Source organism: Myotis daubentonii, chromosome 9 (genome assembly GCF_963259705.1).
Source record: "Myotis daubentonii chromosome 9, mMyoDau2.1, whole genome shotgun sequence".
Taxonomy (NCBI): domain Eukaryota; kingdom Metazoa; phylum Chordata; class Mammalia; order Chiroptera; family Vespertilionidae; genus Myotis; species Myotis daubentonii.
The window spans coordinates 41,463,792-41,527,443 of NC_081848.1; the positions used below are offsets into that span (position 1 = coordinate 41,463,792).

At 39.1% G+C, this 63,652-nt stretch overlaps 1 protein-coding gene across 3 annotated transcripts; it reads left to right on the forward strand.

Moving 5' to 3' along the window:
• Window positions 1-17,088: 17,088 nt before the first annotated feature.
• Window positions 17,089-59,732, forward strand: PGM2L1 (phosphoglucomutase 2 like 1). 3 transcript variants are annotated; one of them, XR_009454407.1, is made up of 15 exons: window positions 17,093-17,792; window positions 32,574-32,741; window positions 35,616-35,722; window positions 36,442-36,526; window positions 40,090-40,173; window positions 43,414-43,607; window positions 44,460-44,649; window positions 44,963-45,060; window positions 45,857-46,037; window positions 47,870-47,963; window positions 48,283-48,412; window positions 48,629-48,818; window positions 51,897-52,030; window positions 54,186-54,574; window positions 57,344-59,732. XR_009454407.1 is itself a non-coding variant. In XM_059708449.1 (14 exons), the coding sequence occupies exons 1-14, from the start codon at window positions 17,682-17,684 to the stop codon at window positions 54,286-54,288; spliced, it is 1,869 nt and encodes a 622-aa protein (XP_059564432.1). In that variant the 5' UTR covers window positions 17,093-17,681; the 3' UTR covers window positions 54,289-59,732. The 3 variants fall into 3 exon arrangements, 2 of the variants coding, with proteins under 2 accessions (XP_059564433.1, XP_059564432.1); XM_059708449.1 differs by having other exon boundaries at window positions 54,186-59,732; XM_059708450.1 differs by lacking the exons at window positions 54,186-54,574; window positions 57,344-59,732 and having other exon boundaries at window positions 17,089-17,792; window positions 51,827-51,958.
• Window positions 59,733-63,652: the final 3,920 nt, after the last annotated feature.

Consider the following 63,652-nt stretch of genomic DNA (forward strand, 5'->3'; position numbering starts at 1 on the left):
GTAAATGATCACCTGTCACCTTAATGTACCAGTGAGCACGCTGACAGGAAAGACTGGCCTCTCAGATTGAGTAATCTGAGGAGAGTTTAATAAAGAGATTATGTATAACGTTCTGAGTGGAAATACCACAAAGGATAATGGGTAAGGGCTAGAAACAGCTTGGGAGGGAGATGTTGCCTCTCTGAAGTCTGAGGGGATGAGGGGAAGTAGCACTTCCTGGAACCAGAGACCCAGAGGGCTGTGTGGAGAGGGCTCCGACATGAAGTGTGTCAAGGGATAAATGGGGGTGCATTCCAACTTCAATCTCCCCCTTCCTTCAGGTACCTGCTGGGTTCCTCATTGGCCAACTAGACTGGAAGCAGGAGAGAAGGAAGCCTGTGGATGTACCGCATGCAGGTCGCCCCCCTGAGGCACAGAGTGGGCTGCAGAAGGGTAGAGGGTAGGTTTAGAGCAAGGTGTGGAAGACATCCGGTACACTAAATGGGCAACCTCTGCAGAATGAGAGCGTTCATTTTCCAAGTCATCTGAATGTCAACACCAGTAAAAGGATCCTGCTCCTATTTGGTACAGTGGCTCACTTCTTGAACCAACTGTATAAACACATAAATAATTCCTTACTCCTAACAAATACTTTATAAAGTTGATCTTGGAAGCGTATATCAGGGAGAGGTTTATTATAAAACATAAATATCACCATGAGTTGGCAGAATATTCAGCTCTTACCAGATTTTCCACTGACCTTTTTAATTTATGAAGTTATATACAAGAATAGGGCTATCATAAAGTATCTCACATCAATGTAGCAGTGTTATGATGGGCAAGGCCATTATTATTTTTATTATGATAGAATTGTTTTTATTACTGTTAAAACAAAGCATTATTGCCCTGACCGGTTTGGCTCAGTGGATAGAGCGTCGGCCTGAGGACTAAAGGGTCCCAGGTTCGATTCCAGCCAAGGGCACATGCCTGGGTTGTGGGCTCGATCCCCAGTAGGGGGCGTGCAGGAGGCAGCTAATCGATGATTCTCTCTCATCATTGATGTCTCTATCTCTGTCTATCCCTCTCCCTTCCTCTCTAAAATCAATAAAAATATGTCTAAAAAAACAAAAACAAAGCATTATTATTATAAAATTATAGCTTAATGATTAAAAGCAGGACCTTGCTCATACAGCAAAAATGAAAAACCTAAATTTTCATGTTATGCTCTCACAATGGAATATTTTATTATTATTATTATTTCCTCACCCAAGGATATGTTTTTTATTGATTTTTAGAGAAAGAGGAGAGGAGAGAGAGAGAGAGAGAGAGAGAGAGAGAGAGAGAGGTGAGAGAAACATCGATCAGCTGCTTCCCATATGCACCCCAACTGGGGATCAAACCAGCAAATCAGGTATGTGCCCTGACTGAGAATAGAACTCACAACCTTTTTGGTGTACAGGATGACACTCCAACCAACTGAGCCACCTGGCCAGGGCTCACAATGGAATATTAATCAAGAATGAAAATTAAGTGACAAAAAATTTAGTAAATAGAAAATCCCACAAGATAACACAGGTTATTAAAATCTTTTTATGAAAATAAAAAATAAGTAAAACAAACAATGTATGTGATAAAACACCACTTCCCCTTAAGTAAAGATAAAAAAATTCAACAGGGTGAGTGTCTTTGAGGGGAACAGGGATGGAGAACATAGGAAGATGTAAGTTATCTGTTTTTAGCTTAGGCAGAAGGTTCATGCGTGTTCCTTTTATTAGTACAGATAAATAAATGAAAATAAATATTTTAATAACAGGGTCTGCACTGCACCAATGATGAGGATTAAACTGAGGATTATATTTAACTCAATACTCTCTACTTAGGAACAACTTTAGTGTGATGGAAAAAAAATTGAAAATCACCCAAATGTCCAACCCAACTAACATCAACTGAAGTTGGTGAATGGTTAAACAAAAACTGGCACATCCATACAGTGGAATACTACTCAGCAATAAGAAGAAACAAACTATGCCCTAACCTGTTTGGCTCAGTGGATAGAGCACCAGCCTGCGAACTCAAGAGTCCCAGGTTCAATTCCAGTCAAGGGCATGTACTTTGGTTGCGGGCACATACCCAGTAGGGAGTGTGTGGGCAGGAGGCAGCTGATCTATGTTTCTCTCTCATCGATGTTTCTAACTCTCTATCCCTCTCCCTTCCTTTCTGTAAAAAATCAATAAAATATACTTAAAAAAAAAAAAAAAGAAGAAACAAACTAGTGATAAGCACAATAACATGGGTAGATATCAAGGACATTATGCTTAGTGAAAAAAACTAATTTCAAAAGGCTATTTGCTGCATGACTTCATTTAAAAACATTCTTGGAATAACACAACTATAGACGTGGAGAACAAATTAGTGGCTGCCAGGAGCATGACAGGATGGGATGAAAATATAAAAGGGTAACACTAGGGAGTTCCTTTGTGTTTATGGGGCAGTTCTGTGCTTGAATGTGGTGGTGGTTACACAAATATACAACATGGGATAAAATTGCTAGACCTATGCACATGTGCGTGTGCGCACACACACACACAAACACACCACAAAACAGTGCATTATAAAGATACAATATTGTAAGCATGTTGGTAAAGACACATGAATGGACAAAATGATCAATGAAATGGAAAAAACACTAGTTACGGATCCAAATACATATGAAAATTGAGTACCTAATATTATGGAATTTCATATCACTGACAAAAAGGATGGATTATCTAATTAAGATTGTCTATACAAAATAGATCAAAGTTATCTGTAAGTTAAAAAAGCAAAATAAGTGTGAGGAGAAAGCATGGGGTAATTTTTTAAAAATAAGGATAATCTCAGAAAACAAAATGTTTACATAGAAGATTACATAAAACTTAAAAATAATGCACAGTAAATAATACAAGAGACAATCTATATAAAAATTGGAAAAGACACAAACAGAAGTTAATAACAATAGCAAACTAAAAAACGGCTGCAAAATATCTAATACTTATGATGTACAATCTCATTCACAACTTTAAAAATATAAATTAAAATTTAAAACTTTTTAAAAGTTTGACAATAAATTGTATTGGCCAAGGTTTAAAGAGAAAAAAAGAGCCGAAACCGGTTTGGCTCAGTGGATAGAGCGTCGGCCTGCGGACTGAAAGGTCCCAGGTTCGATTCCGGTCAAGGGCATGTACCTGGGTTGCGGGCATATCCCCAGTAGGAGATGTGCAGGAGGCAGCTGATCGATGTTTCTCTCTCATCGATGTTTCTAACTCTCTATCTCTCTCCCTTCCTCTCTGTAAAAAAGCAATAAAATATATTTTTAAAAAAAAGAGAAAAAGAAAAAAGAACATCTTAGGAGGTCAGAGACCATAAACCTTACAGATAATTATCAGTTCATTCATACATTTACTTTATTCAAAAACTAACCCTACTCAGCATTGACATGTGTCAGAAATTACTGATGCTGAATATACAGCAATGAATAAACTAAATAAAAGTCCCTGCCCTCACATTCATTTGGGTATGGAAGAGGGAGGCATGCTGAAAGCAAGCTCTGAATGAAAAGAGAGGAGTAAAATGAGAGAGACAAGGATGTTTCACATCTCTACATACAAAATCTACTCCCTCTCAATTGCCTGGCAATATCCTACCCATCTACTTCAGGGTTCCTCTCTAACAAATCCTACCTCCTCCCTGACAACTTCCCACCCACCCCACATTGTAAAACATATTTTTTAATATAAAAACGTATACAATGTAATGTTGTTTTCTTACATTTCCTACAACATGTACAATTGTGCCTTGAATATATATGATGTTTGGTAAATGAATAAATACAATTTTGTCAAAGGCAGAATGTGGAATATATAAGCAGTAGAGCTTTTATGAGAGAAAGCAGATGGCCTACAGGGAGGGGGTAGGAGGACAAATGACCAAGTTGCTATTCAAAGATGCAAAATATACCTCATATTAATTGTGCAATACATGTGAATCATCAAAAATTTATCAGCCAATATGAAATCATTTTTAATAGTTATAATGTAGTTAAAAGAAATAATGAAATACAGTAAAGGCAGCCCAGCATGCACATCCATTTTTGTTTGACTATTTGAAAACAAAGTATTAGTAAGGCTATAAACACAATGAAAACATATCCTATCTAATAATAGACAAACATGGTAATTGACTGTACCTTCTCTATGCCTCCCATTGGCTAATCAGTGAGATATGCAAATTAACCGCCAATAAAGATAGCGGCTAATTTGCACACTGCAGGCAGGGTGGGACAGCGCCATCCCGCCTGCCCTGCCGCCATCCGGGCCTGCTATCTGCGACCCGGGGCGGCAGGCGTCCCGTGTGCGACCCGACCCGGGGCAGCTGGGCGGTGCGGCAGCAATCGGCTGGCCCGCCCGGCCATCATCCGGGCATCCCGTGTGCAACCCAACCCGGGGTGGCCGGGCGGGGCAGCAGTGATCAGCCAGCCCACCCGGGCATCCTGTGTGTGACCCGACCCAGGGCGGCGGGGCGGGACAGCGTGGCTCCTCTGTCACCCCAGCTTCCTCATTACAGCTCCCTTGGGGTCCTAAGCCTTTAGCCGGACATCCTTCGAGGGCTCCCTGGCTGCCAGAAGGATGTCTGACTGCAAGCTTAGGCCTGATCCCCTGGGGAGTGGGCCTAAATCAACAGGTGGACATCCCCCAAGGGGTCCTGGACTGCAAATGGGCGCAGGCCGGGCTGAGGGACACCCCCCCACCCCGAGTGCACAAATTTTTGTGCACCGGGCCTCTAGTTAAATTAATAACTAAATAAAAATACTATAGGGTCAAAGAATTACTTTTTAGGCTTTCCACCACCCTAACTTTAATTAACTAGAATTCTTCTAATGTAGAAATTATTCAATCTTTTTGAAATAAAATATTTCCCCAATGCTATTATTTATAAATCTGGGACACAGCTTTAGCATGTAATAAAAGCCATCTCTTTTATGTATACTTATAATTCCAGCAAGAGAGATTACAGAACATTCAGGAATAAAAACTGAGAACAAGTGGAAAAGAAATATAATAAAAAGCCAGGATTATAATGCTCAAATAACATGGTGCTAAGAGCCCTAATGAATATACTTTTCAGGTTATACATCACCAAACTCTCTTTTCACCAACAAGAGGTCAGGGAAATAGAGGAAGTAACACAAAATGCAGACTTAGAATAAAGATGTGACATAATTCAAGTCAAAGATTCATTAGGAAATAGTTCCTGAGAGTCAAATGACTCATTAATTGTCATCAGTAAAAGTTTCCAATTCTTATTTTGGGGAACAAGTACATTGCTCTACCCTTACTTGGAATCAGTACTGAAACAAGTAAAAAGTAATAAACATATAAAGTATATTTTAAAAAAACACTTAACAAAATTTTAAATAAAAAAATGAGGGGGTGATAGGCATCCTGTGTGAGGAAACAGTCTTTACCAATGTTTACCAAATTAGGCCAGGTCCAACTTGGGAACAACAGAGAATCCTGAACCCAAAGAGGCCCACACCAAAACACATCAGAATTAAAATGGAAGAGTTAGCCAAGACCGGTTTGGCTCAGTGGATAGAGCGTCGGCCTGCGGACTGAAAGGTCCCAGGTTCGATTCCAGTCAAGGGCATGTACCTTGGTTGCGGGCACATCCCCAGTGGGAGGTATGCAGGAGGCAGCTGGTTGATGTTTCTCTCTCATCGATGTTTCTGACTCTATCTCTCTCCCTTCCTCTCTGTAAAAAATCAATAAAAATATATTTTAAAAAAAATAAAAAGGAAGAGTTAAAGACAAAAAGAAAACGGTAAAAGCAGCGGGAGAAAGACAGTTACCTACAAGGGAGCTCCCATAAGATTGTCAGCTGATTTCTCAACGGAAACCATACTACTCAGTCTCTCCCTACATGATTCTACCTCTCACCCCCATAGCCATCCCTCTGCTGGAACCCAGTGTGAGCGCCTGCAGGTGAGAGTCTGCGGGCTGTCATTTTAATTGGATGCTTGGGCTTTCAGCCTTCCATCTAACCCAGGTGGACAAAATCCCCACTGATTTTCACAGCCAGATATGTGGGTTTCTCTTCCCAGCACTGATGTTGCATGCTGGGGAGTCTGGTGGGGCTGAGACCCCTCGCTCCTCATGGGAGGGGGGCAACCTCTTCAGCTGACATATCCCTCCAGATTCTCAATCGCCATAGGTGGGTGCGGGGCCAGCCAATTTTGCGTCTCTGCCCCTCCTACCAGTCTGGACAAGGCTTCTCCTGTATATCCTTAGTTATAGAACTTCATTCTGCTAGTCTTCAAATGGTTCTCCAGGTTGATTGTCCTACAATTTACTTGTACTTTTGATATGGCCATGGGAGGATGTTAGTGCAGCTTCCACCTAGTCCAGCATTTTGACCAGAACCCCCACATTAATTGTTTTTTGAATGTTGAACCAGCCTTGAATACCTGGGATAAATCCCACTTGGTCACGGTGTATACTATTTTTATACATTGTTGCATTGGATTTGCTAATATTTCTTGAAGATTTTTACAAATAGCTTCATGAGAGATGTTAGTCTATAGTTTTTGTTTCTTGTTATGTTTTTGTTTCTGATAATAGGGAAATGCTGGGCTCATAGAATAAGTTAGGACGTATTCCCTCTCTTTCTATCTTCTGGAAAAAATGGTAGAGTATTGGTATAATTTCTTCCTTAAATGTCTGAGAAAATTCAGTAAACCCATCTGGGCCTGGTGCTTTCTGTTCTGAAAGGTTTTAATTATTGATTCAATTTCTTTAATAGATTTAGTGCTATTCAGATTGTCTATTTCTTCTTGTGTAAGTTTTGGCAGATTTTGTCTTTCAAGGAATTGGTCCATTTAATCTAGGTTATCAAATGGCAGGCATAGAATTCTTCATAGTATTCTTTATTATACTTTTTAAAATATGTTTTTATTGATTTAGAGAGAGAGGAAGGGAGAGGGATAGAGAGACGGAAACATGGAAGAGAGAGAATCGTTGATCGACTGCCTCTGCACGCCCTGCACTGGGGGGTCAAGTCCACAATCCTTGGCATGTGCCCTGACCAGGAATAGAACCATGACTTTCTAGTTCATAGGTCGATGCTCAACCACTGAGCCACGCTGGCCAGGCTGGGTACTTTATTATACTTTTATTGTCCACAGAATCTGTAGTTATATCCTCTCATTTCTGATATTAGTAAATTTTCTTTTTTTTCTTAGCGTGGTCATGGCTTATCAATTCAATTAATCTTTTTTAAAAAACCCAGCTTTTGGGATTGTTGATTTTTTTTCCCTATTGTTTCCTGTTTTCAATTACGTTGATTCCTGCTCTAATTCTTATAATTTTGATTCTGATTACATTGGATTTAATTTGCTCTTCTTTTCTAGTTTCCTAAGATGGAAATTTAGATTACTGGTTTTAGATCTTTCTTCTTTTCTAATAACTGCAGTCAATGCTATAAATTTCTCTCTAAGGACCGCTTTCACTGCATACCACAAATTTTGATAAGTTGTGTTTTCATTTGCTTTTAGTTCAAAATATTTTAAAATTTCTCCTGAGCCCTAGCTGGTTTTGATCAATGGATAGAGTGTCAGCCTGCAACTGAAGGGTCCCAGGTTTGATTCCGGTCAAGGGCACATGCCTAGGTTTCGGGTAAGGGGCGTGCAGGAGGCAGCCGATCAATGATATTCTCTCTCTCTCTCTGTCTCTCTCTGTCTCTCTCTCTCTCTCTCTCTCTCTCTCTCTCTCTCTCTCTCTCTCTCCATCTCCCTTCCTCTCTGAAATCAATAAAAATATATTTTTTAAAATTTCTCCTGAGATTTCTTCTTTGACCCATGTGTTATTTGGAAGTATGTTGTTTAATCTCCAAATATTTGGGGATTTTTCCAATTATCTTTCTTTTATTGATTTCTAGTTTACTTCCACTGTGGTCTGAAAGCAGACATTTTTTTATATGTGTAATGTGTGTTTTATAACCCAAACTGTAGTCTATCTTGGAGAAAATTCCCTATGAGCTTGAGAAGAAAGTGTATTCTGCTATTGTTATTTGACGTAGTCTACAGCTGTCAGTTACATCCAGTTTATTGATGATATCGCTGAGTTCAACTGTGTCAGGGGTGGGGAACCTTTTCTCTGCCAAGGGCCATTTGGACATTTATAACATCATTCTCAGGCCATAGGAAAGTATCAACTTAAAAATTAGCCTGCTATATTTGGTCAAACATTTAATTAACTCACCCTAACCTATTTGTTACTGTTTTCTATTTGTTGCCCTTGTTCTTGGTTTTTATTTTTGTTGTTAAATTGAACTTACTATATGATCCTCTTTCCTCTCCTTTCTTTACTTTTTTTTATTGTTTATAATGGTTGCTTGCCTTAGCGTTTGCAGTATACTTGTATATTTACAACTAAGTCCACTTAAAAATAATCATATTCTGCCCTGGCCAGTGTGGTTCAGTAGTACACACTGGTACAGTGCAGACCTCGCACTGAGGGTTTCAAGTTCGATTCCCAGTCAAGGGCACATTGAAGGCAACCATCAATGTGTCTCTCACTTTGATGTTTCTCTCTCTCTAACCATCTCTCCTCCCATCTCTCTAAAAATCAATGGAAAATATATCCTCAAGTGAGGATTAACAAAATAAAAAAAATAATAATAATCTTATTCTGCTTTGCAGGCAGTATAAATACCTTATAACAAAATAATCATAATTCCTCCCTCCCTTCCATTGTATCATTGCTGCTATTCATTTCACTTATACATACATATATACTGGTATGCATATGTAATCAAATACACTGTATTATTATTTTGAACAAATTTTTATCTGTTCAATTAAGAAAGAAAATTAAAAGTTTTATTTTACTCTCACTTATTCCAATGCTCTTATTTTCTTTATGTAGATATAAGTTTCTGACCTGTATCATTTTCTTCTTTCTAAATAACTTCTTTTAACATTGCCTGCAATGCAGGTCTACTGGCAACAATTCCTTAAATTTTTATTTGTCTGAGAAAGTCTTTATTTCATCTTCACTTTTTAAAAAATCTGTTTTATTGATTTTTTTTTTTTTGAGAGGGATAGTAAGATAAAAATATCCATGAGAGAGGAACATCATTGATTATGTGCCCTGACCGGGAATCAAACCAGCAACCTCTTGGTTCCTGGGTTGACACTCAACCACTGAGCCATACCAGCTGAGCTCATCTTCATGCCTGAAGGATCAGTATGCAAGGAACAGAATTCTAGGTTGGTATTTTTCCTCTCAAAACTTTAAATATTTTACTTCACTCTTCCTGCTTGCATGGTTTTTGAAAAGACATTTTAATTCTTATCTTTATACATATACTAGACCAGTGATGGCAAACCTTTTGAGCTTGGCGTGTCAGCATTTTGAAAACCCCTAACTTAACTCTGGTGCCGTGTCACATATAGAAATTATTTGATATTTGCAACCATAGTAAAACAAAGACTTATATTTTTGATATTTATTTTATATATTTAAATGCCATTTAACAAAGAAAAATCAACCAAAAAAATGAGTCGTGTCATAGGTTCACCATCACTGTACTAGTGGCCCAGTGCATGAATTCATGCACATTGAAAGGAAATTAATTAGAAGAAATATTTTAATATTGCTATTCGCCCTTTCTCCATAGTAGAAGTGTCAACCAAAATCACAATCGACAATGACAGATGGAAACACAGGCATGCGATTGGTGCCAGCAAGAACTTTATAAGTATTGCACATGTGTGAGTCAACTTAGCCTTTTATAGATATAAAATAAACTTGCTTAATTAGACCTGCTTTCTGATGTAGCGAAACTTTTTGCAGCCCACTGAAGCACCCCAACTTCTCTTTCAGGTAATTGTCAGCAACACAGCAGTAAACATCAACATGAAGCAGATTATTATTGTAGATCACACAGGGAAAACAAAGGGTAAAACATTTAACTGTAGCAGTGTTTGACTATATTCTGTGCAGTGAGCAAACCTGAAGTCATTTTCAAGGGCCACCATTTCTTACTTCTTTTCAGTCGGGTCAAGTTTCTAAACTTTCTAAATCTCCGTTTTCCAGCTAATGACAAGAAAATAGAATTCCACGGAGTCTCCTACCTACCTACCTACCTCTACCTACTCCAGGACTTCTGTGAGGATCAAATGAGATGAGGATGGGAAAATGCTTCACAGACATTTGGTTAAAGTGTAAAATTTTCCACCTGGCTATAAAGCAAGTCGTGTTCCTGGGCTTAAGAAACTCCAAGGAGGCTAGTCACTAGAGAGAGGAAGCCAGGCATTGCTATGTGATGTCGTTACCCAGCTCCCACAGTGACCGTTTCTGGGCTGGCTGGGCTGTGGGCCGCATTTTGTGCCATGGGGTCTCAGCAGCATCAGCTGTGATTCGGTGGGCTGTCGCTCTGGGGTGGTGGCGGGGCCTGTGTCCCACTTGGGGGAAGCTGAGTGTTGCTTTGTGGGCACCAGGTCTGCGGTGCCATTTATTGTTAAACAGCCTGTCACCAGGGAGAGGAAGCTAGGCGTTGCTATGTGACATCATTACTCAGTGCCCACAGCCACCATTTCCGGGCTGGCCTGGGCTGTGGGCTGCATTTTGTGCCATGGAGTCTTGGCAGCGTTGGCTGCAATTTGGTGGGCTGTTGCTCCAGGGGGGTAGCAGAGCCTGTGTCCCACTTGGGAGAAGCTGAGTGTTGCTTTGTAGGTGCCATGTCCACAGTGCCATTTCTCTGTAAATGGCCAGTGCATGTCCCAGCAGCTCCTGCATTGAGCGTCTGCCCCCTGGTGGTCAGTGTGCATCATAGCGACCGGTCGGATGGTTGGACACTTACTAATAGCATATTAGCCTTTTAGATATATAGATAGATAGCTGTTTTTTAACTCTGGGCTCTTTCAGGATCTTTTCTTTATCTTATATTTTCAGCAATTTGGATATTATATAGGGTTCTCTTTTTTAGGGGGTGAGGGGTATTTATCCTAGTTGGTGTTCTCCGAGCTACCTGGATCTGTGGATTTTTTCCCTCTGTTGCTTTGAGTCCAGAATGTGTAATTGTTTTCCAATTCTAGAAATTTCCATGATACATGAGGCTGAGGGCATCACACCATCATAAAATCATAGCTTTCTCTATCACAGCCCAGAACTGACACCATGGGATTCAATTTCCCTTTGTCTACAATATACTACACTGTTTTACATCTATATAATAAAGAGCCAGGGTCCTAATGACCGAAGGCTCGACCAGACTGGAAGTCAGCGCTTTGGAAATATAGTGTGGCAGTTCCTCAAACGATTAAGCATGATCCAGCAAATCTCTACTCTTAGATGTATACCTAAGAGAAATGAAAACATATTCCTCACAAAAACTGTACATGAATGTTTATAGCAGCATTATTCATAATAACCAAAAGGTAGAAACAACCCAAATGTCCATCAATGGACAAATAGATGAACAAAATGAAGTATATCCATACATTGAATATTATTAAACTAAAAAATGAATGAAATACTGATGCATGCTATAATATGGAAGAACCTCGGAAACATTATGCTAAGTGAAAGAAGCTAGTCTCAAAAGATCACATATTATATGATTCCATTTATAGAAGATGTTCAGAACAGGGAAATCTATAGAGATAGAAAGTAAATTAGTCATTGCTTAGGCCTTGAAGTGGGAAATAGGGCAATAGGGGGCTGATAGTTAAAGGGCACAGGTTTTTTTGAGGTGATGAAAAGTTCTAACATTGACGCTGGTGATGTTTGTACTTATCTGTGAATATGTATAATAAAAATAAAATGTATACATGAAATATGTGGTTTGTTATGTGAATTATATTTCAATAAAACTGTTTAAAAATATAATAAGGTAGTCACTCTCAGGTGCCAGTCCTGCACTTCCACAAACCTGAAAGGGAGTGCCTCTTTAGATTTTGCACCCTAGTTTCTTTGCCTTGCCTCACCCTAATCCCAGGCGGGCTCTGCATCCTTCCCCCCTTAAACAAAGATAATCAATTTTTTTTAAATGTGGGTTTTATTAATTGTTGGCATACTATTTTTTTTATTATTATTTAAAGTCCACCCCTGCAGGCCTGGTCACCCCCAACTGCCCTCCCCTGATGGCCTGGTTGCCAGCAACTTCCCTCCCCTGCCAGCCTGGTTGCCCCCAACTGCCCTCCCCTGCTGGCCTGTTCACCCCCAACTGCCCTCCCCTGCTGGCCATCTTGTGGTGGCCATCTTGTGACGATGTCACGCGACACCACCTAGGCTTTTTTTTTTTTTTAATATATTTTATTGATTTTTTACAGAGAGGAAGGGAGAGGGATAGAGAGTTAGAAACATCGATGAGAGACAAACATCGATCAGCTGCCTCCTGCACACTCCCCACTGGGGATGTGCCCACAACCAAGGTACATGCCCTTGGCTGGAATCGAACCTGGGACCCTTGAGTCCACAGGCCGATGCTCTATCCACTGAGCCAAACTGGTTAGGGCCTAGGCCAGTGATGGCGAACCTATAACACACGTGTCAGAGGTGACACGCGAACTCATTTTTTTGGTTGATTTTTCTTTGTTAAATGGCATTTAAATATATAAAATAAATATCAAAAATATAAGTCTTTGTTTTACTATGGTTGCAAAGATCAAAAAATTTCTATATGTGACATGGCACCAGAGTTAAGTTAGGGGTTTTCAAAATGCTGACACGCCGAGCTCAAAAGGTTCGCCATCACTGGCCTAGGCTTTTATTATATAGGATGCTGAAAGTAGAAAATTGCTTGCAAGATGGTACTTACTTCCTTTCCTCTTTTTATTTCTTTTTAAATACTTACCTTCCTTCCTTCCTTCTCTCTCTCTCTCTCTCTCTCTCCCTCTCTCTCTCCTTTCTTTCACTCCTCACCCAAGGCATGCTTAGAGACAGGAAGGGAAGAAGGGAGGAAGGGAAGGAAGGAGGGAGGGAGGGAGAGAGAGAGATTGAGAGATTGAATGTTTCCCTGACTGGGTATGGAACCCGCAAACTGGTTATGTGCCCTGACTGGGAATGGAACCAGCAACTTTTCAGTGCACAGGGCAAGGCTCAACCGACTGAGCCACTCCAGCAACGCCCTCTTTTCATTTAATACAGTGTTCACCAGAATTTATGACAAGCACCCTTGTGAGCATCAAAAAGAAAAAATACTTCTCTTTTCAAAGCAATCACACAGCAGGATGATACATTTCCTCAAGACGTATAGTCTTAAAACAGAAGGGCGACTCAAGAGAGATCCTGAACTTTGCTCAGTGGCACTACTTCAAGAAACTGGCAAGAGTTTAGAGGGGATGGACATGTGGTAACCCTAGAGAGAGGCTTTGGGGTTCATAGCCTCGCCCAGGTGTCCTGGCCATAGCTTATTAATTGTACGCAAGGAGAAAGCTGTCAGACTTCCAGGGACCACTGTAACTCTGAACAGTTCAGATGTTAGCAGCAATCTTGAGGAACTAGTGTTTCTTTCTGGTTTTCTGGTACCATATAAAGCTTGGGTAGAGAGGTAAGCCCCTGAAATTGATGAAAATTTAATTTCTTGCTACCCTGACAGAATGAGAGTTTTGAGGCTCTTAGTTTTTTTAAAAAAAACAAAAAACAATGAAGAAATGGCTATATTTTTAATGCATGAGGTTTTTCTTTTAAACGTTTTTATTTGGAAATAATTTCAAATGAAGTTGTGAAAATTAAAATAATATAAACAATATCCACCTGTTCTTTACCCAGATTCACCTACTGTTAGCATTTCCCATTTTTATTTGCTATTTATATAACTATGTATGCATGTATATTTATATAATACATATTTATGTATAAATGTGTATGTACACAGCATTTTTCTGAACCACTTGAGAATAAGATATATCATGATCCTAAAATAGCAGGCATATTAGAACCAAAAGAGAGATTCTCTCTCATAACCTGTTAGGATGCCAGATTTAGCAAATAAAAATACGGGACACCGTGGGCAAATCCCAACAGAAATGAAAGCTTCTGAACTTTCCCTGACTGGGAAAACTATTATGCTCCCTCTTCTGGACACACTCAAACACTGTCCTTGGATTTGATGAATTCTGGGTCTCCTTGGATACCTTTCAATTCCTAAGCAATAAGACAAAGACAATGGGCAGAGTTTCTGGTAACCAATTTGTTCTGTCATGATCTTGCTGATGAAAGTGAGAGTTGATCCTGACCAGTTTGGCTCAGTTGGTTAAGTGTCATCCTGTGCACTGAAAGGTCACCGGTTCAATTCCCAGTCAGGGCGCATGCTGGGTTGCAGGTGTGTGCAGGTGCATGTGGGAGGCAACCCATGTGTCTCCCTCTCTCTTTTTCCCTCTCCCTCTCCATTTCTCTCTCTTGCTCAAGTCAATAAAAAAATAGTTTTATTTAATCTTCAGGTGAGGATTAAAAAATTAATTAATAAAATAAAATAAAAATAAATATATACATCCTATATAATAAAAGGGTAATATGCAAATCGACCGAATGGCAGAACGACCAGTCGCTATGATGTGCACTGACCACCAGAGGGCAGATGCTCAATGCAGGAGTTGCCCCCTGGTGGTCAGTGCACTCCCACAGGGGGAGCTCTGCTCAGCCAGAAGCCAGGCTCGTGGCTGCTGAGCGCAGTGGCGGTAGCAGGAGCCTCTCCTGCCTCTGTGGCAGCGCTAAGGATGTCTGACTGCCAGCTTAGACCCGCTCCCCACCTAAGTGGGACATCCCCTGAGGGCTCCTGGACTACAAGAGGGCACAGGCTGGGCTAAGGGACACCCCCCACCACCACCACCACCACCAAGTACACATATATATATTTGAAAGTGACAACTGGTTGACTCTGGTATTGAATTAAAACTTGTATTTCTCGTCTTTCATACTTGCCCTATATAATTCCATCTCTTGAAAGTTGTCATTTAAGTGGTGTTTCTCAAAACTGAATTAAATTGAGTAGGAATCGTCTTATGAAACTCACTGCTTATCAAATTTCATATGCATAAATCATTTTTGGATCTTCTAAAATGTAGATTCTGATTCAGCAGAATTGAGATGGAGCCTGAAATTTTATATTTAATAAGCTCCCAAAGGACACAAATACACTGGTTGTATCACACTTTAAGTAGCAAAATTATGGTCCCCTATGTCACAATCAATAGATTTATCAAATATGTAGGTATCTAGGCTCTACACAGATGTGCTGATTCAATCTCTGGGGCAGTATCCAGAAATATATATTTAAAAATAATTTTTTTTTATTAATTTCAGAGAGGAAGGGACAGGGAGAGAGAGAGAGAAACATCAACGATGAGAGAGAATCACTGATTGGCTGCTTCCTGCATGTCCCCCAGTGGGGATTGAGCCTGCAACCTGGGCATGTGCCCTTGACCAGAATCAAACCTGGGACCCTTCAGTCCACAGGCCGACACTCTATCCACTGAGCCAAACCAGCTAGAGGCAGAAATATATATTGTCCCCACCTGGTGCTTGGCAGGCTGCAAAACTCTTACGGAGATTTGAGAACCAATGGTCTATGGATTTAAAATATCCTCTACCATTTCCTCTACTTATTTTGTTCCTCAAAGCCTAGTGCTGGTCTCACCTGCTGCTTGTTGCTTTTATTGAGCTCCTCAGGCTCCAAATTCTTTAACAGCTGTCTGCAGTAAGTTGCTGTTTATCATGGCTATCTTTTCTTGCATAGATCCTGACCCCTAGACAGATTTTTTTAAATGAATAATTATGTTGTATACTTCCTTATTGCCTCAACTCCTAGCATAATGCTTAGCATATAGAATACATGTCCAATGAATGCTTGTCACGGACAATAATAGTGACGACGGTGAATGATGAATCTTCGTCCAGGACACCTGGTTGTTTCCCAGGCCTTATGGGATTCAAAGAACCTGCTGACTCCATTAAAGGAAACACCCAACTGCTTAGCAAAAACTGCAACTCCAAATTATAGCGTCTTGTGTTTCAGGAACTGGCACTGCGATTCTTTTGTACCTTGGTCGTCTGGATTTTATTATGGCAATGGCACTTTAACGGAAAGAAAGTACTACTCTGGATGTTTTACATCTTTTATCTTATGAATCTCAAAGCGCTCTACAGCCACTTATTAAGTTACTGGAGCCACGGTGTGAATATTATTACACCCTCGTTACCAAAAAAGCTGAATAGGGAAAGAGCTGAAAGGCATTTGGTCAAAATTACAGTGCCGTTGTACAAAGGCAGAAACAAGAAGCTCGGGAGCCAGTGAGTGGCCGGTAAGCCCTTCTCAGCATCTCCCAGACCTCAAGCGGCGTGACGGGAAAGATGAACATTCCACAGACGAGGCCAAATAAGCCATTTAAAATGACCTCAGTAATCTTTCTTCTTCCTCTATATTCCTATTCCCGTTGCCCTTGGTACCTCCCTCGTGGCGCTCGCGCATTGTAGCCGTGGCTAAAGGCTGACCCCCTCCCCTCCCTCACAGCTTCCTGGTCTGTGTTCGGTCATCTCGTTCTCCCTGCCGCCCGGCCCTCCGCAGCAGCAGAGCGAAAAGAACCGCCCGCTGCGGACATCGGCAAGCAGGTCAGCAGCCCATTCCATCACGCGTACGCTTCCGAGAAAGTCGGTTCACTCCCAGAAAGGCAGTTTCCTCTTTGTGCCTAAAATGGGGACGATCACGCCCACCTACCTCACCCGAGGGTTGAAGCGAAAGAACGCAACTCAGACACCGTGAAGGGCTCGGTGGAGACAGCTGCCCCCTCACTCAGTCAGTCCCTATTTAATTCATTTAAGCCCAGGGCACTCGCCGTAGGGTAGCAGGCGCAGGGAATGTCCCTAGGGAACAGCCTCGAGATACACTTTTCCTTTGAGGAAAGGGAGGGTGCGGATCTGCTGGGAGTCGTAGTCCCAGCGACGGTCTCCGCAGACCTCGCGGAAGGAAGAGAACTACAAGCCCCGTCAGGCCGTGCGGGGGCGGCCCCGCGCCCCCTGCCGCCAGGCGCGCGCCCCGAAGCCGGACTGGAGAGCGGCCTGCGCGCACGCCGCACTGGGTCTTGGCGGCTGGCTCGTGGTAGCCGATGGGGAAAAGGAGACGCGTGGGAGTGTGTGGGGGCTGAGACAAAGACAACGCCCGTGGCAAAAGGCCATTTTAAAAATAAAAAGAGCCGTGCTTCATTTTTCCACCCCCGCTGGCGGATCCTAACGCGCTACTGAGGGGACGGCGGGAGCGCCCAGCTTCACGTCCCTCGCCCCTCCCGGGCCGGGCTTAAATCATCGGGGGCGGGGCCAGCGGCGGGGGCGGGGCCTAAGGTAGCCAGGGCGGCGACGGCGGCGGCGGCGGCTGCGGCGGTGGCCAAAACCCAGGCATCGGGGACTGTTGTTGTTCTCTCCCGGCGCGACCGCCTCTGTCCGTTCGCCCGGAGGGAGACCGGGAGCTGGGGTGAAGTGCGGGCGGCCGCAGCCTCCTCCCTCCTGCGTCTCCAAGCTGCGGCAGCAGCTGGTGCAAAAATCCTGCCGTTGGTCTCCGATGCCCTTCAGTGAGGAGGGGGCGTTGGGACCCTGGTGAGCGCACCTCCGGCTCCCCCAAAGAGGCGTCTTCATCGGCCCCCCTGATCCGCGCACCCCAGCCTGCCAGCCATGGCTGAGAACGCAGGGGGGGACCTGAACTCCAACCTGCTCCACGCCCCCTACCGCACCGGGGACCCTCAGCTAGACACGGCCATCGGGCAGTGGCTCCGCTGGGATAAGGTGGGTACCTGGGCAGCCGGCATCCTCCCCTGCTTCCCGCACGCCCTCCCGCACACCGTCTGCCGCTGCTTGTCCCCACCTGGTGCTTGGCAGCTGCAGCGGCGATGGCTCAGGCCACCGGGAGGGAGCCGCGGAGCCGGGCGTTGCCACCCACCTATGCCTGGGCCGGCTCCCCGGGACCGTCCGAGCTGGCAGGGACGCCTGTCGTCGCTTCCTTTTACAGTGAGCGCAGTCGCAACCTCCCTTTCTTCCTTCCACCCCCTCCCTTCAAGTGCATGTCGTCTCTCTCTCTCTCTCAATAGTAATAATTACTATTAATAATAATGAATCATCATCATCGTCAGTTGTATCCGTCCTAGAGCTTTCCTTTCCCTTGATTTCCTTCTCTAACCCTGAAAGTGGTTTTTGTCACCCTTCTTGGACGTTTCCAACCGCTGTCCGCGCTAGTTCTGGTCTGCTGTGTTTCCACCTTCCGTCGCTAGGCAGTCGCTGGTCTTTTATCACTCCCTAGTATTTAGTATCGCCTTTTGCTCTTGAGAAAGGTAGGAGTTCTCTTACCTCCTTCTTTCCCTTGCCGGGAATTATTTCCTGGAAGTATCCTGTTTTTAAAAATCATGTTTTCCAGGTTTTATATGATGCCTTGATACAGAATTGTTTTTGTGTTACCCGTTCTTCCTCTATTCCCCCCACCCCCGCCAAGTTTTGCGGTGATTTCATCTTATGCATTCTTGTGGGATGGATCTGTGAGAGCAGAATTAAAATGTAGCTATCTCACTTGTAAAAAAAATAAGGTCCCTGGTGGCTCCAACAAAGGAAGATGACCCACGCTTTTGCTTTGTCGAACACATTCTATGCATCTGTTGACATCGAGAAGCAACATTTAAAGTGGAATTAATAATACTGAATTAAATAATTAGTCTGGTAGTGTGTGAAATCATGTTGTACAAATAATTTCCTAAAAGATTAGCTTTGTGAAAAAGTTTCATTTTCACTTGTACGGTCATTCATGCATTCAGCAAAAAAATATTTATTGAGCCCTGGCCAGGTGGCTCCATTGGTTGGAGCATCCTCCTGAAGGTTCATTCCCAGTCAGGGCACATACCTAGGTTGTTGGTTGGATTCCCCATCTCTAGCATCTCTCTCTCTCTCTCTCTCTCTCTCTCTCTCTCTCTCTCTCTCTCTCTCTCTCTCTCTCTCTCTCTCTCTCTCTCTCTCTCTCTTCTTCCTCTCTCCCTCTCTCCCCTCTCCCTCCCCCCTCTCTCTTTCCTCTTTCCCTCCATCCCTTCTTTCCTCCCTCCCCGCTCTAAAATCAATGAAAATATATCCTCAGGTGAGGATTTAAAAAAACCAACAACACAAGAGATTTTATTGAGCACTGGATAATGTTTCAGGGCTTGTCAGCCCAGGGAATACTATTGGTGAGGAAGACAGGAAAGGGTTCTTGCCCTCAAAAAGCCTCAGTTAACAGATAAGGAAGGCTAACAAATAAGCAATCACGTGGTAGTTAGCATTACTTGATCATATGCATCTTGGACATTCTCATTCTTCCCCTGGAGTCTAAAGCAGTGCTTCTCAAGCTTTGAAGTGCTTACAGATCACCAGATTCTGATTTAGGAAGCCTTGAGTAGGGCTCCCAGATGATACCAGGGCTGCTGGTCTTTGAACCACACTTTGAGTAGCAAGAGTCAAGAGCAGCAATTTTTAACCCGTGTGCTGCAAGAATTTTTAAAACATGCAATACCTGACTAGTCAGGGGCACTGACCTTTTTTCCCTTAGATTGTCAAATTAAAAAATGACAACGGCCAACATAACAATAGCTGTCCAGTGTGACTGAATCAAAATTATACTTTTTTTTTTTTTGGTCAGATCGTATATTTTTTGGTGTGCTGCAGAATTTCACTAATTAGTTTGTTTGCCATGGGATGAAAAGGTTGAGAATCACTGCTGTAGAGTGTTCTGACTGAAATTAGAGAACCAACTCTCTTATTGGAGGATTTGGAGATTATAGATATGTATATATTCAGGTGTACCAAATCTGTGATATCCCATTAATTAACATAAAGATGTGCCTTTAGCAGTATTTATAAAATGCCTGCTATAATATAGTTCCTCACTGTGGAAGGATACAAAAGAAGTGAAGATTCAAAGGTTGCTTTTCTGCTTTTAGTCCATTAGGGAGGAGGGAACCTAATAGAAATAAAAGCACTAAGGCTTAGCATACAGTAAAATGATATATATTGCAAACTATATAAATGTCTTCAGCAGGGAAAATTAACTAAATTACAAAAGAATGTTATCCCTATCTGTTTAATACAGTTATTTGTTTTTTTTTAAAGTCATTTGCTTTCATTGGTATTGTCAGTAAATGCATATGGTTGCACGTATGTCTCCCTAAAGTGAAAGGAAGATTTATGAAATTCAGAGACTCTTGTAGAATTCTAACACAATTTAATTTACTAGTAACTATTATGTATGTCAAAGCCTTTGGCCCTTCAATAATAGGAGTTTGTTTTTCATTGCCATGGATGAGATCTTTTGTTCTCTTTCGGTGCCAGTTTTGCGTATACTCTTCTTAATGAATCTCTCTCTCTCTCTGTTTTTAAAATATATTTTTATTGATTTCAGAGAGGAAGGGAGAGGGAGAGAGAGATAGAAACATCAATGATAAGAGAGAATCATTGATCGGCTGCCTCCTGCACGCCCCCTACTGGGGGATCAAGCCTGCAACCCGGGCATGTGCCCTTGATTGGAATCAAACCTGGGACCCTTTGGTCCACAGGCCAATGCTCTGTCCACTGAGCCAAACCGGCTAGGCCCTTAATGAATCTCTTGATTCATTTTTTTTAAAAGATTGATTGTCTATGCTGTGCCTAGATAGTGTTGGAATATACTGAAATATAAAAAGATTATAAAATACATATAAACATGAAAAGATAATGCTGAGTAGTTTTAGTGGCAATTAAATGGTTTATAGACAGCTCTTCTGGGATTTCAAAAGTACGAGTGACCTGTGAACTCGGATGGTCAAGAAATGCTTTTAGAAGGAAGTATCCTAAGCTACAGCAGAATGCAGAGAGCCAGCCTTCACTGAAAGTGGAAAAGAAAACCTTAATTTATATTTAAAGTGCCGTCTGTATACAAGGCACTGTTTGAAAACCTGGGGGAAATACAAAGATGAAATAGATATGGATCGTATCTTTAAAGAATGTAGAAGGGAAGATAAAACAAAAGCTCACAAATATAATACAGGGAGTAAGTAACAGGTGCCCTTAACAGAGGAACAGATTTAAATAATTTTGATAATTACTTAATACAAATAATAAAGATTAATTAATCCTCTTAATGAGAGGAAATACTTTTAATTGGTAAATAAAGGTGTATATTGTAGATTGAGAGTGTAGGTAAGCTAGGCTGTATCCCTGGGCACTGAAATGTAGAGTGCTAAAATACAAAATAATAGGCCAGACTTACAGCATTGATCACGTTACATGTTGACAGCATATGTAGTCTTTTAGCATAGAGAAACTGAGTTTAATACCTGATTATTACCTAGTTATTGAAAGAAGGAACCTACCAAATGTCACTGATTCTAATGACTCTAAGTCAGTGGTTCTCAACCTTGGCTGCACATTAGAATCACCTGGGAATCTTTTTAAAATCCTGATTCCTGGGCCTCATCCTCCGGAAATTCTGTTCCTTTGTTATGGGGTGGGGGCACAACATTAGTAACAAAAAAAAACACAGAATTTCCGGAGATTGAGGCCCAGGAATCAGGATTTAAAAAACATTCCCAGGTGATTCTAATGTGCAGCCAAGGTTGAGAACCACTGCTCCAAGTGAAGCACACAATTTATAAACTGATCAGAGGGCAATTTGCTACTTGCCTAAGTCACCACAATTGCAAGTGTACTTTGAAAAGTCTTCATGAAAAACGTGTTGTTTCTGCTAACTTTCCGAATTAATTAAAATTTAGACTTGTTAACATGGAGAGGAAGACTATTCCAAGCAGAGATGGAAATTAATGTGTGTCTTCAGCAGGGAAAACTAAATTACAGAAGAATGTTATCCTTATGTGTGTGTACTTAGAACATTTGTTTCTGCTGTAGCTTAGGATACCAACAGGAACTGTTGAGGAGGCATGTAGAGGCCAGGTCATAGAAAGCCTTTGCAACACAGATTTCAGCTCCACAGGTTCACTTATATGCAGATTAAAAATATATATATATAATACTGTAAATGTATTTTCTCTTCCTTATGATTTTCTTAACATTTTCTTTTCTCTAGCTTACTTTGTTATAAGAAAACAGTATGTAATCCGTGCAACATACCAAATATGTGACTGTTACCAGTAAGGCTTCTGGTCAACAGTAGGCTATTAGTAATTAAGTTTTGGGGAAGTCAAAAGTGGGTTTTTGACTGCAGGGAGTTTAAAGGGGCTAGTGTCCCTAAGACCCATATGTTCTAGAGTCAACTGTGAACTGTCTTTAGTGGCCTTGGGTAAATAAAAGTGTGTGTGAGTGTTAAAAAGAAAATAGTGCAACAAGGGGGTTTATCGGGCAGCCAGGTATCCCGTATAGTTTCGGTGGGGGCATTCTATTGGTAAATCTATCGTAGTCCAGGATCTGACCCTTGGTGTTTTGTGCCATGGCATTTTGAAAAATAGTGAGTAGAACACTCTGATCTCACTGTAGGTCTATGTTGAGAAAGAGTAGAATGAAAAGGTAAAGATAGATTAGCTTAGATAAGGTTATGAAATGCCTGAAAATAGAAGTAAAAAGACGGCAATTGATGCCAGTGACTTTTGGACATCCAGCAGTGATATTTTTTTCAAGCAAAATGTAGCCCAGATTTTAAAAAATGGCGAATGAATTCCCTTTGAAGTCATCTTGTGATGGGAAGTATGCCATGGAGCACCTCTACGTCAAGGTGGTCTCGTCCAGTTTCACTGTGGAGGGACCCAAGGAAATTGTGGAAATCAGCCAGTTGTGGTAGAGCCTGGACCAGAGCTTGGATCTGCCACTTAGTTCAATCCAGTTTTTACAATAACAGTTTATATTATATTGTTTTGTTCACATTTTTATAATACTTTACTTAATTTGCCATTTAATCAGTGAAAAGTACAGAATACATATGGTTTTATCAGTCTTGGGCAATATTAGTACTTATCACTTGAATTTATTTGTGTAGTGTTTCAAACTTTGTAAAATAACTTAATTTTTTTTTTTTTTTAATATTCACAGCAACCTTGAGTGGTGGGCAGGCTAGGGAGTGGTTATCCCATTTTTTACAAGTAAAGAAACTTCATTTCAGAAAAGGAAAATGGCTTGCTCAAGGGCATATGGCTTTTAAGTAGTAGAATTGGGTCTAGAACCCAGGTCATTTGACCTTTACTCTAATTTCCTTATCCTGTACTAGACATTATAATCTGAATACTTAGCAAATGTTAGTGACATCATCACCATGTTTCAGGGACCGCATTAAAACCATTTTGTCCTTTTTAAAAGCTGGAATAGGATGTAATATTAAGCAGAATACATTATCATGAAATTTTTTTTAAAGAGCTGTATTTGCTGCTCAACAGTTGCTCTGGTCTCCTTGGCAACAACATTCTCCTTCTGTCCAAGAAATTTAGTACATACGAACAAGAGTTTGGATTTATTTCCCTTTTTAAAAATAAATTTATTTTTCGTTTTTATTTCCATTTTTTTTTACATTTTCCTCAGTTTCTACCATTTTCTTTTTAATTGTATTTATTTCAAAGATACATGCGTATGATTTAAAAATAGTATAAAAGGGATTATAATGGGAAGTACTGTTTCTAACTGCCTCTTCGCATCTGCAATTTGCCCTTTAGAAGCCATTTTCAGCTTTGTTTTTAGTTATTCTCATGGTTACCATCAAAAGACTAAATAATGTGCTGTTACCACTATCCCTTGATTTATTTTAAATATCATCTGTCAAGTACATGCTATGAAAAAATGGGAGCGCACTCACACTGTTCTGTACCCCTCCTAAATTCCATTATGCCATCAGTTTTCATTATTCTTCTGAAAGTTTACATAAGGTAATTAGTGCTAATAAAGTCTGCAGAACAATCAGCCCAGCTCACAAACACAGAGCTCCTAATTGGCCATTCTACTTAAGGACAGACTGGCAGAAAACATGCCTATATATACAGAAACAGAGAAAACCCATACCAGCTTTCCAGAAAAATCTATGGATGTCAGTGACTAATTGAGCCCAAGTTATGTAAAGAAAACAAACATTATTTGCTTGTTTGAATTGTTTTATACCTACTTTATATGTCGGTTCTGTTTGTTTGTTTTTAAGAAATATTTCCCCCTCAAATAAAAGGTTGGTTAGTAACTTAGTGCAGATTTTACTAAAGGAGTGTATTTTCACGAAATTGCTCTCTGCATTATTGTTAATTAGTACTGAGGCTGCTGCCCTCTGGTGTTGGGAGTTAATGGAGAAAATGATTAATGCTGGTGGAAATAGACAGACAGTAGTGTATCCAATCCTGCTTGAGATCTTCCACAACACTTAATTTAGTGAGCACTGTCTCTTGCAAAAAAAAAACTATGAATATTGTCATATTCAATGCCTAAGAGAGTATGAAAATTATAGTGTAAATCAAAAATACTGTGCTTCTTACATACAAAGGCATTTTTGTCTTCAGCTAACCGGAATCTTGTTAGAAAATTTCTTCAATAAATTCAGTATAAGTAGTGGTTTTATTTTGTGGTTTCTGCTTCAGAATGTTCTCATGTAATTTTTCCCTCTGAAATATTTTATTACTTATGCAAATAAAAATTAGAGAAAATATAAATTCCCACCAGTAGGGCAAAGGATAAACTGAAATGCTCTACAGTAGTTGAAAAGATTAGCATAGATACTACATGTATTGAAAGGATATTCAATTAAATAAGTTATAGAACATCACATACAACTTAATATCATATCCTATATAATAAAAGGATAATATGCAAATTGACCAAATGGTGGAACGACAAGTCACATGATGCACACTGATTACCAGGGGGCAGACGCTCAATGCAGGAGCTGCCCCCTGGTGGTCAGTGAGCTCCCACAGGGAGAGTGAGGCTCAGCCAGAAGCCCTGAGCCAAGCTCACAACTGGCAAGCGCAGAGGTGGTGGCGGGACCCTCTCCCACCTCCACAGCAGCACTAAGGATGTCTGACTGCTGGCTTAGACCAGGCCTAAGCCGGCAGTCAGACATCCCCTGAGGGCTCCCAGATTGTGTGAGGGTGCAGGCTGGGCTGAGGGATCTCCCACCCTCAAGTGTACAAATTTCGTGCACCAGGCCTCTAGTATCTATAATCTATAATAATAAAAGGGTAATATGCTAATTAGACCAAACATCTTCCGGACGTCATTCCAGACATCCTTCCTGACAAAGCTGAGGCCGGAGGGAAGCCATCCTGGGTCCTGGGTGCAGCCAAAGGAGTGAAGCAGCCCCAGTCCCGGGTGCCTGCTGGCGGCCAGAGGAGGGAAGCCCGGGTGCCAGAGGGAAGCAGGTGCTGGCAGCTGGGGGAAGGAAGACCTACTCTTGCACTGATTTTCGTGCATCATGCCTCTGGTATATAATAAAAAGAGATAAATGTAGCAAAACTACATTTCCCTAAGCATGTAGGTGCAGGAAAAGTTCTGGAAGGATACATTACAAACAGTACTGGCTCCCCCACAGCAGGCATATGGGAATGAGGATTATAGTCAAAGATGTTTGTAGCTTTATCTATATTATTAGTACTTTTTTACGCAAAGGAAGTGTATTGATGTAGTTTGTAATTAATAATCTCTCTATATAAAAGCCTAAGTGACTGTTACAACCGGTTGACCGAACAACTGGTCGCTATGACACACTCTGACCACCAGGGGGCAGATGCTCAATGCAGGAGCTTCCCCCTGGTGGTCAGTGCACTCCCATAGCCAACTTCCCATGGCTGGCCAAACTCTCGCAGTCCCTCCCCCCAGCCAGCCCTCCCTGATCAGCTCAATCGGGACTGGGTGAGACGGCCCCAATCGTCAACCAGGCCGAGGGACGTCACCCGTGCATGAATTCATGCACCGGGCCTCTGGTTAAAAATAAAATTTAAAATATAAACAGAACAATTAAGTGGTCAACTGTCTGACTGCTAGTTCTTTTTTTTTTTTTTTTAAATATATTTTATTGATTTTTCACAGAGAGGAAGGGAGAGAGATAGTTAGAAACATCGATGAGAGAGAAACATCGATCAGCTGCCTCCTGCACATCTCCCACTGGGGATGCGCCCGCAACCCAGGTACATGCCCTTGACCAGAATCGAACCTGGGACCCTTCAGTCCGCAGGCCGACGCTCTATCCACTGAGCTAAACCGGCTTCGGCTGACTGCTAGTTCTTAAGAGCAATAGGAATTCAGTCAGGAAGACCTTATGTAAAACATAGAATTTGAGTTTTATGGGTAAGTAGGATAGGAATAGACTATGGATATAAAGGCAGAAAACTTAAGGTGGGAGATATAAAAAAATGGAAAATGAAACTGATCAGGGAAATGAGACTGAAAAGGGGGCATGTAAGAATAATGAAGAGATTTTAAAAAACTAAAATATAGCACATGTTTTTGAGCTGCTGAGGTGGTTAAGAATAGATGATAGGCCCTAGCTGGTTTGGCTCAGTGGATAGAGCATTAGCCTGCGGACTCAAGGGTCCCAGGTTCGATTCCACTCAAGGGCATGTACATTGGTTGCGGGCACATCCCCAGTAGGGAGTGTGCAAGAGGCAGCTGATTGATGTTTCTCTCATCGATGTTTTTAACTCTCTATCCCTCTCCCTTCCTCTCTGTAAAAAATCAATAAAATATATTTTAAAAAAAGAATAGATGATAGAGAACTAGTGTTTTTTGAGTGATCATATGCCAGACATAGTACTAAATGCTTCCATGTTAAAAAATATCTCTTTTAATCTTAACTCCCAAGGATTGTTTGAGGTAGTTATTCCCATTTTTTAACCTATACACAAGCTCAGGCTCAGAGAAATGAAGAAAGTATTTTAATCCAAAATGGGTTTGAGCCCTGACCAGTGCTGTTAAATGGTTATAGCATTGGTCTGTGCACCTAAGTGTCAAGGGTTCAATTCCTGGTCAAAGTAGGTTCCTGGGTTGCAGGTTCTATCCCCAGCCTGGTCTGGGTACGCACGGGAGGCAACCAATTGATGTGTCTCTCTCATATCTCCCTTCCCCTTCCCCTCCCCCTCTCCCCTCCCTTCCTTCCACTTCCCTCTCCCACTCTCTCTCAAAATTAATGGAAAAAATATCCTCAGGTGAGAATTAACAACAAAAAATGTGGCTTAGACTTTTCTGCCCTTTAGGATCTGGTCCCACCCTTCCTAACCTTTACATTTGGTATAACTGGCATTGGACGCTATTGTTGGTTCTTGGATGATTAATCTGGCTGCAGTATGTAATTAGGATAGGATGGATTGGAGTTGTGGAGGGTAGCCTGGAGACTCTTCTAGAAATATGGATATCAAAGTTTTACATTAGGATACTTATAGAGCCTTTTAAGAAAACTAAGGAAGAAGTAATGGGACTTATTAATAAATTGATTTCTCTCTTTTTAAAAATACAGAGAATGATAAACAAACAGTTCCCATTTTGTTAAATCATAAAATTTTGCTAAATTTGAATCAGATCTTCTTTTTAAAGAAATAAGCAAATTACAGATTCAGTTTAATTTCCCACATTCACTTCCTGACCCCATTTTCTCCCTTTTCTCCTTTCCCCAAAGTAACGAAGGCATATCTAGGAACTTTAGGTTTTTATCTAAATTTCCTGTTTGGTTAAAAAATTGTTTTGTTTTTCACTTAATCAAATAAAGATAACCCTGGGAGTTGAACAGCTCCTTTAAAAGAAATCACAGTCAAAATGATTTCAATGCCTGAAAACACTCAACAAAAGTAAAGTATTATATAGCTTATCGATCCTATATAATAAAAGGCTAATATGCAAATTGTCCCCTCGGGAGTTCGACCAGGAGACCAGGAGTTCGATTGCTCTCTATGACGTACACTGACCACCATGGGGCAGTGCGGAACATGGTTGGCGACCAGTGGTGGTGGCAGGGCACTGAGGGAGCGAGGGAAAAAGGAGGCGGGGAGGCCAGGAGGTGGGGAAATGTGTGGTGGTGGCACACAGGCAGTGAGGGAAGGAGGAGGCAGGGAACCTGATCGGCCCTGATCACTGGCCAGGCCTAGGGACCCTACCTGTGCACGAATTTTGTGCACCGGGCCTCTAGTGTCAGGGCCAGCCTGACAGGTTGAGCCAGGCTGAGGTAGGGAGGTGGGAATTGAGAAAAGAAAGAAAGACAGGCGGGAGGACTACAGTTCAATCGAGGAACTGCAGCAAGTTTATTAACCACACAATGCTATTTATACACAAGACACTGAATAGGAGGTCTGTCAAGAGGAATGTATTCTTTGTTCCTCTTAATCTCTAAGGGAGGGACAGAGCAGAAGGACAAATTCTCAGTACAGCAAATCTCAGTAAATAGTTACAGACTTCTTGGTAAGCCATGAAAGGCTGTTCTCATTCTACAAAGGTTGCTCTCATTCTCCTGATAACTGCCATCCAAACAAGTCTGGGAAAACTGTGTGGGTAAGGGTCCCAGACTAGCTAGCCCCTTCAGGTGCAAGGACCATGTCAGCTTACACCCGGTCTCCAACACTATATAAAAGGCTAAGTGGCCGAAACCGGTTTGGCTCAGTGGATAGAGCGTCGGCCTGCGGACTGAAAGGTCCCAGGTTCGATTCCGGTCAAGGGCATGTACCTGGGTTGTGGGCACATCCCCAGTAGGAGATGTGCAGGAGGCAGCTGATCGATGTTTCTCTCTCATCGATGTCTCTAGCTCTCTATCTCTCTCCCTTCCTCTCTGTAATAAATCAATAAAATATATTTTTTAAAAAAAGGCTAAGTGACCTACCATCTGTCCATCCGACCGTTTGACCGACTAACCAGCCAGTACATATGACGTGCACTGGCAATTTAAAAATAAATGTTGACTCAATGCATGTGCGATATATATAAAGCTCTCGCTGGTGCCAATCACACACAACATATGTATCTGAAAACCAACTATTGGCACTTTGTTGTTGTTATATCATGTTTTTGTTTATTAATCAATTTGTCAATCATTGTTTTTATCAATGTTTTTATATCGTTTTTGTTACTTGTATATCATGTCTTTGTTGTTTTTATATCATGTTATTGTCTATTAATTTATATATTATTTTCATATACATTTTACTAATTTTCTTTCATCTCTGACACTTCTATTATAGAAAAAGGGCAAATAACGATATTAAAATATTTTGTATTTTAATTTTATAATACTATATTATATATACTATTTTGACATGTAATTTTTGCAGTAGCGTAATTATCGCACGAATCTTTCTTCTAATTAATTTCCTTTCAATGTGCATGAATCTGTGCAGCAGGCCACTAGTAATATATAAATACTTAGTATATAACTTTTGAAAATGTGGATACTATTAACTTATCCCTAAACAGTACACTATTACAAGATTTTCAGAAGCTATATTTCCTTAATAGAATGGAAGCCGACAATAAAATAACATTAAATACAGACTAAGATGTTCATCTAAGTAGAAATGTCATACTTTGCAAAAATAATAAGTTTTATTTGTGATTTCCGTAAAATTAGATTCATACATAAAATAAATGACTTAAACATCTTCTCCCCAAATATCAAGGAACTTTTACATAATTATAAAGAAAAACTTAACAGTAAGAGAGTTGATATTATACTATAGTACTACAATACAACTCACACCAATGTGTATTTATTTTTGTAGTTTTCATGCCCTCGAGGAGAAAAAGAACCTCTATTTTAAAAGAACTGAGAATTCAAGCACCTTTTAAGTATTGAGTGTTTGATTTTGTGTGTTTTAACAGGTAGTTAACTTGAACTCTAATTGCAAACTGTTTCTTGAGAGGCTGCTCAAATCTCGATTTGTTCTTTTATCCTTAGCCAAAGTCTAACTCACATCCAGAGCACAGGAGTCGGCCAGAGAATTGGGCAGAGTCTATGTGCAGAATGTCGTGTTCTCCGCCTCCAATTCTCTCCTTTCTAGACATATACCCTGTGGTTACCCTGAATTCTGTGCTCTGGTTCTACAGGCCACAAGGACTGTAGAAGTTTCACTGGTGTTTTAGCCACTGTGCATGGTTCAGCTTAATACCTGCCTTCACGTTAAAAGCCATAAAAATGGGAAACTCACCCTGTACTGGTCCCTTGTCCCAAGTGTCAACTCCCTTTTAGAATCATTTGCATTTTTCCACTCTCCAGTACCTTCAGGTCTTTGTGGGTTTGGTTTGTTTTCTTTGTTTTTGTATTTTGTCTAGAGTTTACAGTTGTTACCTGTGGGAAGGTCAGATATTGTTGGAGTTTACATGGCCATATAGGACACAGATGGTTTGAAATGATTTTTCTGTTTGTTGATACAAAGAAATGCAATTGACTTTTGTATATTGACCTGGCATCCAACAACCCTACTATATTTTAACATTCATTCTAAAAATTATTTACTGTTGGAATTGCTTATGTGTTCAACCATTTCATCTGTAAATATGTGTTTTGTTTCTTTTGCAGTTCTTGCACTTTTTGTCTTTTTCTTGCTTTACAGCTTTAGCTAGGACTGCTAGCCATTACCAGATCCAGGAAGTTCCTTTCTATTTCTTGTGTGCTAAAATGTAAACGTATATACAGTTGACACTTGAACAATACAGGTTTGAATGACACAGGTCCACTTACGTGCATATTTTTTTCAATAAATATGCAGTGAGCCCTTTGTATCCCCAGGTTTTTTATCCGCAGTTGGAAATGCATGAATGCAGAGGGCCGACTGTATGCATTGATCTGTGCCATTTTATATGAGGGACTTGAGCATCTCTAGATTTTGGTATCTGTAGAGGACCTGGAACCAATTCCCCACAGATACCAAGGAACTGTAGTTTTTGAGGAGTCAAAAGTTATATGCCGATATTTGATAGCACACGGTTGGGCACCCTAAACCCCTGCATTGTTTAAGGGCCAACTGTGTACATTTACATATATGTATCTTAGGTTGAGTTCCCTAGAAGCTGAGATAGGGATTCTTGGGTAAATGATTTATAAAAGGACTGCTCTCAAGAGAAACCTGTAAGGGAGTGAGGGAATCAGCACAGGGAAAGGAAAGAACTAAGCAATGATTTAGTTTCAGGTGAAATTGAATCTCAACTTGATTCATTGGCCCTTCGGAGTATTAATTGCATAATGGAGTTATAACCCTGCATCAAATAGTCACTGGCTGTTGGCCATGAGGAAGGTGTGTATAACCTTCATGTGTTCTGCACAAACAGATTCAGAAACAGAGACAAAAAGGATGGTTACCAGAAGGGAGGGGATGGAGAGAAGGGTGAAAAAGGGAAGGGGAATTTAGTCAACAAGATTGTGATATGTTTACATGGTGACAGATGAGTATTAAAATTAATGGAGTGATCACATTATAAGGTATAAAAATGTTGAAATCACTATATTGTACACCTGAAACTAATACAATGTAAGATTGTATACCAGTAAATAAAAAATAAATTTATCAAACCAAAACCAGAATGCAAGGTTGGTATAATATTCAAAAATCAATCAAGGCTATCCACAACTTTGACAGGTTAAAGAAGAAAAATCATGTACCAATTTCAACAGATGCAAAGTGCCTAATAAAGTTAAACATTTGTTACATAAGATAAAAATCTAACAAACAAGGACTATATATAAATTCAGTGTGTGTGTGCTAAGATCCTGTGAAGATCCCCCCAGAGATCCGTTTAACTAGTTGGTTGTGTCCATTTCCAGCTACTATAGGTTCACACATGTGCATCCTATGAGTTCACACATGTGCATCCTATGAGTTCACACATGTGCATCCTTCTCTGGAGAACTGCCCTAGGATGATCAGAGCCAGCTTGTGTAATTCCACTTCTTTCTCTGCCAGCTTATTTCACTTAGCACAACACCCTCTAGATCCCTCCACGTTGTCAAAAATGACAAGATTTCATTCTTTTTTATTGCTGTGTAATATTCCATTGTGTATATGTACTACATCTTCTTTATCCATGTATTTATCAACAGACACATAAGTTGCTTCCATATCTTGGCTATTGTAGATTTTGCCGCAATGCACATAGGGGAGCATATATTTTTTTGAATGTCTTCTCATTTTCTTTGGATAAATACCTGGAAGTGGAATTGCTTTAAGGTAAGGCCTGAAGCCATAAAACTCAAGAAAACATAGCAAGTAAACTATCTGACATCAGTCAGAGTAATATCTTTGTGGACAATCCCCTCATGTAAAGGAAACAAAATTAAAAAATAAACAAATGGGACTACCAAAAAGTCAAACTAAAAAGTTTCTTCACAGTGAAGGAAACCTTCAACAAAACAAAAAGGCAACCTACTGACTGGTATAAAAATCCACATGAATAAAATATATTCTACTGACTGGGAGAATATATTTGCAAATTATATATTTGATAAGGGGTTGATATCAAAATATATAAGAAACTTATACAAGTCAATAACCGTGACCTCCTGGTTCATAGGTCGACTCTCAACCACAGAGCCATGCTGGTTGGACTATACATAGTATTTATTGGCTCCTTAGAAAGGCTTCATATTAGGACTGCTTGTGATCCTGGTTAAGTTTTAATACTTCTTTTTTATAGAACCCCAAAACAAAAGAGCAGATTGAAAATCTGTTACGAAATGGAATGAATAAGGAACTGCGGGATCGTCTTTGTTGCCGAATGACTTTTGGAACTGCAGGACTTCGTTCTGCTATGGGGGCAGGATTTTGTTATATTAATGACCTTACAGTAATACAATCCACACAGGTAAGTCTGTACACTTTTTATCACTCAATGTTTTTTACCGTATAAATTAGGTAGTGCCTTTCTTAAAAAAAACAAAACCCGAAACCTTCATATCCAGGAAGATACTCTCTTGTAGGTAAATAAAAAAAGAATAAATTCTGATCTTTGATTTATCTTAGAAGGCATTTCTGTATCTTCAAGGTCAAAGACTAAATTTCTCAGTAGGAGTTATTTTGGTTGCCATTGTCACCTTCTTGACAGTGTTACTTTGCATTTGTCTTAAATAGGTGAAATCTTTTGGTTAGCTTTTGTCTTGTGATTTAGCAAGGCTTAAAATGGTCAAAATATTTTTCTCTAGAGCCGTAAGGCAAGAAACAATTTCTTTTGGCTCTTCTAACAAATGAATATTGACATTTCCTATTTAGATTACCCATTTTAGCATATGGCCATTGATACAGGTTAATCAGAGTATTTGGAAAATTTAGTTGAAAATATTTCCCTTGGTTCTTCATATCCATTTGAGAGTTCTTTAAGACAGTGTATGACATGATACCATTTATTTTATTTTTCCCCATTTTATGCAACTTATTTTGGAAACAAGAAACTAATTACTTTTCTTTCCAGTGAATCATTATCATTGCTTCAAGGAACTATGCTTGCTTGAAGGCCAAAATGATTTGGCATATACTAAAAATAGATCTGGATTAGAGAAATGTTCAGTAGTCATAATTCTAATTGACCATGGCAAACAGAAAATCATCTTTAGCCTTGTTCCGAGGGAATGCTGTAAAGCCAAGGGCTAATGCAGGGGGTGGGGATGAAGAGATGACAACATACATACCACCTCCCCACCCCCATCTCCTTATCTACAGATGCTTCAGTTCAATCTTTTTTATATATTGGGTTTCCTCATAAGCTTTCATTGTAAATGGAGATCCCTTGACTTAACAAAATGGGGTGAAGGAGCTGTTTGAAAAATAATTTCTATAGAAAGTGCAAATTTTTACAGGAGTTGAGTGTGAAGTAGAAAAGTCAGATGGAATCTGATTCTTCAGCCTTAGCCCTTTTCGGAATCTAGGTAGAGGGGGATAAGATAAAATGGATTTTTATACCAGAGAATAATAGAATAATATGAGGTTCTGTGAGGTTTTAGGATAGATCATTAGAAATAAATAAGTGGGTGAAACTAGCCAATTTGGGTGTGCATGTGCACGCACACACACACACAGAAAGTAAGTTGGGAAGAATAATTATTCTTTTTTTTAAGATTTTTAAATTGATTTTTAAAGAGAGAGAGGAAAAGAGATGGAGAGCGAGAGAAACATTGATGTGAGAGCAAAGCAGAGATTGGCTGCTCCTGCACGCCCCCTACCAGGGATTGAGCCTGCAACTCAGGCACGTGCCCTGACCCAGAATTGAATCAGCAGCCTTTCAGTGCATGGGATGATGCCCAATCAGCTGAGCCACACTGGCAAGGGCAAGAATAATTATTCTTTTTTTTTAATATATATATTTTTATTTATTTCAAAGAAAGAAGGGAGAGGGAGAGAGAGATAGAAACATCAATGATGAGAGAGAATCAATTGGCTGCCTCTTGCATGCCCTCTACTGGAGATCAAGCCCTTGACCTGAGCATGTGCCCTAATCAGAATTGAACCGTGACCTCCTGGCTCAGAGGTCCATGCTCAACCAGTGAGCTATCATGGGCAGAATAATTATTCTTGAAAGAGCCCTGGAAGAAGAGTCCAGAAGTCACTGGGGCCTCATTTGGTGCTGCCACATAATTACAGCAGTGCCTTCCACATTGTAGGTCTTTAATTAATGTGTATAACTTAGTTTTAGTTGAATGAATGGCCTTGGACAAGTCATTAAATGGAGCATCAATCTTATTCTGCTTCCTTTTTGAAGAGATGTTAAAGGACAGACAAAAATAGAAATGGTATCTGCATTTCTCTTTTCAGGGTTGTGAGGACTGAGTGTGGCAATATTTGTGAACGTAGTTTAAAGAACTTGTAACAATATGAAATACTAGAGGCCTGGTGCACGAATTCATGCATGGGTGGGATCCGGTCGGCCCACCCCAATCAGGGCCAATCGGAGGCAGGGCCAGCTGCAGGGAGGGGCCCCAGGGCGGTTGGCAGGCCAGCCCCGCCCCCTGGTCAAACTCCAGTCAAACTCTTGGTCAAGGGGACAATTTGCATATTACCCTTTTATTATATAGGATTATTTTTAGAGATGAAAGTGTTAATATTAGCAAATCATTCATAAGATAGTTAAATGGTTTTTAGCTATTTTCATGATGTTTTCAATATTAAATACTTCATTTTTTCGTCACCCTTGACTGTTAATAGTCCTAGTTTATAGAATTTTCTTTTCTGTGGGATTTTAAGACCAAGGAATTACAAATGGGATAAGCCATTTTAAGAAATGTTCTAATGAAGGTTTATGTTGTTGATTAAAAATGTGTCATAAATAGGTGAAATCTTTTGATTAGCTTTCGTCTTGTGATTTAGAAAGGCCTAAAATGGTCAACATTTTGTTCTGTACGCCTTAAGGCAAGAAACAATTTCTTTTGGCCCTTCTAACAATATGTTTAGCATGTCCCATAGTTTTCCCCCTTCGTGTTTTATGTAACGTATTGGGTTTAATATTTACAATTAAGTAAATTAAGATAATTTTTGTGGTATTAAATGTTTCTGGAACTCCAGGAAATAAATGTTTGACATCTCACCTTTGAGGATTGAACAGTATTGTTTCCACATTGGGGCATAAAGGCAGAAGCCAGATTCCCAGGAGCCCATAAACTGCACACTGTACATAAAAATAATAGATTTTAAATCGTAGAAGAATGCAGGCATTAGTCAGCAGCTAATGCTTTGTGTTTCTCTGCTTCAGGGGATGTACAAATACCTGGAGAGATGTTTCTCAGACTTCAAGCAGAGAGGCGTCGTCGTCGGGTACGATACCCGGGGGCAAGTAACTAGCAGCTGCAGCAGCCAGAGGTACAGTGTTCATTGTCTCAGAGATTAATATGGATTAGGGGGGAAAAACCTTAATTTTTCCCACCAGTGGCAAGATATCTGAATGAGGAAACTGTCAATAAGAAATGTGATCATATGCTAATATTTATTTTAGAGCTGAAATAGAGGCATTTCAAAGATAAGCTTTAGCTTTTACAGAAAGGAGCAACATTTAAAAATAGTTAGTATTTAGAATGGCATCATGCTTATTTTATGATTTTCTATTTTGACCAAGACACTGGGTAGGAATAATGATGTAGCTTATATTTTCTCATTGTCGTCCCATTTGAATAGTTTTAGGGTATTTTTACACATAGATAATCATGATATCTTATTTTTTCAGGGGGTAATTATGCATATTGTGTTTATTAAAGTCTCTTATTTCACTTTTCTCTGTTATTTTTACATTTTTTTTTGGTTTTATTTCTTAGTAAAAGAGCCATCAAAAGATAAATGAGAAAAAAGAAATTAAAATGTCAATTCTCTTTATTGTTAGGCTCCTTTAAAAAAAATCTCATTTATCTAACCTTTTTAAGTTAGAGCATGTAGCTTAAATAACCAGTGATTATAGGAATTGGTTATATTAGGATACCATATATTCAGAATAATTGTAATAGGAAACATTTATTAAGGAAGTTAGGTTTCTAGAAAGTATGTTAAGACTAAGTGAAATCTTTTTTTTTTTTTCTCTCTTTTTTTAGGCTTGCTAAACTCACTGCTGCAGTCCTATTGGCTAAAGATGTTCCTGTGTACCTTTTTTCAAGATATGTTCCTACACCTTTTGTAGTAAGTGTGTTATGTTATTAATCTTACAGTTTGCTGCTCTGGAAGAGGTTTCTTAAGTCAACCAGGATTCAAATATTTGTCCTGCCTGTAGTTGTCAGTTAAGTGATATGAAGTGCCAAAAGAGGAATCAAAGGAAAACAGTGTTGCTCTGAATTTATTTTCATTCAACAAGCATGTGCTAAACCAAGTAAGAATTTGATCTGTAACAAACTGACAAATCCAGTCATGGTGGAGTATTTTAATACTATTCTTTCAGAAATTATTAGACAGGCAAAAACAATTAAGGATAGCTTTGAACACACTGTTAGTATGTTTGATCTCTCTCTCTCTCTCTCTCTTCTCTTTCTCTCTCTCTCTCTCTCTCTTTCTCTCTCTCTCTCTCTCTCTCTCTCGCTCTCGCTCTCGCTCTGTGTCTGTGTGTGTGTGTGTGTGTGTGTGTGTGTGTGTGTGTGTGTAAAAACCCTGTACTTAGTGATGGTAGGATGTTCATTCTTATCAAGCAGGATCATATAGGAAATCTCAACAAATACCAGATAACTGTTTATTAAACTATAGTCCTGGACCCTAATGCAATAAGATTAGAAGTGAGAAATCCAGTGTTGGAATTTTAAAAACACTTTTATGAAGATATCATAGTGAAGATTAAAAATTACAGGCAATCCTTGCTTTGCATGGTGACGCGGGACTGTAAAACGATAGAAATCGAGCTAAATCATTAATGGGGAAAATTGTTCTGTAAACTTTAATTTTTTTTGTCAAAACATAAAAACACTCTTAACCCTTACTTTAAAATTTTTTGTCAAAACATTAAAACATTTGTAAACCTTACTATTGGGTCCCTTTGTACACCATAAGCGTCTATAGACACAAGCGGCGGACCTTCCGCACACGCCACGCACGTCTATAGCTGCAAACCTCTACGTGGAAAAGGCATTTGGTATGCTCTTCTACTAGAATTGGCACAAAACAGCGAAAAGAAACCAAATACATCTGTAAACAATGTAATGTTCCAGTATATTCAAAATATTGTGGAGTGTGAGGATGGTTTCCATTTTGGACACGTGGCAGTTAACTGATTTAAAAACGTATAGGGAAAATAAAAAATAATAAACCTGTTCTTTATTTAGTACACTGTAATTTAAAATATTGAGGGCTAAAGTGTTTTATTCCTTTGTAAAATAACTTATTAAGAATATGACCAATGCTTGCTTCTTGTCATATCCCTTAACAATATAATGAGCATCTTTTCTATGCCTTAGTGAACTGTCACACTCCTAAGTTTGGATCAGGTTCCCACATTTTATCCTTGGTACTTCCAATATTATGAACTCTCTCTGAGAATTCCTTTTTTTGTTTTTTGTTTTTTGCCAGTATCACTTCCTCTGGGACATCTTCATCCTTTTCATCACAACTATAGCTCTCACTTCAATCCATATGTTCACCTTCACTAGGCTCTTCTGGTTGCAGATCTGGAGTCTTTTGAATGACAGCAGTGTTATCAACATTCCCAGTTATTTTTTCCTATAACTCCATTGCCATTCAATTCAAATTTCTTTCCACCATTATCACTTTTGTGTTTTTGCTGCATTTTCATCTTTGTTGGCTAGTTCCTTCTTTCAGTTATCCATGTTTGCAAGCTATAGTTAATATAGCATAGTCACTGAAATTTAAACATGTTGTTAGAAGACTAGGATTATTTAACTAAAGCATGGTGTCAGACATTTGTGTATATTGGAACTGTGCAAAGCAAGGACTGCCTGCATTTAAAACTGAGAAACAATAAGTAGCAAAAATTATGGGCTATAACTAAAGCCCTGCTTAAATAATAAATTAGAAAAAATATTAAAAATGATGAGCTAAGCTATTGAACTTAGTATGTTAGAATGAAAACAGAATAAGTCCAAATAAAGTAAAAGGAAGGGAATAATAAAGCTATAAGGAAAATCAAATAGGAAACAAAGAAAAGAGTACCAACAAAAGAGTAAGTTGGCTCTCTGAAGAAACTAATAAGAAAAATAATAAATACAGTAGAGATTAAGAAAAGCACAATATTCTGAATAACATAATGCAAATAAATGTAAAAGCTTAGATGAATTTCCCAATTTCCTATAGTAAGTGATACATCAAAACTGGTAAAAAATAGAAAACCTGTCCCTAGCCAGTTTTACTCAGTGGTTAGAGCATTGGCTCACGGACTGAAGGGTCTCGAGTTTCTACTCTAGTCAAAAGCACATACCTCAATTGCAGGCTCCATCTCTGGCCCTGCTCAAGGCACTGTATGAGAGGCAACCAATCAATGTGTCTCTCTCTCTGTGTCTCTCCCCATCCCTTCCACTCTTCTAAAAATCAATAGAAAAATATCCTCGGGTGAGGATTGACAAATAAATAAATAAAAATAAATAGAAAATCTTAATAAGTGTCTAACCACTAAAGAAATTAAACTGATATATTTTTTAAATCTTTTCAAATGAAATATGCCAACGCCAGGTGATTTTATAGGCAAGTTTTACCAAATGTTTGAGGAAGAGATAATATCTCTATAAATGGTAACTAGTGATTTACTGGAAAAATACTGAGTGGCTCAAAGAAATGAAGGCGTTATTAAATAATTAGTTCTAATGATTTACAGAAACCAGGAAGGATCCAGAAATTTAGAACATTTTTATAGGATTCTGCCACTGGGTTGCCAGTCCCACCTCTATCAATCCCTGTGTGGCCTTCCTCTCTTATTGAAGGTAGATTTGCTCAGCTGGTGGGGAAGGTATTTTTAGCAGTCTCAGAGTCACAGCCTTTATCAACATAACCTTGAGTTAAAAGGCAGTCCTCCTTGTGTACCTTCAGCAGAGAGGCTGGCGTTATGAACCAGTTTCTGAATTAAATCAAGGGATAAGTTACTCTGGTCAGTACTGGACCACGTGTCCATCCCTCCATGGCCAGGAGGAGAGAAGTTGGATGTAATGGTAGAGGAGTAGAGGGAACATCCTACAAAGAAAAAGTGAAACTGAACCTCTAGGAATTAACTTTGACAACAAATATGATGAGTTGACCTTTATATGATATAGAGGCCACAGAGTATATATACAGATTTCCAATTTTTTTTTTCAGATTTTCAAATTGGAAGGCAAGAGACCTATATTCTACCCTTGAATCTCCTCCCTTATGATTGTATAATGTTGGATAAACCTCAGTGTAAAATTTTTTGGATTAGGTGATTTCTAAATTTACTTCCAGCTCTAACATTTTATGATTATATTCATCACTCATATCTCCAGAGTCTTGTGGAGTGTCTGGCATATAGTAGATGCTCATTAAATGTTTGTTAAATGAACAAAGTAATAAAAAACATAGGACTAAGTTAAATGAGACTAGCGGGGAAAAGCCATTCAGCCTAGCAGGTGGTTACTGTTGACCTTTTAGAAATGGGCCCCACCCAATGAACCAGGGTTGATGGTTGAGATTGTAGGCTATTTATATCTTGATGTCTTTTCCTGTTATTTAGTCAAAGGTATTCTAATGTCACATGTATGAGTAGCCAGGAAATTATGCTGTTGCTGTTTTTTCAGCCATATGCAGTCCAGAAGCTCAAAGCAGTTGCAGGTGTGATGATTACAGCATCTCACAACCGCAAAGAAGATAACGGATACAAGGTAAACCTTGGGCTCCTATTCTTTGCTTATTTACATGTTCCTTTCTTATTTAAATAATAAATGCTGAGTTTATTTTCTACACCGGGGAGCAGAACCAGACATTGGGGACAGGGAGATAAAAACATTGAGGCCAACCCTCAAAGAATGTGTATTCCTAATGGCCCGTATTACTTCTCAACATGTACTATTATAACAAAAAGTCTCTTCATAGGTCTCATTACTTCTCCTACTGCCCTCAACTTCCCCGTTCTGTTCCAAATCCATCCTGTCTTTCATTTCAGAAATATAATCATACTGTATCTAAATGAATTGGAGTTTGCAGGAAGAGAGCCAGAGTAATAGTACTTGGGCATCACTGTCCTCTCCCTCTAACCTTCTACCAAGGCTCCCCATTGGCCATAGGATCCGCTTGATGTGTCAGAAAGCCTCTGCGACAGAAAGTAGGGTGGAGAAGGGTGAAGAGTGGCCCTGGCGGGACACACAGAAAACACACAGCACAATATTGAGCCAGTGTCTGGGGCTTCTGGGTGATGAGTCCATGATGTCATATTTGCGTTTCTTCTTGTATGGAAGGTCTTCAGTTGCACTGGGGAAAATAAAATTTAATAGTAATACTAACCAGCTAAGTGGGTAGTACTACCAGTTGCAGAAGCAAGATTAATTCCGTTTTGGATATATTAAGTTTGAGGTATTTGGTCAGCCAGGTAATAATGTCCTATATACAGTTAGACATAAAGATCTGTTGATCAGGGGAGAAATCTGGACTGAAGTTATGGATTTGGGGGTCACCATATGTATTAGAGTATGTAAGTGTATTTGGAAGTTCTTTACTTCAAATGTTCAGCTATATGTTGTCTCTGGGATGAGGAGCCCAGAGACAACATATGGTAGAAAAGCGGGTCCAGAGGGGATCTGTACAGAATATCAACTTTAAGGGAAGGGGGAAAGAAGAATTGCTGGAGATAGGAGAAAGGCCAGAAAATGTTGGTGTCACAAAAACAAAAGGGATGAGAGAGTTGCAAGGAGAGAAAGAAAGGTCAACTGTCAAAAGAGCTAATAACCCAGATCTCCTCTGAGTATCAGACTCCTATTTCCAGCTGCCTACTTGATATCCACTGGGATGCCTAGTAGACATCTCAAAATTACCATAGTGTCCCCAGAACATAGTTCTTGATTCCCCCGCAACCTGCCACATACACACCTAAATGTGTTCCTCTCAGTCTTCCCATCTCTGTAGATTGATGATACCACTCCTTCACTCCTAACATTTAATCCACTAACAGGTTCTACACCTTCTACATCTACAATGTATGTTGAATATGTTTACTTCTGTCCATATCTTCTACTCCCCGTTCCAAAGCATTGTGGTCTTCTGTCTGACCTACAGCATCCAAGCTGGTCTCTTCCCTCCTTCCATTCTTCTCCCCTGCAGTCCATTCTCTACCAAGTGGCCCGATGATCTTTTAAATATAAACAGGTCATGTTACTTTCTTCCTTAAAATTTTCAGTGGGCCTTAACCGATTTGGCTCAGTGGATAGAGCGTCGGCCTGCGGACTCAAGGGTCCCGGGTTCGATTCCGGTCAAGGGCATGTACCTTGGTTGCGGGCACTTCTCCAGTGCGGGAGTGTGCAGGAGGCGGCTGATCTATGTTTCTCTCTCATCGATGTTTCTAACTCTCTGTCCCTCTCCCTTCCTCTCTGTAAAAAATCAATAAGATAAATTTAAAAAAAGTTTTTTTCAGTGGCTCCTCATTCTTCAAATAAAATCCAAACTCCTTACCTTGGGGCTTACAGGACTCTGTCTCTGCCTACCTCTTCAACCTCGTTGCATTCGTTCCTCTCCTGTGCTCACTACATTCCAGTCACACTATCTTGTCTCTGTTCCTCCAGTGCCTCCAGTATACCCAGCACTTCGGCGCTTCCGAGGCTTTGTAATTGTTTTTTTCCTCTGCTGGGATTGCTCTTCTCCAAATCTTGCAGACTGGCTTGTTTTCATCCTTCAGCTTCCTGCCCAGATGTTTCTTCCTTGACGACCTTCCAGGGTCACCTTATCTCAAGTAGCTTCCCTCAGTGACCTGATCTATCTTGTTTATTTCCTTCATAGAACTTACCACTATCTCTCATTATCTGCTTGCTTTTCCTTTCCTTTTCTTTTTTTAAATTGATTTCAGAGAAAAAGTGAGAGGGAGAGAGAGAGAGCAACATCAACAATGAGAGAGAATCATTGATCGGCTGCCTCCCACCCCCACTGGGGACTGAGCCCACCACCTGGGCATGTGCCCTTGAACAGAATCGAACCCGGGACCCTTCAGTCCTCAGGCCGATGCTCTATCCACTGAGCAAAACCAGCCAGGGCCCAGCTTTCTTTATAATGAATTATCTGTTTGTTTGTTGACATGTTAGTTTGACACCCACCCACCCCCATTCCCAATATAATAAGCTCATGCATGGATGGAGGTATTTAGTCTGTTTTGATATTCATTGTTGTTGAACATATTTGTCACATAGTAAACCTTCAAAGATTTCTTTTTCTTAAAATATAAGCACAAGGTAAAAAATAGAAAAGTTAAACAGCCTAAAAAGTTACATAATAAATATTATCACTCCTAAACCTTTCCCCCAGTTCCCCTTTCAGAAGCAAATACTGTTTCCAATTTTAGTTGCCTTCCAGAGATAGTCTATGCATGTGTAATCATATATACACTTGTCATTCTCTTGTTTTTTTCACAGTACAAAACAGTATGAAACAGTCTTAGAGATAATTCTCTGCATCAAGTCATCGATGATAGATAGATAGATAGATAGATAGATAGATAGATAGATAGATAGATCTGCCTCATTGATCTTTAAAAATCTATATAGATGTAGATGAATCCAAATTTATTTGACTGGTCCTCTGTTGATGAATATTTCATTTGTTTCTGATCTACTTATAAGCAGTGCTACAATGAATGTTCTTCTACATATAATCTTTGTTCATATGTGCAAGTAGCTTTATATAGTCAGTATAGAATAGTAGTTTAAGAGTATGGTTTGGGTTTGAAACCTACCTCTGTGACTCAGAAGCTTTTTGACTTCAATATACCATCAATATACTTTGGCGTTTATTAATCTAGTCTCATGTTGACATTTTCTACTTGATTGATTTGGTGTGCTTCTTTATAAAGTCAAATATCTCTAGCTAAGAAAATATCTGGCCAATATTCCAAGTATTTATAAGTGTATTTACCTATTATCTAGGTTTATTGGGAAACGGGTGCTCAGATCACATCTCCTCATGACAAGGAAATTCTGAAATGCATAGAAGAATGTGTGGAACCCTGGAATGGTTCCTGGAATGATAATTTAGTGGACACCAGCCCACTGAAGAAAGATCCTCTGCAGGACATTTGTAGTAGATACATGGAAGATCTGAAAAAAATCTGTTTTCACAGGTACCCAAGTGAAACTATAGGATAGTATTACCTTAGAATAAGACTAACAAATAAGGGAAAGAAATACCTATAAAAATGTGTTGGCTGTTTATTATATTTAAAATTATAGCTAAACAGTAGGTTCATAATAGTAAAAAAGTGGAAATAACCTAAATATCCATCAACTGATGAAGAGATAAATAAAATATGATATATCCAAACAATGAAATAGTATCCAGTAGTAAAAGGAAATGAAATACTGATGCAAAATGCAGCATAGATAAGCCTTGAAAATATTATCCTAAGTGAAAGAAGCCAGTCACCAAGGACCACATATTATATGATTCCATTATATGAAATGTCCAGAGTAGGCAAATCTATTGAGACAGAAACAGACAGAAGATACATTAGTGGTTACCGATGGCTGGGAGGAATAGGAGGGTTAGAGAGTGGCAACTATGGGGTATGCAGTTTCTTTTGGGGGCAATGAGAATTTTCTATAATTGGTTACGATAATGGTTGAAAAAAAACTCAGGATATAGTGAAAGCTATTGAATTGTACACGTTAAGTGGATGCATTGTATAGTATATTAATTATCTTTCAGTAAGGTCATCAAAAAAGTGTAGCTAAATATATGTATTCTCTCTGGATAAGATTAGGGAATTTTCTCTAAAAATTTATTTTGCCTTTTCTATGTCCATATTTTCATAACTACTTCATAAACAGCTAACACAATTGCTGGAAAGCATCCTGGCTTGCAGAGTATATTTTCCCTATCCTACAAAACCGATTTTAGCTTTTTCTATAGCTTGTTTTAAGTATATCCCAAGTAACGAGCTTTAGATCGATTGAATGATGACTTTTCTTTACAGGGAATTAAACTCAAAGACCACCTTGAAATTTGTGCATTCATCTTTTCATGGGGTTGGACATGACTACGTGCAGTTGGCTTTTCAAGTGTTTGGTTTTAAGCCTCCAATTCCAGTACCAGAACAAAAAGATCCTGACCCAGACTTTTCTACCGTTAAGTGCCCGAATCCTGAAGAGGGAGAATCTGTGCTGGTATCTTTCTTTTATTTTTAAATTATTATTAGTGTATTAAACTTCATCAGATAGATAGAACTCATTGACAATTCAAAGATTCAAAAAAGCAGAAACCACTTTAGTTTGCATCTTTTAAATTATATAGGAGCCATAGGTTCTGTTTTGTTTGAAATCTCTATGGTAGATATTCCTACTTCCAGGCTGATTTTAAATTTAGCTGAACTGTATTCCTTGTAAAATTCATGTGGCTGGCATGGTGCCTACATTTAGGAATATTAACATTGAATTGAATGTCCTCAATGCAGTCCGGCCTTTTGGGTCCCTGTTGCAGGAACTCTCATTGAGGCTGGCAGAGAAGGAAAATGCCCGGGTAGTGGTCGCCACAGACCCCGACGCAGACCGACTGGCGGTGGCAGAGCTTCAGGAGAAGTCAGTAGACCTGTTATTTGATCAAAAGCTTAAATTTTGATGAACTTTTTTTTTAAGTCGAATAGGCTTGTTGGAAATAATTTTTAAAATAAGAAAATACATCTCCTGTAAGCCCACGATCCAGAAATACACACCTAGGTTGATATTTTAACATTTTCTTTCTATGTTTTTTGTACTCAAATATTTAAGATATATTTGTTTTTGCAAAATTGTGACCATACTACACAGGATGGGCCAAAAGCAGGTTTATAGTTGAGAGTACGAAAAACACTTTATTCTTGTATTATTTATTAATGATTGTATTATTTTCCATACGAACAACTGTAAACCTACTTTTACCCCACCATGTATATAATTTTATGTAGATTATTTTCTATTTAATATCATACTGTAAGCATTTTCCCCTGTCCTTAATTATTGTTTAAAATATTAAATTTTAAAATGGCATAATATCACAACAGGTTGCTTATCAATGTGATCATTTCCTAATCTTGGTCCTTTGAGTTGTTATGTATTTTTGCTATTATAATGTTGTGACAACTGTCTTTACATAGAAAGGACATTATATTAACTTTTTTCTAATTAAATAGGATAATAAAAGTAACAATTTTTCAAAAGACATTGCTACCATTTCTACTGTAAGCTCACCCCTGGTCAGTTAGAAAAGTAGTCATAAATGTTTTCTCAAAAAGTCCATACAGTAGTGTTTGGGTTGATGATTTGTAGGTCTTGGGGGTCAAGAAGCTTTAATGAGAAGTTATAAAGTTCCTGACTTGAGTTTTTATTCTCCCTGCAGTGGTCACTGGAAAGTTTTCTCAGGAAATGAGTTGGCAGCTCTGTTTGGGTGGTGGATGTTTGATTGCTGGAAGAAAAGTAAATCCGGAAATGCTGATGTGAAGAACATTTACATGTTAGCCACCACAGTCTCTTCCAAAATTTTGAAGGCAATTGCACTTAAAGAAGGATTTCATTTTGAAGTAAGAATAGATAATACCTGTGTGCCACTTTTCTAAACCTATTTCTATAAATTAAAGCCATCTCCTCATCAAAACTGACTTTTATCAATTTCATTTTTGATTCCCACTTTTTTCTGATTGTGTTAACACTTAATCTTTTTGATAGCTTAGACACTTGAGTCAAATTCATCCAGTGTGTGAATTTCTGAAACTAAGATTAGGTGTTCTTTAGAAATTGCATTAATGCTTATTATTCCATACAATAATATCTGGTTTCCATACTAGGAAAATCTGGTTCCTGGCTTCATCAATAACATAAAATCCGTTCCAAAAAATTGTAGGTGTCCGGGACCACTTGTGTAGGCTCTTCAAGTTCAGTCTTAAGAAACTTTAAGTAGTCTTCTAAATTGCAAATTAAGACCCAGAGATTCTACATCCAAAAAAAATGATGCCTCTCTCTCAGCACAGATCACTAACCTTTGTGAGCCTCAGACAGTTGACTAAGCTGACTGCCACTGGGACTAATGTCAATGAAGTTGCTTTTCCTCTGCCATCTTTGCCAAGTATTAGTGAAAATGTCACCTCTGGGCATTTTTCTTGAGCCACAGTCAAGCTACGGGTCTTAACATTAATTGGCTGAGTAAAAGAAAATTGTATTTGTCTTAATAAAACAGAGCTTGCAACCTCAGACTTTCTAAAATACAAATAGCAAAATAGAAAAAATGAAATTTTATTTAAGCCTAAGATTCTGAATTACAAGTAATGTTAATGTTTTTATCATTTATATTTATGGCAAGAAAAACGTATAATGAGCACAAAAGAGAAAAAAGAAATGATTCTAAAGACCAATATTATAAATTTACTTCCTTGTTGTTGTTGTTGGGAATAGGGGTGGCAGATGATTTTGGCTTTTACCTTATGTTATATTATGTTATGTTTGTTATGTATGTTATGTATGATGTTATGTTATGTTTGTTATGATGTTATGTTATGTTTGTTTTGTATGATGTTATGTTTGTTATGTATGATGTTATGTTATGTTATGTTATGTTATGTTATGTTATGTTATGTTTCCAGTGAGGAGGCAGAGAGGTGAATTAGGAATCTTAAGTTGGTAATGCTGAGCTCTTGAGTCAGTGTGTATCAGATGCCCTTTCTGTTGACTCTAAAACAGCTCATGTCTACGAAGGGAACAATAGCTAATCAGATGAGAAGTCCTCAGATCTAATTACCAAAGAAGGATTGGTGTTACGGTAAAGAACACTTGGTTCTGGCATATGTCGTGACAATATTGCATCATGGAAAAGCTTTATGGCCTTCGATCACTCAAGGGGAATAAATCGCAACCTTCATGAGTGCTCTTATCCTAGTGCTTATAATACAGCGTACAGGACAGTTTCTGAGAAGCAGTGAGTTGAATCCTGCCTCCATCTCTTAAGTGCAGCATAATCTTGGGCAAATTTACTGGACTTCTGAGCCTGTTTCAGCAACAGGGTTTTTGTGAGCGTTAAAAAGATAGTGATGTAAAGCACTTGTTACACTGTGTTGTAAATAGTAGGTGGTCATAACATGTTCCTTTGTGACTATATGCGTCACCACTTGTATATATTGGATTATATTTGGTGTAAATCACCTATTACTGTGCTTGATAAATAGTAGGTCATCAGTTGTGGTGGTGCCTGTGTCCGTGCACTTGATGACTACATGTTCACCACTATGTAAATCTTTATGGGCCAAAAGCCGTAACAGGCGATCACTGTGAGAGTGTTATGTAGTGCATTTAGTGACCTGCTTTTCTCTAATATGTGTTATGAGAGAGTCACTTAACAAGAGTGGCCTCCTCTGCATTTCAGGAAACATTACCAGGTTTTAAATGGATTGGAAGTAGGATAAAAGACCTCCTGGAAAATGGGAAAGAAGTCCTTTTTGCATTTGAAGAGTCTATTGGTATGTAGTAAATATTAAAACCTTTGAAATTTGAATGAGGGCATTTTTTTTTTAATGTAGTGATTCTATAGAGAGGAATTTTTGTCTTCTGGTTTTGTATTCTGAGTTGTGGTAAAAATCAAAGAGCATTCAGAAATGTGTAGGTACATTTCTCATCAGAAAAAAGACCCTTAAAGGTCCCCTAAATACCTTCAGTGTCAATGTGCTTCATTTATTACTAGGATTTAAATTCGTTGGTCCTGCTGAAGAAATGTAAAACTAATGAACTTATTACAGGCTTACGTTTTCCTCTTTTTTAAAGATTCTTTTTAATTCGCAGGTTTTCTGTGTGGAACTTCAGTTTTGGATAAAGATGGGGTGAGCGCAGCCGCTGTTGTTGCTGAGATGGCAGCTTACCTGGAAACCATGAATATAACGTTGAAACAGCAACTGGTTAAGGTTTATGAAAAGTAAGTCCTACTATTATGAATTTCACATGCTAAGTTTTTCTTTGTCCTACGTTCAGCTAAACTTGTTTTCGAGAAATCGTCGATCCTTTTTTAAAAGTACTAAAATTGTCCCAGTTAAGGACTGCCACTTTCTACATAATACTATAATCTTTAATATACACTTTTCTAAAGAGTTATCTGAAAGCTGATTTTAACACTTTAAATCTTTGTGTGCAGGTATGGTTATCATATTTCAAAAACTTCATATTTCTTGTGTTATGATCCAAATACCATCAAAAGTATATTTGAAAGGCTTCGTAATTTTGATTCTCCAAAAGAATATCCAAAATTTTGTGGGACATTTGCTATATTGCATACACGAGACGTTACCACTGGATATGACAGCAGCCAGCCTAATAAGAAATCAGTAAGTACCTTAAAAAAACACACACAACAAAAAACAGTTTTTAACAGTTTTTAACTTCATACTAGGGCAAAATAGAGGAAGTTCAAGCCAATTCGTTTCCTGAAACTAGGATCCATTGCTTTGCCCCAGAGCTGTTGTAAGTCCACTAACTGGCTCTCTGACTCTGATCCTGTTTTATCACTCCCCAAGTGTATGCTACCCTCTGGGCCTGGAGAGGTGAGAACAAAAATGAGAAAGGCAAAGAGACAAGGAAGAAGGGAGGGAGAATGTGTGATAATGCTAAATAAATAATGTTGAAAGTGAAGTCCAAAAGCCTATAATTTCAAAGCTACCCATTTTTCTAGTTATAATCTCCCTTTTTCAACTTTATTCCCTATACCTCTAGCCAAATAGAACAATGTATAGTTTCTTGCATATATACTTAAAAAAAATTTATCTATTTTTGCTTAAGCTATGTCTTCAGTCTACCTCTTCTTCCTACTGTTACAGGTCTACACCTTAGCCATATGCAAGACTTAGGGCAGATGTCACCTCTTCCACAGTCCCCTCCAAGTCCCATAAGCAAATAGCTTTCTCCTGAGGTTTCATTACATATTCATTCCTCTTGTCATTCATCACTTCCTGTTTTATGTTATTCGTGTTGTACATGGCAGGTCCATTTCTGAGGTACCTTTATGCCTCTCAATGTCCTGCCTACATGGTAGGTGCTCAGCACATATTTACTGATCATATTTAGTGATTGTTGTTGTTATTAGCCTAAATTTTCATTTATAATGTTCTGATGTTGACTCAAGATTCTAGGGGCATGATATATTTGGGGAAACCTGTAGCCTCTTGTGGAGAATACAACCCATATTCTCTTTGTGTATATACATCCAGTCAACAAACATCGGTCCCCAGTCATTGGTATTGTGTGCATGTGCACGTATGTGTGTATCTATTTTTGTGTCTTTGTAAACTACTTAAAGAACCAATTTTTTTGCTTCTTTTCATTCTTCTATTTTTGCTATGCTTATCGTAGTTCTTGTGTTTTGCTTTTTCCCCTCTTAACTCCCTTTAAAGCAGTGGTTGCCAGCCGGTGGTCCACGGACCACTGGTGGTCCATGAGGTCCGAAAGGTTGGTGACTGCTGCTTTAAAGTGTATATTTGTTAATCAAAGGGCTTTTCTATCTGTTTCTCACTGATGCTTAGTAGTAGAGATATAGTTAATCCCCTAAGATCACAAAGTCAGTGTCAAAGACTTCCTAAGTTCGCTCTTCTCCACGAACTCAGATTGACATTCATCCATGTGTTCAGCAGGCATTTATCAGAAACCTCCTGTACTGCAGGCACAGGCATGCTTGGGATACAGCAATGACAAAGGCACTGTTTCTGCACTCAGAGTCCCGTGGGGGAAACGAACAAGTAAACAGTGATTACTTTACACAATGATAAGTGCTACCAGGGGGTGCAAAGGGAGCCATGGAAGAGCATAGGAAGGGCCCTTACTCAGAATCAGGGGGGCTTGTGGAAGACTTTCTGGAGGATTTCGTTGAGCTGTGTTCTAGAGTAGGAGCTATCCAAAGGTAGGAGGAACAGAGGGTGTTTCAGGCAAAGGGAACAGCAAGTGCTAGGTCTGGAGGTGAGAAGACATCTTCTCCTTTAGAGAACCACAAGTGCCCTGGCCAGTTTGGCTCAGTGGATAGAGCGTTGGCCTGCAGACTGAAGGGTCCCGGGTTCGATTCTGGTTAAGGGCACATTCCTGGGTTACAGGCTCGATCCCCAGTTGGGGGCGTGCAGTAGGCAGCTGATCAATGATTCTCTCTCATCATTGATGTTTCTGTCTCTCTCTCCCTCTCCCTTCCTCTCTGAAATCAATAAAGATATATAAAAGAAAAAAATAATAAAAAAATATAAAGAACCACAAGTAACCTTAGCCAGGTGGTTTAGTTGGTTGCAGCATCATCCCATATACCAAAAGGTTTAAATTTAAAAAAGAAAAAGAAAAAAAAGAAACAACCACAAGTAGCTCGCTGTAGTGTGGTGAGTGGGTGCTCTGTAGTGTGGTGAGTGGGTGCTCTCTATAGTGTGGTGAGTGGGTTGAGAGGGGCAAACATCCAGGCAGGAGGATCCGTTAGTACACTGTTTCCGTGAGAGAGAATGGGAGCCAGAACTTAACAGTAGCCGTAGTGATGGAGGGAAGTGGACCATGTTGAGTAAAATAAAGGATAGAATAGACAGGACTTGTGAGTTGATGTTCTGTGAGTGAAAAAGCAGGGAGGAAGGTCTCTGCCTTAGGAACTAGTGTATGGCAGTAGCACTGATCGAGAGAAGGATCTCAAGGATAGGACCGAGCTCGGGACCCCTGAGGGAAGGCCCCACTGCCAACCCCCCCTGTCCTAGGGCAGCCCCCACAGCTCCTTTGAGATGCCGTCACAGACCAATCTGTGGTCTAGGAAGAGTAACAGTGTTAATCCATATATTTACTGTCAGTAAAGCTTTGGTTCTTTTTGTGCTTTTAATTTTGAGGTAAAAATATTGATTTTTGAACCCCAGTGAATTATTTTGCCTGTCCCCCAGGATAGGTGCACTCTGCCCTGGCGAGTTAATAAACTGTGAAAGTACTTTAAAATTATAAAGCACTTGGCAAATGTAGAGGCTGTTGGGACTTTGATACAGATAGACCTGGCTTCAACTTCTTGCTCTGCCACTTAGCGGATGACCTGGAGCAGGTCCTTTACTTGGAGTCTTGCCCGTAAATTGGCAGTAGTATTTACTTTGCGGGATTATTGTTGGGGTCCAGAGACCATGTATGTAAGGAGAGGTATATAATCCCATGACTGTATCATAAATGTTCAGTAAATGGTATATTTGTAAATTATGTATGTAGTATTTTTTGTATTTTATAATTCTTTTTTAACAGTTTTTATTGTTAATTGTGGTAAACAGTTAAAACATAAATTTTACCAATTTAACCATTGTTAAGCATACAGTTCAGCACTGTTAACTACTTTCACATTGTTGTGTAGATCTCCAGAACTTTTTCATCTTGCTAAACTGAAACAAGTGCAATTAAGCTGTTGTTACAATTGTGCATAGGTGTTGCCTGTGAGTAAAAGCAGCCAGATGATTACATTTACTTTTCAAAATGGCTGTGTCGCTACTCTTCGGACAAGTGGGACAGAACCAAAGATCAAGTATTATGCAGAGATGTGCGCATCACCTGACCGGAGGTGAGAGCTGACTTTTTAAATATATACGAAAAAGTTTTATTGAGGTATAATTCACATATCAAAGAGTTCGCCCACTAAAGCATACTACACAATAGTTTTAGTGTATGGAAGGTTGTGCAGACATCACTACAATCAATTTTAGGCCATTTTCATCACCTCAAAAGGAAACCCCATACCCATTAGCAGTCACTTCCCATTCCCCTCTCTCCCAGCCCTAGGCAACCACCAATCTACTATCTCCCATTATAGATTTGCTGCTTATTCTGAACATTTTGTAGACATGGAATTATAAAATATGTGGTTCTTTGTGACTGGCATCTTTTAGCATAATGGTTTTAGTTTTGGGTGTTGTTGTTTTTTAATTTCAGAGAGGAAGGGAGAGGGAGATAGAGATAGAAACATCAATGATAAGAAAGAATCATTGATCGGCTCCTTCCTGCATGCCCCACACTGGGGATTGAGCCCTCAAACCTAGCTTGTGCCCTGACCAGAAATCGAACCATGACCTCCTGGTTCGTAGGTCAATGCTCAACCACTGAGCCACATCGGTCGGTCAGCATAATGGTTTTTTTAGGTTATATATCATTATGGTGGGGGTCTTTTGTTTTTGTTTTTTTAGTATAATGTTTTTAAGGTTCATCCATATTGTAGCAGGAATCAGTACTTTTTAAAAAATTATTTTCATGGTTCAATAATATTTCATTGTATGGATCACATTTTATCCATTTATCAGGTGATGGATGTTTGGACTATTATGAATAATGATGCTACAAATGCTTGCATACAGGTTTTTATGTGGACATAGGTTTTCATTTCTCTTGGGTATGTATCTAGGGGTAGAATTGCTGGATCATATGGTAATTCTATATTTAACCTTTTGAGAATCTTCTGGACAATTTTCCAAAGCAGCAATACCATTTGGGAATTGAATTTTTAAATTTTGGTGGATTTATATTCCTAGAGAGGCTCTCTGAGCTTTAATAGTAAATATAAAGAAATGATCAACAAATAATTTGTTTATTGCCAAATACTCATTTGTTGCATCTAATATGATTTGATCTGCCCAATTTATTTCCTTTTAAGAGTATGTGAATAAATAACTTTAATAAACGTATTCAAAGGCTGTTTAAACTTATTAAAAGTAGTACCTTCTATAGTGTTGGCATTGATCAATATATTTTTGGGAAGATTTTTTTGGAATTGACTCCAAGGTATATTATTTAGTATTTCCCTAAATCTTTGTGTTTCCTTTGGTGGCGGGGTGGGAGGGAGTGGTGGAGAGAGCAGAGTTTAAAGTAAACCAAATTGGGTAATGCTACATTTGTATAAAAATGAAGGACGTCCCTGCCGGTGAGGCTCAGTGAGTGGTTGGGTGTCGACCTGTGAACCAGGAGGTCACGGTTCGATTCCTAATCAGGGCACATACCCTGGTTATGGGCTCAATCCCCAGTGTGGGGCATGCAGGAGGCAGCTGATCAATGATTCTCTCTCATCGTTGATGTTTCTGTTTCCCTCTCCCTTCTCTCTGAAATCAATAAAAATATATTTTTTAAAAAGGTTTATAAAAATGAAGGATGATTATTAAAGTAACAAAAAACTGGTTTGTTGAGTAGCGTGTAAAATAACCGAAGGCAGTTTACAAGAGGCTTTTCTGGAAATGTTTTGGGCAACAGTAGCTCTTCCGGTGAGGACTTTGAAGGATGTACTTGTAAGTGTCCATTTATTTTTCAAACCTCTCATTCTTATATTGATACTTCCTTCTGGTGCCTGAAAGACAATGCCGTATCATCCCAGAGTATTTGTACAGGTTATTCTTCAAAGTGTTTCAGGAAGCCATTTCTCTTAACACCCAGCCTTGGTGTTCGAAGCCATTAAATCGCCTCGCCCAGGAGAAATCTTTAGGTGTGCTATAACTCATCCATGTATCATGTTCCAAGGGACTCCTCTTAATGCAGGTCAACCTCAGTTTGTGATATTTCTTGTGTGTTAAACCCCCTCCCTTGGTCTTGTTTTAGTTTAAATGAGTAAATTTCTCTTTTGTTTACCAATTGTTTAATCATTCCATCAGGCATATGGCTTCTTAAAATGTTATAATAATTAAAATGTTAAGGCTATGAAATTCAAGAAATTCAGAACTCTTCATTTTTTTTTCCAGTGACACTGCCTTACTAGAAGAGGAATTGAAGAAACTCATTGAAGCTTTGATAGAGAATTTTCTTGAGCCCAGTAAAAATGGGCTGATCTGGCGTTCTGTTTAGTGGACATTCGTACATCATTACTTTGCGCTGTCATATGGAACAGGGCAGCCAGGAACTTCATGCATCCAACTTGTGTTAGCATTCCCTCTCTATCTCATCTGGCCAAGTATCCTTTTCCTTTTATTTTTCTCTTTTTGGTTGGCTGACTAAACAAACCGTATAACTTTGATATGAAGTAGTCTGGAGAAAATGATTCAAATTTTTCATAATCTTGAACAAAAGTCATGACGTTAAAAGTATTATAGTAACGTCATTCTTCCTTTAACAGAAACAAAACTGTGCAAAAGTGAGTTTTCTTATTAAAGTGTGATTAAGTAAGCTTAGTTCCATATTCTTGTAATTGTGTATAGCATGTGTTTTCATTTAAAAAAATAGGCAGATAAATGTATAATTATCGAGTTAGTTAAGAAATTTATTTCACAAAATTGGCAAGAAAACAGCACTACTCTCAGAATACTGTGGAAAAGTGTCATTGTTACATCATAGGTATTGACTTACAAATTAGAGTATGTGAGATAGGGTATTTAGCATTTCTAGCTTAGAACAGATGTTACAAATGTGGTGTCCAGCTCTTCTGTTTCAGTGCTGCTGGTGCAGTGTAAATTTATTGTATGTGTTTAAAATTCCACGTTTACTGAACATAGACAATAGTGGCAATATTCCTAGAAACTTGGCTCTTGTCAAATTTCTCAGTGCCTTCTCAGGGTATGGTTTGAATTGAAACAGTGTTCCTGCATTGAATATAATTTAATTCATTAATTTTCAGACAGTTCAGGAAAATCTTTCAAACTCTATAGGTGCATTCCCTCTATATTAAATAGGTTTGCTGACTTTAAGATCTTATGAATGTATATAAAATTATTAATAAAAGCAGGCTCAATGTAACTGTAGTTAAGCATCTTCGTGTTAGAATTAAATGTTAGTTACCACAGCCTTTGAGTCAAGAAAAAGATCTGAACTGAGAAAAGAGCTCAATTTATTTAAAAGTCTAACATTTGGATTATAAATATATAGATTTATTCCTTTATCAAATGAAGTAATACCAATTTTACTAGTAAATAAAACATTCAGATTTTAGGTATTATAAAACACTAAAACTACATGTTTTCAAACTAATGTCCAGTTTATCCTAACATCTTTCTGGCTTCTATACAATTTCTTATCACAAGAGTAACTATTTTTTGATGTGGAAAAAAAAATTGGAAGGTCACTGGTTGATTTTGCAGCCTTCTAAAGAGACAGTGGAGAAGCTGTGTTCGATCCTTTTTAAAAGTGTATCCTGTTATATATAGCTCAGAGAATACTTCAACACATGTGGCATAGTTAAGAGGTAACAATAACAAGGTCTTGGGTGTAATCTTCTAAACAAATTGCCTATGGAAGATAACTGGTATTAGAGAATTTATTTCCTAAAAATAATGACATAAATTTGAACTGATTAGAATACTTATTAAGTCATGGTTTGGTTTGTTGTAGCTATTGGCTAACATTTGGTTGAACTTATATAATCCAAGTGTAATTTTCAAATTATTGTATTGCCACTATTGTTAATTTATTCCTTTCTTCCTTTCGTATAGCTGGATCTTGTATGACTGTAGATAATAGACAGATAGCTAAATGTAGAGCACCATATTTCTAAATGAGTTTGTCTTCAATGGCTTCGTACTAAAGTGTGTAGAATTTTTTGCTTTATGCACTTTTAGGAATGTAGATATTAATTTAGGAAATGGCTTATATTCCACAAAGTGGTATGAGCAATGCTATATATATGGAAAATATGTATATTTGGTTTCAGTGTCTGTTTTTTATTGACTGAAGAACAAAGTGGAGCTAAAATGATACAATAGCCCATATACAATCCATAAAGCCATGTTATGATGTCATTCTATAGTAAAGAGAACAGCTTTATTTGAGTGCTTTAATGTAATGCAACATTTCAGTCGTCTTAATCAAGGTGAAAAGTTATTAAAGCTTGGATTCTTATCTCAAAAAATTAAAAATCCAAAGTTAAAATTAATAAAAATTTTCAAGTGTTCCCAAAGTGTATAAATTGAGGAAATTATTTGATTCTAGCCCAATTCTCAAGTCTTACTTGAGTGTGATATTTAGCATGAACTGGACGTAGTGGGTGTACACTTGCCTAACAGGATAAATTCGGTAGCCCCAGCCAACCAGGTCAGACAGAAGTGCTGACCAGCAGGTCTCAACTTTGGTCTCTCTATTGTTTATCTTTTTCTTTATAAACAATCTCATGGAAATGAATGCATCCTCACTGAGTGTGCAGATCAAAACTGGGATTTTCTAGAACTCTGGGGAAAGGAAAGAATTAGTGGGGCAAGATTAAAGCATAAGTTGGGAATAAACAGTAGAAATAAGCAAACAATAGAAAGGTCAATAGGTAGCACAGGAAATGCTTTTTGTCAAGGGCAAATTTATCACCCTAAAAACGGAGTAAATGGACTGTAGGCAAGTTGTTTAATTGTGTTTATTTGTTGTGACGATGAATGAGTAGTGAACCTTTGTTTTCTTTTATTGGTGACCACTAAAGAGGCCATGTTTTAAGGCCTGAGAAAAAGAACCCCTCTTACTGATCAGTTTCTGAGAGAAGGCTGTTTCTTAGGAACATATGGGAACTGGGGAGGGGATATAGCAGAAATGAAAAGGAATAAAATATAGATTGGAAAATAAGACCTCTGAGAAAAAAGTTTAAAAAAAAATAAGATCATTTAATTCTGGAGAGGAGAAAGCTGTTGAGATAGTTTAATAAATCATAAGTTATTGAGTATTATTTTGAACAACTTAAATTAAGAAGGAATATAACAAACTGTTCTCCATCTCCAGGAAGGATAAAATAGGAGGGAATAAGGGTCTTTAAGAAAAAAGAAAAAGAAAGACAACATGAATAGTTTACGATTTAAAAACTTGGGCAGGAATTGTTATGAAGCTTTCAATTTGATTTTGATTTTTAAGAGAATAAAAATTTAAATATTATAGGATATGCTAAATGGCTTTTACAAGTTCTTTCTAAACCTTTTTTTTTTTTTTTTTAACTCAGGTTGGAACAAAGATGTCATAAAGAGCACTGAAAGTAACATTTGAATTTCACTCCATATCGATAAGAATTTAGCTCATAAGATAAATTTGTTGAGTAGTAGATGCATGAGTACAGTGAATAAGACCTGCTTAGATGTTATTTTTAATTTAATCTGGCAAATTAAGTGAGACTTGAACATAATTTTGTTCATCTTGAAGAATGTATAGCATTATAGGGTATTTGAGGGGTTTGTTTTAAGTTTACAGTATTGTTATTTGGATGTAGTAACTTTAGCAGAGAGTTTCTAAGAGATTGGACACTTTGGAATATCTCTATATAGGAAATAAAACTTCTGTTTCTTAAGCAGATTGCTTCTAGAATTGATGCAACAAAGATATAGAGTTTAATGGAGGAATTGTTCTATGAGCTGCTGCTATTGGTATTTCCTTCAGATCTTTCCTGTTGTTCATGATTCTGCTTGGATAAATTTAATTTTATGTCTTTTTTTTTTCTCTACCTCCCTCTTTCCTCCCACATTTTGTTACTGTGAAATGCTACTGCCCTGTTACCTCACTGATAAGAAATCTTTAACTGTATCTTTCAGAATGCTTTAAACTTATTCATAAACTAAGTTGGTTTATGGACTTTTGAGTATTTTGTTATTGTGAGAAGACATTGTAAGAAGTAATTTTAAATCTATTTTATAACTTTTTGTGGTCTACCTGGATACTGTATGTTAAATTATTAATGGCTTTTTACAATTCACTTGTTTTCTGAGATTGCTCTAGAAACTGATGAGGAAAGAGTCATACTAACCAAAATGAATGGTCAATTAATCTAGTATATTATTTTCAGTTTCCTTGTATTTTGGGTATCCAAAGCACAAGATTTGAGGAAATTATTTTTAAATATTTGTGTCTCAAAACCCCTTATCATAAGCCATAAGGAGTCTAAGTAAAAAGAAGAGAATCTGTCATTGTCTCAGGACACAGCATGACTTGAGTTCTAGTTGGAAACAAAGTTAGTGTTGACCATTGGTTAAGATATTGATCATCCTGTTATATTCATTAAGCCAGCTTTTCTCTTTATTCATTAAAGACTATGTACTTAAAAGAGAGAACATAAAGAATGAGTACAGCGACCAAGGGCACAGTGACCTAGCTAAAGTTTGCTTCTCAGATTTCTCCATCAGCACGACCCTAAAGCAGAATGTGTGGGGAAGGGGTCTGAGAGCAAAATCAGAAGCAGTCGACCACTCACGAAATTCATGTCCTGCCTCAGAAATGGAAGCGGGTTTTGCGTTCTCCATAATAAAACTGTGTTGCTATAAAAACGACTCCTTCGATCTTCACCAAACCCGGTGCCACCATAAAGGAGCACGTGTTTACCACGTGGCCTCTCCGTTTTCTCCTCCAAAACCCCCTCCAATTGCCGCCCATCCCTGGGCGTACACACACTGACTCGGGTGTGAGACATAGAAACAGAGAACATCGATAGGATGTTTCCTGCCCCTCAGTAGCTGGCCTTTGACAGTACTGATGACAGGTGAAACTGACCTGGAGCAGTTATGTGACCAGCGAACCTTGTAATATAGTTAGAGGTATTGGCCACTTGTTCTCTTTAATTTATTGGCGTTCCTTGACTATCAGCTGCATTTATTATTTCTCATATCCACACCACCTAGTATATAGTACCTGTTACAGAGTGCTTAACTGGTAATAATAGTCATTAAGGGATTTTATTTTAAAGAAGCAAATAGTTTGATAAACAATAAAAATATTAATCCTCACCACTAAAATGTATAAGTAATGTTTATTAAGCACACACATCCTTAAATACTCAGTTTCTCTGGAAAAAGCAGAGCATATTCTTATTTGGAAATTGTGTATAATGCCTAGTATTTTACATTCAAAGTAAGGTATTGGCCAAGAAGGCTAAGAAAGCGTCTATGTAGACTTAACATCACTAATACAAGTGCCATTTTGAGCCTGCTAGTGCTACCGTCCAAGTGAGTCACAACTAACTTAGTTGTATTTGGTGTATTTTTGTTCAAGTGTTATGATTCAGCATGTATCTGACAAGAGCCACTCCAGAGTCCACATCTATATATGGCGAGGCCTTCTTGTTTTGGGCTAAAATAAACTCTTTGTATACATCATTGACTATGCCAGATAAATTGTGTGCAGTTAAGAATGAATTATTTTTCTGACTGTGTAGCAGTAGTTCAAAATTATGCCCTTGTTTTAACAGTTTCTGTCAATATCTTCCCATCCCCCCCCACTCCCCCAAGAAAACACCAGGGTGTTAAATACTGAGAATTTGCACTTTAAGCATTTGTGTTGTGGATTTCTTGTGGTTTTAGCCAAATGAAGTGTTGTCAGTAATAAACAGGTCTTTTTTTAAGCATGAATTTCTGTGTAATTTTTATATCTTACTGTGTAGTTCATCAAGTTTGCTATCCAAACTGAATACATTTTTAAAATATGTGTGACACATCCTGGAATCCACTTTGAGCCTACATAAATATTCTAGCTCATTATCCAATAAATATTTCTTGATTGGTTTATCAGAAGTCCCAGAAAAAAGAATTGATATTAAAGTTTGTCCGTCTTATTTTTCTCTTTCTCTCCTTCAGTTGACCTCATTTGTCTGTCCATGTTGTTAGCATGTGCTAATATAATATTGTTCATAGCACATGATCAAGTGAACAAATAAATTAAGTAGCATTAATTTGTCCCCATGGTCTCCATGAGTGTAACTTTTTCACTACTGTAATACTGCCTACAACCAAGTAGGTGCCCAGTAAATACAGGGTGTCCCAAAAAATGTGTACACACTTTGAATGATTATAAAGTCAGTGTTTATTAACATACAGTTCATTTTCAAAATTCAAACGAATCTACAGAAATGAATAATTTTTTTGTCAATGACTGTTTTCAAACTGATAATTGTTCTGGATCAGGCACTGCTGATAATGCCAAGCAATGGAATTGCAAACATCAAGAATCATTTCGTTCAGTATTTGTGCACCCTCAATTCATCGACTATTCCTGGTTTTGTACCATAAACTTTATCTCTTATGTGTCCCCATAAAAAAAGTGTAGTGGCACTTTAGGATAAATTTTCTTTGTTCAAAGCTTAGTCCAGCTTCACCCATTTATTATTTCAAATCAGTTCAACCTGAAAAGGAGTGAAAATTGAGCTATCAGCTGTTAAAGTGCATGTACATTTTGGGCGGGGGGGGGGGGGGGGACACCTTATATTTATTGAATGAATGAATTCATGTTTCTACCTGCTGAAGAAAAACACTAAATTATTGATTCTGCACATGCACAGAGCTGCACATGATGAGAAATATGCAGTAGTGATAGCACCAGCTTTAAGATTTATAAACCCATTAAAGTATCATCTAGGCATGGCCTACTTCTTGCTGCCTCAGGGTCATCTCTACCCACTTCATGCTGAAATTCATGAAGTTCAAAAAGTTCAGCATTTTCTTCCAGCCTTTTTTTAGTGGCTTCATATCTTGAAGTCTCCAAGTCATCTTTCAATTCTCCTGGATGTGTGCTATTTGACAAGTTCTTTAACAATCTCTGAGGGTAAGGGCAAGGCCACTGGCCTGAGGCCCATCTAAACAGGGACCAGGAAGCTAACTCAGCCTAAAATAATAGAACTGTTGTCATCCCCAGTGGAGAAGAGTTGGTGTGTATATAAATGGAGTTATGTTGGAGTTATGTTTAAATTACAATAAAATTTACCATTCTTCCTCATTTCTTTTAGTGGTAGGATCATTTATCTTTATTTCCCTTTCTTTACCTCTGGTTCTGATCATTAAATGTTCCAGTCGTGCATGTAATTTGCTTTAAATTTAGTCTTTGACCTTTACCCCTGTACTTCTTTGTTCATTCATTTTATAAATATTAATTGGCCTAGAAATGCATAGGTATCAGGGATAGAAAAAGAGAGACAGCAACCATGTTATTGCTGGAACAGCCTGTTCAGGACACCTTTCTACCTGCCCCTGCACCACCAGACAAATCATCTTTGTATTCAAAACACCTGGAGGGAAGGCCCAGTTGGCCGGTCTGTTGTCACCTGCCTGCCTCCTAGCTGGAACTAGAAACTGATAGGGAAGTATTTGACTCCCTCAACTTCCTTCCAAATGGTAGTGGGAGGCAGGCCCCTGCAGTTACCCTTGCATCAAACACAGAATGAATCTACCAGTTGGAAATTAAGGTGCGTACAAGAGGTGACAGACATCCACTGCAGTGCCGGAACAGTGTTGGAGAAAGTATCAGAGAATAAAAGCCCGGGCAAAGGAAGAGGGGCGGGCACCTTCAGCACAGCGCGCCGGATGGGTGTGCAGGGCACCGTGAAGTGGCTTGCTGTTGTTCGTTTTGGGTAGGGATGTGAGTGGAGATGTCGGAGCGGGAGGTTCCTGTGTGCTACGCTATAAAGCATGGTCTTCAATCAGCAGGTGGTGAAGGTCACGAAAAGGTTTCAGCAGAAGGTCTCTGAGAGACGATGGTGAGAGTGGGGGAGGTGGTATGAGAAAATCCAGCCCTGGAAAGAAGCTTAAAGGTCATCTTGTCCAACTCTCATAATTTTCTATAATATGACCACCAAATGGGGTTATATTTGAGCCTCTCTAGTGACAACCTGCCAAGACGAGTTACTCTCTTTTAAAGAAAGACCAATAGAGAGTTCTTTCTTGTGTTCAGCTGAAATCTGCCTCCAGTAGCTTCTGCCCTTTGGTTACACTTGGAAACTCACTGTTACACAAAAGTTCATTTCCTTTCACCCAAAAAAAGTGTCCCCTTAGGCTAAATATGCATAATTCAGCTACTGTCCTTGTATGGCCCGTTTTTTGGTTCCCTTCACCTTCCTGATCACCCCATGGACAGTTTTCAAAGAGCTGGGTCCAGAATTAACACGTGCTCTAGATACGCAGGTACCAGTCCAGAGCAGCGAAAGGTGGGATTTCTACCTGGCACAACACACGTGGCAGGGAGGGGCCCAGCCTGCAGCCTTGCCACCTCTTCACTTTGCAAACAGCTCCTCCTTTAAGCCTCAACTCAAGCACCATCCCTTCCAAAAAGCCTTTCCTGCCTGTCTCCCCACCCCCACCCCACCAACCAAGCAGGGCAAGAGTCCTCACACTCTGCTGCCATCGCTCCTTCCCTTCGCCGACCTGTCACAGCACTTCCCCCGCTATGAGCCGTGAGGAAATGCTCTGTTTGTGTGGTGGACTCTGCCATCGATTGTGAGCTCCGAGGGCTGGAATTGGCTGGCTCCGTGCAGTACCCCTGGTGCCCAAAACCAAGCCAAGCAGAGAATAAGACCTCGGGGGATAAGGTTCAACTGAAGTGAACTGAATTAGAATTAGAGCTAATTTTTTAAAAAATATATTTTAGCCGAAACCGATTTGGCTCGGTGGATAGAGCGTCGGCTTGCGGACTGAAGGGTCCCGGGTTCGATTCCGGTCGAGGGCATGTACCTGGGTTGCGGGCACATCCCCAGTGGGAGATGTGCAGGAGGCAGCTGATGGATGTTTCTCTCTCATCGATGTTTCTAGCTCTCTGTCTCTCCCTTCCTCTCTGTAAAAAAAATCAATAAAATATATATTTTATATATATATATATATATATATATATATATATATATATATATATATTATTGATCCTTTTACAGAGAGGAAGGGAGAGGGATAGAGAGTTAGAAACATAGATGAGAGAGAAACATCAATCAGCTGCCTGCTGCACACCACTGAGAACGTGCCTGCAACCAAGGTACATGCCCTTGACAGGAATCCCTTCAGTCTGCAGGCCGACGCTCCATCCACTGAGCCAAACTGGTTAGGGCTAGAGCTAATTTTTGAAAGGTAAGTAGGCTGTGAGTAAACAAAGGGAAGAGGACATACATGGTATATGAATAAAGTCAACTCAAAGTGAAGGAAATATATGAGTGAAGACTGGGAAGCAGGAGCACTTGAGTCTGGCTAGAGGGCTTCGGGCCAAGGCTTGGGCTGCAGCAAAGTCCTAGGATAAACTGAAGGGGGTGGGGAGGACTGACCTGAGGCTAACTTAGGAAAGCTGGCATGGAGAGGAGGTAGAAGGGATTTATTCCCCTGTGGGCATGGAGCAAGGGCAGGATTTGTGTAATATAATAAGATATAAAAAATAAAACACTTTTACACCTCACCCAGGAAAAGACATGGAACTTTACCGAGACATTTTAAACTCCCTGTGTACCGCGCCTAACCAAACATTTATTCATCACCTGGACTATGCAGCAGCTTCCTAACTGGCCTAACTCTGGTCTTGCTTCCTC

Bases quoted from the DNA above. Each gene is read 5' to 3' on its own strand.
- PGM2L1 (XM_059708449.1), top strand. From the start codon at position 17,682: ATGGCTGAGAACGCAGGGGGGGACCTGAACTCCAACCTGCTCCACGCC. The intron at 32,742-35,615 runs GTAAGTCTGTAC...TCTCTGCTTCAG, and splicing joins CAGTAATACAATCCACACAG to GGGATGTACAAATACCTGGA. The intron at 44,650-44,962 runs GTATCTTTCTTT...TCCCTGTTGCAG, and splicing joins AAGAGGGAGAATCTGTGCTG to GAACTCTCATTGAGGCTGGC.